Genomic DNA, 72,089 nt, shown 5'->3' with positions numbered 1-72,089 from the left:
TAGCAAGATGTCTCTGTCATTCCTAGAGTTTTGGAAGTTGCTTACAATGTACTTCCTGTTTACTTAGATAATATTATATCCTTCTGGAGTCTTTGATGGAATTGAAGAATTTATAGTTATAGTTTTCCTTAGGTATGATAAAAGATAAAGTAGATATAAATATTATAATTGTAATTCTTGCTTGATACCTGTTTTGTTATGTGTAATTTTACTATGTTAAAGTTGAAACCTTCCTTTTTATTTAAACAGGAAAGGGGAGGTGATGTGAGATTTCCCTCTGTATGTTGTGATTATCATTAATGAATAAAGAAACTTCCTTGGCCTGTTACTAGGGAAGAACTTTTTGTAGGCAGGGAAAACTAAACAGAATGCTGGGAGAAAGAAGGGCTGAGTCAGAGGGAAGCCATGAATATAGATGCCACCAGCGATAGACGCTGGGAACTTTACCCAGTAAGCCACAGCCATGTGATTATATACAGACTAATAGAAATGGGTTAAATTAATATAATAGTTAGCCAATAAGAAGCTAGAGCTAATGGACCAAGAAGTGATTTAATTAATACAGTTTCTGTGTGATTATTTTGGGTCTAAGCTCGCTGGGAGGCCGGGAACCAACAAGCAGCCTCCCATTACAGTTTCTGTGGGTTTCCCCATCATGGTCTTGGCCCCTTTGCTCATAATATCACTCCTCTCTTTTTATGACTGGTCTCCAAGAATTCAGCCCAATGCTTAGCTATGGATCTCTGCATCTGCTTTCATCAGTTACTGGATGAAGTTTCTATAGTGACAATTAAGGTAGTCATCAGTCTGATTCCAGGTGAATGGCTGTTAAGGTACTCTCTTCACGATTGCTTAGATTCTTAGCTGGAGTCAACTTTGTGGATTTCTGGGAATTTCACTAGTGCCTGGTTTCTTACTAGCCCCATAATGACTCCCACTTTCAAGATATCTCTTTCCTTGCTCTCCCTCTTTGTCTTTCATCCAACTCAACCTTCCTGATCCATCCTGAGTGAGGTAACCCAGACACAGAAAGACAAACACAGTAGGTACTCACTCCTATCAGACATAAAGCAAAGGATAACCAGTCTACAGTCAACAACCTTAGAGAAGACAGGAGACAAGGAGAACCCTAAGAGAGACATGCATGGATCCCCCTGGGAAGGGGAAGTAGACAAGATCTCCTTAGTATTTACAGCGTGGGGGGAGGGTGGTAGGGAATTGGGGAGGGGAGAAGAGGAATGGGGAGGAAAAAATCTGTCTTAATCCAGCCCTCTGTTCATTTCCCTTCATAGTTAGTACAGTTTTAAAATTATTTAGGAATTTTAAAAGTACATATTCAAAACATAACAATTTATATTCCATCCCCTATCTTGTTACACAAACAATATGTTCTCTCTGTCCCTCTGTCTCTAAGTCTTTGTTTCTGTCTCTCTCTGTTTGTGTTTGTGTGCATGCACGTGTTGTCTTGGTCAGATGTTGATGTCTGGTGTCTTCCTCAACTGGTCTCCACTTATTTTTTTTGAGACAGAGTTTCTCACTGAACCTGGAGCTCATTGATTTGGCTAGACTAGCAGGCCAGCAAGCCCTAGAAATCCTCCTGTCTCCAATTCTCCAGTATTGTGATTACAGGTGTGTATAGCCATGCCTATCTATTTTATTTTTTTAATTTTTACATGAGTACTAGGAATCAAACTTAGGTCCTTCTGCTTGTGTGACAAGCATTCAACAATGGATCCATCTTCTCCCCAGACACAAATAAATGATATATTTCTGTACTCTCTGTCATGGACCTTGCTTTTCCCAATACTACTATATTTTAGAGTATAGTCTAATATATATATATATATATATATATATATATATATATATTTCTGACATCTTATACATGTATAGAGAGAATTTCTTCTTCTTCTTCTTCTTCTTCTTCTTCTTCTTCTTCTTCTCTTCTTCTGTCTGCTTTTTCTTCTTCTCTTTGAGTCACCCATTCATGACCATTGGGTTATTATCAAGTCTTTTGTTTGAATCTGACTTTTGATAATTAACTGGACAATATACCTTTATCAGTGTGATTATTCACTATGTGGATGTCTTACATTCTTTGTAGTCAGGTGTTAAAGAAGAAACATGGCTTCTTTCATGGGGCGGGGTGTGTGTGCTGTTAAAGGCCTGGGGATTTTATTACAGGAAAATCTATTTGGAAAATCCTGGTGTCTGCAATGGCAAGTAATCAAAAGAACATAAATCAAGAGAGAGCAATTTAGTTTTAAAAAGGTATCATTTAGTGCTAGGGAGATGGTTCAGGGGTTAAGAGCTCTTGTTGCTCTTGCAGAGGACCAGGATTTGATTCCCAGGATCAACATGGTAGCTCACAGTTGTCTGTAATTCCAGTCACAGGGGATCCAAAGCCCTCTAATTACCTTTGCAGGCACAAGGTACACATATGTGTGCAGACAAAAATTCATACCCATAAAATAAACAGATCTTTATAAAAGTATCATCTAATAGATTTACCAAAGTGTTCCTCTGGGTTAGGAGGTTTTCAATTTAATCTTACAAAAATCTAAATTGCCTTCACTTTCGGAATAACATATCTTCTTTGCTAGAGCAGGCTGCTCCCATTTAGTTCTGTATTTATGACATACCATGTTTGAACTTTGCAGTAATATTATTGGGCTGAAATTTTGCTACAGTAAAGGTGCATTGGTTGGAGTTTGGTAATCCTATTGTTGAATAAACACTTTACTTGAAATAGTACTTGTTTTATGAAATTGAATCTGGAATGATCTTTGGGATCTTGAGATATGTAATTCACTTCTTAGACATTCGTACCTTGGAGAATATTTTGCCTTGGCATTATAGACATTTTGCTTTTAATCCAAAAATTATTTTCAACTGTCTCCTTAACCTTTCCCTTTAATTTATCGGGTTCATTTGAGTAAAAGACAAGTTAATATTTTCTTTCAGGAGGAGGTATTCCAAATATTTCCAACATTTTTCTAAAAGTGGTGATTTGTGTTTTTCCTATCCTTAAAGAAGAAATTAATTTAGATCGATTTTATGACACTATGGGTAGTTTCCTGTCTCTCTCTCTGCTGTGTCAGACCTAGGCTGCATAGAATACAATTTCAGGTTCAAAATTTGTTGTTTTAGCTCACTTCAAGTCACACTTTGCTGCTAATTGCCACTGATGTTCCACCTAAACAGATTGCACATTCGGGGAAGTGTTGCCAATACTGTTTCTACAGAGCAAGGAAGTTGTAAAATGTTCATTGGAGGGAAGGATTTGCTCTCTACAGATTAGTGGGTCTTCAGCTACCTCAGGAAATTGGGATGTAAAAATCCTGCCCCCTCCCATATCATCACCTGCAAATGCTAAATAAAAACAGTAGTTGGAGCCACATCATAGAAACATTAGGTCAGGTTAGAAAGGCCTGGGCAGCTCCAGGGGGAGGGAATGATGTCTGTCATTATGCCGGGAGGGGTTTTCCTCTAAAAGGGCACTTTCCAGATTTCCAGATGAGCCCAGAGCTATGACAGGCACTGAAGAGTCCCAGACTTTTCTGAACAGAATTTTGTGGTGAAACGTGGAAAACAGAGGAAGCATGTCATGTTTTCTCCATGTGCTCGATTGTGCCAATATTGGCTGAATGTTGCACAACAGCCCAGTAGCTGCACTTACTGCAGCTGTCGTTTAAGGAATGTGGCAGATTTGCTCGACTTGAAAATTGTTCCAGCAAAAATTCCAGTTTTTTTTTTTTTTTTGCCTTAGGAATTTTACCGAGGAATTCGGGAGCTAGCTCAGAACCGTGCCAAGCTGGCTTCCCAGGGCCACTGACTCGTCCTGTCACCCTTCTCTGATATTTGAGTTAGAGACAGGCACAGCTAGGGTGGGTCTCAAGTGCCAGAAAAGATTGGGGGAGGAGGAAAGGCTCCTTTTTTCCCCAAACCCAGGGCGGCACGGTGTGAAGCTGCTGGACAAATAACCAAGGTACAGTTGGGTTTGGATGGCTCATGGTCCCCCACCCCCAAGCAAGTGAAGTCTAGAAATGAGGATTTCAACAGCCAGTGGACGGAAAGCAAGCCTTCAGCGATTCCAGAGCCAGCATGCCTTTTAGTGCAGTTAGCTTCTTTGCAGTCTCTGGGGACACTGGTGTATCCAAGTCCCCTTTCTCTCCTGTGCTTTCCAGTTTCCGTTCACCAGCTGACCTGGTGTGGAACTCTGACTATCTCAGAGCTCACCCATCTGGAATGCTAAGAGGCGGCATTTAGATAAGACGGGTTTGGATTACAGGAGAAACACGGCCGTTTTTTTCCTCCGTTTTTCCCTTCTACTGAATTTTTCTTTCTTTTTAGGTCATAAAATACACATGACACAAGATTTGTACATTAAATATATCCACATCAGTGTGTGGCCATTACCAATCTTCTATCTCCGCAGCTTTTCATTTTCTAAGTAGAAAATGTGTACTCATTATACACTAACTTCCCTGTCAATCATCCTTGGATTTTCTGTTCTTGTGGTATTTTTTTTTTTTTTTTTTTTTGTTTTTCGAGACAGGGTTTCTCTGTAGCTTTGGAGCCTGTCCTGGAACTAGCTCTTGTAGACCAGGCTGGTCTTGAACTCACAGAGATCAGCCTGCCTCTGCCTCCCGAGTGCTGGGATTAAAGGCGTGCGCCACCGCCGCCCGGCTCTTGTGGTATTTTTATGGCAGAGTTTGAACCCGGGGCCTGGCACCACCAACCTACATCCTAACTCCTGTCATTACGGCTTTGACTACGTGCCCCGTCATGGTGCTTTGAGAATTAAAGTTCTCTGTAGCCCTATTTGGTATCTATTTCCTAGCTAAGGACGCGTGTATGTGGATGTGCACGGCACTGATGGGGCCAAATACTTGGGTGTTTGTCCACCCACGAGCATGCTGCCAGGGAACTAGCGAAGAGGAAGCTGCTATGTTAGACTCTAGCTTGGGATAGAGTGTGCCTCTGCCTTTCACTTACTCACTGGTAGACAGAGGAAGCTGAATTCTAAAGGCTGTTTAATGAAGGAAAGGGAGGGCTGGGCAAACGTGATTAGTCACAGCTCCAGGCCCAGGTTCTTCATTCTCTGGAGAAACCCCAGGCTTGTGAGTGGGACGAATGCTAACTGCAAAGCTGAGTAAATTTGACCAAGAGGCCTAAACGGAGGTGGGGAGTGGGCCTCATTAGGAGCTCAATTGACACTGAATAGAAATGTGGGCTTACTTCCAATTTGCTTCTTAGCAAAACAAATACACAATATCAAGAGAACTTCCTCGTTTTCAGAAAGAGGAAAGTGTTGAAGTTATTGAAGGTGGAAGAAGGAGAATGGAGAGGAGATGAGTGGGTTGGAGGATACGATAAAAATATCTTGGTAGGCAGCTACACGTAAGTGTAAAAGGATACTCTGGAATCCTTCCTGGCTACAAGGGGGGAAGGGAGTGAATTACAGTAGCCAGCAAGGCTGTGGGTGTGCATGGGCATGCTGGGCTTCGAAGCTGGACCAAGTGACAACATAAGCCTTAGAAATAGTGCTTTTGTTTTTGCCAACATCATGGCAAACTCATCTTTCTCAAAATGCCAATGTTATGTAAAATCTAGATCCAGACACGCTCATAAATATTCACCAAGTAGATTAGGACACACTATACAAAGCTATAGAATGTTGACTCTGTGCATTTCATTAGGCTCTAAATAGTCATGGCCAACACATTTTAATTTTCAAGTACGGAATAGTCAGTCTATAGGCAGGGTTTAGCTACCCATCACTGCATGTCACAGAATACACGGTTAAAAGTGAACTAAGAGTTCAAAAAGCTTCTTTCAAATTTCTTGTTGCCTATAGAGCATTGTCATTTATTATTTATTTAACATTTTCATGTCTTTTATAATACATGCTTAAAATGTGGAAAATTTATGAAATACAGACAAACTAGAAAAAAAGCACTGGTAATCCACTACCCAGAAGTCATTAGTTATTTTTCACACACACACACACACACACACACACACACACACGGTTAATGGTATGTAAATGAGATGTAATATTTTGCATTTTCCGTTTTAATTTATTATTTCTCATTGCACGCCTTTCTCAGCTATGAAAGACTTTCAGACATGTTCGTGTGATGCTTGGATTGTTCCTGTGGTTGTACCATACTGTTACTTAATTCTTTTTGTGGTGCCAGATATTAGAGTTTTTGAAAGTTTTGCTGTCACAAATGCTCTTTGATGAGCATTATTTCACAATAATTTTAATTTTTTCTTTAGATTGGAATCACCAAGATCAAGTGGGAACAGTTCTCAGAAAATTGTACCGACCAACTAAACCTTAAGAGCCTCAAATGTCTAGCTGGTATATCTTTATAAAAGGGCAGTAAGTAGAGCATTTAGGGAAAAAAATGGAAAAATCAGAAAAAAGTGTTTCATTTTGACAGATGTAAATAATTGTGTTTCTTTAGTTGCTAAGTTGACTAAATCTTGAATATGTTAATCGGTTGTTTGGGTTTTTCCTGAAAATTCCTTTTCATATCTTCTGCCTACTTTTTTCTATTTGTTTGCCCAATTTTATGCCTGATAAAGGGGGCTTTGTTATTGTTTGTTGGACACAAAAACTTTCTTTTTACTACTAGTATTTCTTATAAAGCTCAGCAAGCATTATTTTCTAATGGTAATATCAACCGAAGTTCCCGGAAATGGGATGTGGAGATCGATTTAACTTTACTGAGGAACCCGATAATGGAAAGCTTGTTCCATTTCCTTACACTTGGAGGAACTGAAGAGAGTAAATATAATTCTTCCTTGGTTATCTTATAAATTAAATGTAATAAAATAGAAAAACCTACACAGGAATTTTAGGAGAACTCAATGGCAAAATGATTCTAAAATTAATATTAAACAATCAATAATGTGCCAACCTTTTAAATTCAGAAAGTAAAAACAAAAGTCAGTGGGAGGGGAGAGATCCAGCCCAGCTGAAATCAAGACACATTACAAAATTGCAATTTGCAAAGAATGGTATGGACATGAATAGACCAATGAATGTGTGATACAAGACACAGAGCAGAGAATGTACTCTTTACAAAAGAACCATTAATATATATACATATATATATGTGTGTGTGTATACACACATATATATATGCATATACTTATATATATGATTAATAATATGTACATCATTTGGCTGCTCCCAAACTGATAAGGGGAAGACTTAAGCTCAAAAAATGATGCTAGAACAGTTGGCTCTCTGATATGAAAAAAGGACAAAATTTGGACCCTCATATCATATTACCAAATAAATTCTGCTAGAGTCCTAAAGGCTAAAACAACAATAACAATGGCAGCTGCAAAGCAAGCTCTTCTCTAAGAGAGAAGAAAATGCAGAATGGTGACCTGCTACATGCAGTTGCTATTATTATTAGTAGTAGTAGTAGTAATAGTAGTGGTATTTTGCCTAGACAGCTTCCAATGAACTTTGCTGTTTTTCTGCACACCCTGCAGAACACAGAGAACATTGCAAGACAGCAACAGTAACTGTATTCTTTTCTGTTTCTCTTTGCCTGCTTGTAGTTGTCCCCTGTCCATCTGTCTCTTTCATCTACTTTCTACTACTTGCCCCTGCTCACAGAATCCCAACTGCACAGGGCTCCTTGCTCTTTATTCCTTAAGCAATCCAGGTAGGTTTGCCAACGCGGAGCCAAAAAGCTTCCCTCAGCTTTTCCTTCTGCTTCTGATAGCCTCCAGGACCATTCTCTCCCTTTCTCCCCGTATCTTAGAACATTTATTTTTTTATTTATTTATTTAGTGCAGATGTGTGTGCACATGTGGAGGTCAGCGGACAAGTTTCTAGAATCAGTTCTCTGCGTTTGCCGTCTGGGTTTGAGGATTGAACTCAAGTTTGTCAGGTTTGGCATCAGGGGCCTTTACCTACTGAGCTGCCTTACTGGCCCTAGAAATTGCATATCTTTAATCTCTGTTTAGCTCTGTGATCCATTTGGAGTTAAGTTTCATGTGTGATGTGAGATAAGGTTGGTGATTAATATTTTGCCAAATGATTGGGTACTTGTTCCAACACCATTGTTGAAAAGATCCCCATAGGAGATTAGTTTATCAAAAATCAATTGTCCAACTTGCTGTGGTTGTGCTTGCTTCATAGGAACCCTTTCCCCAAGGCAATCCCAGCATTTGAAAAGTGAAGGCAGGACCACAAGTTTATGGCTAGCATGTGCTACATAGCGAGACAAGCAATAACAGCAGCAACAACAAACCATTTGTTCAAAATTGGGTTGATGAATTTATGGACACTTTATTCTGTTCCATTGCCCTATACATTAATTCTTTTGCCAATACCATTCTATTGGTTTTTAATTTTTTGGTAGTCTTAGGGTCTCTATTGCTGTGATGAAGCGCCATGACCAAAGCAAGTTGGGGAGGAAAGGGTCTGTTTCGCTTATGCTTGCACAACACTGTGCATCTTTATAGGAAGCCAGAACAGGAACTCAAACAGGGCAAGATCCTGGAGTCAGGAGCTGAGGCAAAGACCATGGAGGAGAGCTGCTTACTGGATTGTGCCTAATGGGTTGCTCAGACTTTCTTATAGAACCCAGGATTATCAGTCCAGAGATGGCACTGCCCACAATGGGCTGGGTCCTCCCCCATCAATCACTAAGAAAACTCCGTCCCCACAGGCTTGCCTACTGCCCTATTTTATGGACATATTTTTTTTTCAGTTGAGACTTCCTCCTCTCTAATGACTTTAGCTTGTGTCAAGTTGGCAAAAAACTAGCCAGGACAGTGGCTTGACACTATGATTTCTAGAGTTCCTATGTAAATACTCTGACTTCGTTTTCTTTCCAAGTCCTTTCAATTTTCCTATCAGTTCATTAGTTTCTAAAGTCAGGGTTGCTTGGATTTTGATTGTTAGTATATACATATATGCATCAGTGTGGGGGAAGAATTCATGTGAACAATATTGAGGTTCCTGATCCATGTGTGGTATGTTTTCCCATACCCTTGTGTCACCTTTAATTTTGCTCATCAGTGTGTCGTTCTCAGTGTAGCTCCACTAGGCAAGTTTGTCAAATTTACCCCTATTTCATATTTTATACTATTACAAGTATAAATTTATTTTTATGTACGTGGGCATTTTGTGTGAGTATATGTCTGTGCCCCTGGTGCACAGAGGGCAGAAGAGGTCATGAAATCCTCTAGGACCAGAATTAGAGATGGGTATGAACCCCAACAGTGTGAGTCATATTGTTAACTAGGCACTAGAGACCTGAAAGCAGAAAAGAGACACCAAAAGCCTTGCAGGGTAGCATTTGGGAGGTGGGTACAGGATGATCAGGAATTTGAAGTCAGTGTGGACTATACATAGCAAAGCCCTGTCTCAAAAAAAATCCAAAGTTTCAGGACTGGAAGGATGGATCTGTAATTAGCAGCAATTGCTGGTTTTTCAGAGGACCCAGGTTTAATTCCCAGCACCAATTTGGTTTATAACCATCCATAACTCCAGTTTGGGGAACCCAGTGCTTTCTCCTGGCCTTGGAAGGCACCAGGCCACCACATGGTATACATGCAGGGAAAACACCCACAGCCGGGCATGTGACTTGGTGGCAGAGCACTTGCCAAGGCATAAACAGTGTCCTGGTTTTCACCCCAAGCACTCAAAAGGACACCACCCATAGCAATGGAAAATCAAAGGGAAGCGTTTGGAATTTTTAAAACATAAAGGCTTGAGGGGAAAGGCCCCGGTGAGTCATGCACTTGAACCTCTGAGGAGGAGTGAGGGCTGATTGGCTGGCACCAGTGTCTTTAAAAGAGCTTAAAGGAGGCATGATGAGCTCGTTCTGCAAGTGTTGGGAAGATCAAAATCTTGAATCTACTGCTCCTACTGGCATGAATCACCACCACTGGGGTGAAGTCTTGCCAAACTAATTCTGCCAGCTAGAGGAAGTAAATACAGAGAAGAGTTGACCTTGATTTCTTTTCCAGACGTCTAGACTTCTAGTTTGCTTCTAGACCTTTCCATTGGCAGAATCAGTAAAGGGACAAGGTGGTGGAAGAGAAGTCTGGCTTATAGGGGCTCACCCACAGCATCACAAAGTGTGATAAGACTGGGCTTGATGTTATGGGAAAGTAGCTTCATAACTGATATGCATCTATTTTATGACTTGGGAGGGATAATGTCTTAGTTCCACAAGAGATATCTAGAGTGTGACTTGGGCCATTAGAATGGATTTTGAATCTTAAGAAAATGATATCAAAACTCAGGGAGAGTTGAGTAAATATTTGTGCCTGAAATAGCCATGTTTGAGAGGTCAAAGTTGGAAGTACCCAATGTGTGGGGAAGTGTGGACCAGTAGTGACACCTGAAGTCTGTTTCCCTTCCATAAGCTGGCCATGCTTCCCATTGACTAGCTTCCCTTGCACCTGTCTAGCTTATAAACCCACCTCAGACTTCTCTTTTAAATATTAATGATTCACCAACCCTCAAACACTTCTGGTTGCTTGAGTTCAAACATTGAAGCTTAAAATATCTTGCATGTGAATTTTTAAATCATACTATCTTTATTTATTGAGAATTTCATAGGTTTACACAATGTACTTTAATCATATCTAATCCCCCTGCCTCCAGTTACTCTTAGACACTTTCCATGTCCTCTTTCGAACTCCATGCCTTTTTTCTTTGATAACCCACTTGGTCCACTTGGTGTTGCCCATCTGTGTATGAGTGGGCATCCACCAGATCAAGGGCCACTTACCAGTGAGAAGCTCCCAAAGAAAAGTGATTTTTCTTCCCTCAGTAGCCATCCACTGCCAATAGCTCCTCAGCTAGAGGTGGGGCTTTATGAGCCTCCCCTCATCTAATTCATGTGAATTTTTAAAAGATTTATTTATTATGTATGCAGTGTTCTGCCTGCATGTATGTCTGCACACCAGAAGGCACCAGATCTCATTATAGATGGTTGTGTGTACAATGTCTTTGTAGGGAATTGAACTGAGGACCTCTGGAAGAGCAGTCAGTGCTCTTAACCTCTGAGCCATCTCTCCAGCTCCTCATGTGAATGTTAAGAAATAGCTGAAAGAGGATATTAATAAACATTAGTTTTTTCTTTTTTGTGTGTATGGTATGTGTGCTTGCATTTGTATGCACATGCATGCAGATGCTAGAGGTTAACCTTGGGCACCATTCTTCAGGAATTGCACATTTTGTGAAAGGTTAATTACTTTTATTGATTTTATTGAGCTATACATTTTTCTCTGCTTCCCTCCCTGCCTCTCCTCACGACTTCAATCCTCTCCCATGGTCGCCATGCTCCCAATTTACTCAGGAGATCTTGTCTTTTTCTACTTCCCATGTAGATTTGAGACATGTATGTCTCTCTTAGGGTCTTTCTTGTTTAGGTTATCTGGGACTGTGATTTGTGGGCTGGTTTTCTTTGCTTTATGTTTAAAAACCACTTATGAGTGAGTACATGTGATAATTGTCTTTCTGGGTCTGGGTTACCTCACTCAATATGATGTTTTCTGGCTCCATACATTTGTCTGCAAATTTCAAGATTTTTTTCTGCTGTGTAGTACTCCATTGTGTAAATGTACCACATTTTCCTTATCCATTCTTTGCTAGAGGGGCATTTAGGTTTCTTCCAGGTTCTGGCTATGACAAATAATTCTGCTATGAACATAGTTGAGCATATATCCGTGTGGCATCATTGAGCATCCTTTGGATATATACCCAAAAGTGGTATTGCTGAGTCTTGAGGAAGGTTGTTTCCTAATTTTCTGAGAAATTGCCACACTGACATCGAAAGGGGCTGTACCAGCTTGCATTCCCACCAGCAATGCAGGAGTGTTACCTTTACCCCACATCCTCTCCAGCATAAGTTGTCATCAGTGTTTTTGATCTTGGTCATTCTTACAGGTGTAAGATGGAATCTCAGAGTTGTTTTGATTTGCATTTCTCTGATGACTAAGGATATTGAGCATTTCCTTAAGTGTCTTTCAGCCATTTTAGATTCCTCTGTTGAGAGTTCTCTCTTTAGGTCTGTACTCCATTTTTTATTGGATTATGTGTTCTTTTGATCACCAATTTCTTGAGTTCTTTGTATATTTTGAAGATCAGGTTCCATGTGGTGCTGAGAAGACAGTATATTCTTTTATGTTTTAATGAAATATTCTATAGATATCTGTTAAGTCCATTTGAGTCATAACATCTGTTAGTTCCCTTATTTCTCTGTTAATTTTTTGTCTGATTGACCTGTCCAGTGGTGAGAGTGGAGTGTTGAAGTCTCCCTCTATTAGTGTGTGGGGTTTAATGTATGATTTATGTTTTAGAAGTTTTTCTTTTACATATGAGGGTGCCCTTGTATTTGGGGCATAGATGTTCAATATTGAGATTTCCTCTTGATGGATTTTTCCTGTGACTAATATAAAATGTCCTTCTTTGTCTTTTTTGAATGATTTTAGGTTGAAGTCTATTTTGTTAGATATTAGGAAAGCTACACCCGCTTGTTTCTTAGGTCCATTTGATTGGAAAAAATTTCCCCCAACCCTTTACTCTGAGGCCATGTCTGTCTTTGAGGTTGAGGTATGTTTCTTGTATGCAGCAGAAGGATGGATTCTGTTTTCATATTCAATCTGTTAATCTGTGTCTTTTTATAGGTGAGTTGAGTCCATTTATATTAAGGGATATTAACGACCAGTGATTGCTATCTCCTGTTAATTTAATTTTCGTTGTTGATGATGTTAATTTGTGTGTTTTCCCCTTCTTTGGGATTTGCTGCTGTGAGATCATTAATTTTCTGTCTTTTTGTTGATGTGGCCAACTTCCTTGGTTTGGAGTTTTCCTTCTAGTACTTTGTGTAGGGCTGGGTTTGTGGCTAGGTATTGGTTAAATCTGGTTTTGCATGGAATATCTTGTTTTGTCCATCTATGGTGATTGAAAGTTTTGCTGGGTATTGCAGTCTGGGCTGGTATCCATAGTCTCTTAATGTCTGCATAATGCTCGACCAGAATCTTCTGGCTTTCATTGTTTCCAATGAGAAGTCAGGTGTTATTCTGATAGGTCTGCATTTATGTGGTATTTGGCCTTTTTCCTTTGCAGCTCTTAATATTATTTCTTTATTCTGTATGTTTAGTGTTTTGATTATTATGTTGTGAGGGGACTTGTTTTTTGATCTGTAAGCTTCTTGTATTTTCATTGGAATATCTTGCTTTAGGTTGGGAAAGTTTTATTCTATGATTTTGTTAACTATATTTTCTGTGCTTTTGAGTTGGACTCCCTCTCCTTCTATCCTTATTATTCTTAGATTTGTTTTTTTCATGGTATCCCATATTTCCTGGATATTTTGTGTTAAGCTTTTGTTAGATCTAATGTGTGAAAGGTTAATTTTGCCAATAATAAAGTTACTAATTCTTTGTGATGAGGTAGATGTTTTATTTATTTTTTATTTTTATAATTTATTTCCTCAAAAATATGAAAAGTTTTCATTTAAAACTCAGATGAAATTACTTTTAAAACCTCGTTAGGTAGAAATCAGGTAAATATCCATATTGCCTTATTCTTTTCTTATACTACAAAAAGATATATGTAACTCAAATTTTTCAGAAAATAATATAGGAAGTAGGGCTTCCATCCACTACTTTTGTTCCAAATGACCACTTTTCTCGGCGTCTAATTTTCTAGTCCTACTTACCAGTAGTTTTAGATTTGAAGAATTAGCTTTTGAAAGTTGTTCTGAATTTCAAGTGCCTTCTATATATTTTAATAATAATAGGTTTTGGCAAGATATAAAATTTCCATCCAGAACTACAAATAATTTTAAATCTCAAACTCCAACTGTTTCTTTACTCCGGTGTCTTTGTATGGCAGGTAGGGCCCTAAGAATCAGGTTCTGAGAGTTTGCTGTGTGCTGTCGGGGGTGGTGGTGGTTATCATGTGTGCTTTTGGGGCTCTCACCTGTGAAAAGGAGGAAACAACAGTAGGAGTGGCCACAGGTGAGAGAAGTGGGGGACAGTGACAACTTAGACCACAGGGAGCTGTGTGACTAAGGTGACCAATCAAATCTGTCAACTGTTGAATCGAAGTGGTCATTTTGTCAGCTACCCAGGAAGGAATGTGCTGTAGAGCATAGGAGTCTCTCTAGAGCTGAGAGTGTCCTTGAGAAGCCCGCAGCTGAAGGCTCCCTGGCAACAGGCTGTCAATAGTGATGACAGTGACCCTGGCATTGAGCTCTATGTCCACTCCATGCCCTGCTATTTCAGAAGCATGTTCTATGCATTAGACCTGTGCTGGGCTTGTTACCATTGCTTTACCACACAGTACTCACAGCACTTGGAGGGATATATTGTGTTTTGCTTTTTACACATGAGGAAACTTGGCTTCTGTTTGTTTTTCCTGATGAAAACCCAGCATGGGGCAATATTTCACACGTGGCCAACTACTTGGAGTAGTCTGCCTGCTATGCAAAGGAAGAAAGCCAGCTCTGTATCAGGGAGTGTCAAAAATCTGAACCGGATATTCTGCTTTTAATTTCCTTGTGTGCCTTAAGGTAATCATACTTCCATGACCTTTTAGATTTTTATATAGTGTGCATATGTATGTGTGTTTAGGCCAGAGGTCAATGTCCATTTTCCAATGTCTTCCTCAACTGTTCTCTACCTTACCTGCTGAGCTTGGAGCTGTTATTTGGTTAGCCTGGCTGACCAGCAAAGTCCAGGGATGTGCCTTCCTAGTGCTGGGATTAGCTGCACTTGGCTTCTATGTGGGTGCTAAGAATCTGAACTCAGCTCCTCAAGCTTGTGTGGCAAGCACTTCACATAATTAGTTATCTCACCAACCCTCATGTATAATTTTAAAAATATAGATGGGTCAGCAAGATGGCTCAGCAGGTAGAGGTACTTGCTGCCAAGCCTGATGACCTGAGTTTGACACCCAGGCCCCACAGGGTGAAAGGAGAAAACTGACACATGCAGGTTGTCCTCTGACCTCTAGACGTGTGCCATGGCATGCATGTACCGTGTATATACAGACGAATAAATGAATTTATAAAAAAGACATGCAATCGAAGAAGTAGCAGTCAGAGACATGGAAGATTCTCGATGGTTGTTTATATTGATGTGATAGGTTTAGGCAGAGTTATATGGAAAAAAAGTTATCTGCTCCTCTGATTTGCGCCATAATTGCTTCCCTCCCTCCATAGAATGTCCCATTAGTCAGCAACTGGATGTCCCAGCCACATGGAGCACAGAAGTGACTCAATTTGTTATCTGATGATCTGGAAAAATCAACACTAGCAGAGTGGTGTTTAAGTATCATTAGGAGGAGCAACTAGGAGCCCATTAGAATTTGGAAGCTGCTTCTCCTAGGGAACTGTAGTCACAGTTTTCTCACCGAGCAGTTAGAAAGTCTGAGGAATGTCTGGAATGACAAAAAAAATCAAGTTGAAATGAAGATATTCCGAAGCAGCACGTGGTGGGATGAAGAGGACTGCCGAGAAAACTATAGGACTAGCTCTCACTTCCATTTCCAAAGCTGAGACGAGGCTTCTAGGTCTCAGTTTCCTTCTCTGTAAAAGTTCCTCAATGTTTCATCTTTTTATGATCACGCAGAAGGAGAGGCAGAATCAAAACATGAAAAAATATATACTTAAAAGCATAAAATAGCCTTCTATTGCCTAGGCTTTTGGTTTTCTTAATCAAATAAAAGAGAAAGATACCTTTGTTTTGTGTTGAGATTTGATAGGTTTGGTGGGTATATGTATATAATTCCAGCTCTCAGGAGTGGAGGCAGGAGAATTGAGAGTTTGGGGTTAGCCTGAGGTTCACAAAAAATTCAAGGCCAAACTGGTTGAGCTATATAGGAAGATCCTGTCTCAAGAAGCCAAGGATTGGCAGAGTGAGATGGCTCATACTTAAAATCCCAGTAATTGGAGTCTGAGGAAGGAGAATTGCAGAGAGTTTGGGGGCAGTCAGGTTATAGAGTGGAATTCTGTCTCTCAAGCCAACAAACAAACTACCTAAGGGCTGAGGATGTAGCTCAGTGGTATAGTGTGTCATACCCTATTTTCTAGATTTGTCTGTAAATTGCAAATTCTGATAAAATAGGGCAGGCTGAGGAACTCCTAGTTCTCTTAATTTTTTTCTGTTAAATCTTAGAAAGGTGAAAGTTTTGGGCTGGAGAGATGACTCAACTCTTAAGAGCAATGGCCGTTCTTCCTGAGGACCTGGATTCAATTCCCAGCACCCACATGACAGCTCACAACTGTTTATAACTCCAGTTCCAGCAGATCCGACACCATCATAGAGAGATACACACAGGCAAAATGCTGATGTACACAAAATAAATAAATCATAAAAAAAGAAAAATGAAAGTTTCCACGTGGCCATCTTTGTACTTGGAAGAGGTAAAGCTGACATTTTCACAATGAAAGAGAGATGCTAGAAAACTTGGAATATTACAGAGCGATTATAAATCCTTGGACATAGAAGTTTGAGGCTCGTGTTTGCTTAAAAGTTTTTTGTTGATTCACATAAACTGATTAAATAATGACAATTCAGTCAGGTATGTGTGCAAGAGGTAGAAATAATTCTAAAACTGTATACAGTAATAAACAGGTACTCTGCTATGATAATTGAAAGGAAATTGAAGCCTTTAATTTTTATTTAGTACAAATAATGTTAATGAGTTCAATGAAGCACATTAGCATGGAAGCCCTGCTTCAGAGCCACTAGCTCCCAATTGCTCAGCTTTGTCTGCAGGAAACCACATAAATGCCCTTGTGCACTAATCTTTACAGTTATGAAATGGAGAAAATATTAGTATACCTATCCTTTGGGGGATAAAAGTGCCTGCACAGTGCCTGTGGCAAAAGGGAAGTTCAAAAAGTAGAAGACAAACACATCTGCAATGGATACCTTCTCTTTCACAAGTCTACTAGAAAGTGATAGCCATTACCTGGCACAGAGGAACACAAAATAAGAATACCTGGTGTTTCAGTTAGGGTTTCTATTGCTGTGAAGAGACACCATGACCATGGCAACTCTTATAAAGGAAAACATTTAATGGGGGTGGCTTATAATTTCAGAGATTTAGTCCACTGCCTTCATGGTGGGAAGCATGGTGGCATGCAGGCAGACATGGTGTTGACGAAGGAGCTGAGAGTACTACAGGAAACAGGAAGTGAACTATCTCACTGGGTGTGGCTTGAGCCTATATGAGACCTTAAAGCCCACCTCCACAGTGATACAATTCCTCCAACAAGGCCACACCTGCTCTAACATGACCATACCTCCTAATAGTGCCACTCCCTATGAGCTTATGGGGGCAGTTACATTTAAACTGCCACACCTGGAGAATGTGACTAATGTTATCTGCAAACTCAACCATAAATGCTTTAGCAGAAAAACCAAGATTCAAAATTCCTGTTCTAGTGATGATGCCATTTATGCCAGAGTTCAGAAGCTTTATTTCTATTTCTTGTCATTTTAAATATTTCACTAGTTACTATGGTCTTAGAGGATGAATTAACTAAATTTCATCTAGATGCAGGAGTATGGAAATTATGAAATTTTTTTTAAAAAATATAAAGATCTTAAGTGGTAATGCTGTGAGCAGATACACACACAGCAGGCTATTCATGTAATTTTTTCTCTTATCTTACAAAGAAGTTTAATCAAATGCCCCTTTTGATAAAGAGAGAGAAAGCAGTCCTTGTTTGTGCTTCTTTAAAATGTTTTCCTGGCATTATCAGTTTCTTCGACTCAAATGTGACCTTTCCTGCAGGCAGCAAACCAAATCTTTACAGGCTAATCAGAGAAGTGTGTGTGTGTGTGTGTGTGTGTGTGTGTGTGTGTGTGCATGTGTGTCTGTGTCTCTGTGTATGGTTTAAACTTATTTGGTCACCTTTGAGTACCAAACTCACAATATTAGCTAAACTAGATATCGCTCAATCCTTGCATAAGACTGGATGAACTTTATTATAGGAAAGCTTCCTAGACTCACTTGTTTGCACTTAACACACAATACTTATCAACATGATTAACTTCTCTCACTCTTATCCTCAGTGGTTCCTAGCAGATTATAAACACCTACTTTCTTTTAGCCAAGTACATGCACAGAGGGAATTACTGCTGAAAAGGGGAAAGAAAGAAACTTAATAAAGGAAACACAAAGACTACAAACCGCCCTCCCCCCCACCCCCCAGTAAACTGGTACCATTTTGCAGAAGAGCAAAAGTGTTTGTTCTATGCAGAAGAACATAATTGTTAGAATTCATATTGTTTTCAAATTCTAGGTCAATAAAGCTAAGGTGATGCTTACATGTAGAAACTTCAAGACAGGTCACGTGTTCTAACACATACCTGTAATCCAACCATGTGGGAAGTAGAGGCAAGAGGTCCTAGGCTAAATGAGACCATGCCCTGCACAAAAAATTCATAGAAAAATAAAAACCCAAGCATCAAAATGAAAATTCAAGGTAGTATGTAATTTAATTTAAAAAGATAATAATCTGAATAAAATGAGAAAATATTTAAAGTCAGGTTTATAAACTTTTGTTCTTTGACAGTTTCATACATGCATATAATTCTGATTATTCTTGCCTAATCTCTCTCACTTCCTTCCCATTCTTGGCAGTCTCATTTCCTACACATTTCTTTTCTATATTAACAGCTTTTTGTTTTGTTTTGTGACCCTCTGAGTTTAACCAGAACTGTCTGTGTGACCCTAGATTTGGTACTAACCATTGGCACGTGGTGAGCTCCCCAGTAGATATACAGCTAACAGCATAATCCTCTGTAGCCATTAGTTCAGCAGTAAGGCAGAGGGCACACAAGACCTCCTCATCTATAGCTAACTGTAAACAGGGCCAGTGTTTTGCAAGCCAGAAACTAGGAACCATATCTGTGATGAACATATGGTTGCAGTGACTACAACATGTCTACATATATATGCTGCCTTTAAAAGTTCATATATTGTCAGAGCAAGGAGACCAAACACCAATAAAAACGGGTGGCCTGGGTAATCAAGCCTCTCAGAGTGCCTTTGTTGTAGTTTTCTCAGAGTTCTATAGAGTTCAGAACAGCTTCAAGGCTGCTGGCTGAGATGGGAAAGCCTCACAGACTTCTTCAGTCAAGACTTCAGATATGCCTTGAACTTTCCCATTGAACAGAGACTGACAACAAATGTTACGACTAGCTTGTCCAGGACTTGACCATTATCCTAGTTTTCTCAGGATCTCTTAAAGATGCCAACACCCCCAGACAACAGGAAGGATTCTAGAGAACATGGCACCCACATTTCCAAGAGGTAGGGTGAGTGGCTTTTGGTCCTTCAGTGGATTATAGATGTTTGTCATTATTTAGGGAGGTTGGTTACAAGTTGTTATTGGTGATGGTCAGGAAAAGGCTAAACAAAGGAGTGAGCTTCAAGTATCTATTTCTAAAGGGTAAAAAATGAGGATATAATATGGAAATGATGAGATAAAGGGTAGATTGTTGAACTTTTGAAGTACTTTTGAATAGACACTAGTCTCAAATATTTTACATTAGTATGGAATTTTTATTTATTTATACAAATTTAAGGTTATTTTGTTATGCTGTATATGTTTCTATTCTTGTATAAAATATTATACCTATGCAGAACATCTAAAAATGTAAAGTTTTAGTCCTTTATAGCTATTTAAGATAATAAAGAAATACAGGTTAATAGACATCTATAACAATCAAACTTATAGCCATGTTAGGTATGGTTTCAAGGTCATATAGACATATATTTTAGACAGATAGGTGATCTTTTGCCTGCTCTTGGGGCCCTTTACCTCCTACTAGGTTAGCTTGTCTAGTCATTATATGAGTTTATGATATATGAGTTATATCTTATTGTAACTTGTTATGCTGTGTTCATTTGCTATCACTAGGAGGCCTGTTCTTTTCTGAAGGAAAATGGCTAGGGAGGAGTCAGTCTGGGGGAAAGGAGAGGCAGGGAGGAGGGTATTGGAGGAGTGGAGAGAGGGGAAACCATGGTCAGAGTGTAATGTATGAGAGAAGAATAAAAAAATAGTACCTGAGAGAAAATAGAGACTGACTCAGATTTGCTAAGCTCATGGAGGGCTCTAAAAATATTGTCTTTTCCGAAAATGCTACTTTTTATTTATTCGTGGTCCCTGATAGCTGTGATTTCTCCTGAGGGTCTGCCTATTGGATTATCTATTGCATCTGGCTGTCACTACTGAAAACAGTATCTACCAGTACAATTTCCTTGCAGACAGGTTTTTTTTGGTCATCTGATAGAAATGTGCTTTATTTATAAGTTTTCATGGAATACATACATATTCCAAAATTGTGACTTAATGACTGCATTAGTGTCTTAACTTTGCTCTAGCAGATCACTATAAAGTTAGTGCAATCAAATAACAATTTAATTTTATAGTTCAGGTCACACCTGCAGAGTCAATCTCATTGGGATAAAGTAAAAAAAAATCAGCAAGATTGCTTTCTTTCCAGAAGCTTTAGAAAGTCTGTCTTCTTGCTTCTAGCAGCAGGAAGGGACAAAGGGGAAGGAAGAAGAAAGAAAAAAGAAGAGGAAGAGAGAGAGAGAGAGAGAGAGAGAGAGAGAGAGAGGGGAGGAGAGGAGCGAGGAGGGGAGGAGGAGGAGGAGGAGGAGGAGAGAGGAGGGAGGAGGAGGAGGAGGAGGAGGAGGAGGAGTGAAACAGAAGAAGAAGAAGACGAAGAGAAGAAAAATGAAGAAGAAGAAGAAGAAGATAAAAGAGAAAGAAATCCTCATCCTAAGACCTCCTCATCATCATACTAATCTCTTACTCATCCTCCCTTCCTTCTTTTCTTGTTCTTCTTGTTCTTGTTCTTCTTGTTCTTGTTCTTCTTGTTCTTGTTCTTCTTCTTCTTGTTCTTCTTCTTCTTCTTCTTCTTCTTCTTCTTCTTCTTCTTCTTCTTCTTCTTCTTCTTCTTCTTCTTCTTTTTCTTCTTCTTCTTCTTCTTGACAGAGTTTCTCCGTGTAACATCTTTGGCTGTCTAGGAACTCACTCTGTAGACCAGGCTGGCCTTGAACTCACAGAGATCCATCTGCCTGTCTCTGCCTCTTGAGTACTGCAATTAAAGGTGTGCACCACCACCACTTGGCTTGATTTCTTCTTATAAATACCCTGTGATATTACATTTATGGCCCACTCAGACAATTAAAAATAATCTTACCACTTTGAGATTCTTAGTGTAATTACTTCTGTAAGGGTCTTTTTGCTATATTAGGTCACATTTTCAGGTTCTTGGGAGTAGGCTGTGGATATATTTGGGGGTTATTAGTTTGCATACAGATCACAGTGAATTTTTTAAAATTTTAGTCTAGCAAGATTAGAGCATAATGGAACAAAAAGTATATTAATAGTGTGTGTGAGGTCTGAGTGAGGGGAAAAGGAGGAAATAGGGAAAGGCTGACAGAGAATAGATTACCTGGCGTTGGATGGACAAAATGACAGAGCCCCACATAGAAGCACTGGATTGAGTTCCCAAGGTCCTGATGAGGAGCAAAAGGAGGGAGATCATGAGCAAGGAAGTCAGGACCGTGAGGAGTGCGTTTACCCATTGAGACGGTGGGACAGATCTAACGGGAGACCACCAAGTCCAGTCAGAATGGGACTGATGGAACAGGGGACCAAACCAGACTCTCTGAATGTGGCTGACGGTGGAGGAGGACTGAGAAACCAAAGACAACGGCGATGAGCATGAACTCTACAGCATGGACGGGCTCACTGTGAGCCTTGTCAGTTTGGTTGCTCACCTTCCTGGACTTAGGGGGAGCTGGGAGGACCTTGGACTTAACATAGTGAAGGGAACCCTGATGGCTCTTTGGCTTGGAGAGGGGTGGAGTGGGGGTATGGGTGGAAGGGAGGGGAGGGAAGGGGGAGGAGGAGGGGAGGAGCTGGAAATTTTTAATAAAAAAAAATAATTTGTAGAGATTCTGAGTCCCCAGTGGCTGGGTCTGGGGAAGGAATAGAGATATGGCATTTTAAGATTCTTTTATTATTTTTTTGAGAATTTCATGTATGAGAATATTGTACTTATATAATTTTCACCTCTCTGTGTGTGTCTTGTGAGATTCTTATATATAAAGTGTTACATTACTTAAGGCAGACTATGAGAGACATACTATAATTCCCTAAATCAATTATTAGAATTACAAAACAGTTTTAGCTGAATAAGAGAGATATAACTCAACCCACAAGAAGACAACAATAAGGAAAATGGCTTAAATAGATAAAAACACAAAAGAAGGAACAAGATGATAGACTTATATACAACTTTATTGGAGGTAAGGATAAATGTAAATCTAAATATGTTATTTGAAAGACACATTGTCCGGTGGAACTCTGAAACGCAGCGTGCTACTACACAGAAAGGACCAAGAAAGGAACTCTGAAACACAAGCTGCAACTACACAGAGAGGACCAGGAGAGAGGACCAAGAGAGGAACTCTGAAGCACAAGCTGTGACTGTACAGAGTGGGCTAAGACAGCAAAGCAAGAGAGCAGGCCAAGAGAGAGGGCCAAGAGAGACCTCAGTGGCTCCCTGAGACACACACAGTGACATCACAGAGCAGACCAAGAACAGTTCCCAAAGACACAGACAATCACTGAAAGGATTGGACCAAGAGGCAAAGACACTGCCGGCACTAACTGAAGGAAGAGATGGGTAGGCGCCAGTGCAAGAATTCATCCAACAACCTAAAAAGCAACACAGTAACAAGAGAACCCAGTGGTCATACAACAGGAAGACTTGATCACCCTAACCCAGAAGAAGCAGAAGAAAATGATTTTAAACATAACTTTCTGAGCATGATAGAGACCTTTAAAGAGGAAATGAAAAATTCCCTTAAAGAAATGGAGGAAAAGACAAACCAAAAATTGGAAGAAATCAATAAATCTCTCAAAGAAAACCAAGGAAAAACAATCAAGCCTTCTGGATTTCATGGTTTCCATTGAGAAGTCAGGTGTAATTCTGATAGGTCTGCCTTTATATATTACTTGACCTTTTTCCTTTGCAGCTCTTATTCTTATTCTTTCTTTATTCTGTATGTTTTGCTTTTTGAGCATTATATGGTGAGGGAACTTTTTTTGTACAGTATATTTGGTGTTTTGTAAGCTTCTTGTATCCTCAAAAAGATATCATTCTTTAGGTTGGGAAAGTTTTCTTTTCTTTTTTTAAAGATTTATTTATTTATTATATATGCAACATTCTGCCTCCATGTATGCCCGCACACCAGAGGAGGGTGGCAGATCTCATTACAGATGGTTGTGAGCCACCATGTGGTTGCTGGGAATTGAACTCAGGACCTCTGGAAGAGCAGCCAGTGCTCTTAACCACTGAGCCATCTCTCCAGCCCCCAAGGGAAAGTTTTCTTCTATGATTTTGTTGAATGTATTTTCTGTGCCTTTGAGCTGGAGTTCTCCTTCTTCTATCCCTATTATTCTTAGGTTTGGTCTTTTCACAGTATCCCAGATTTACTGGAAATTTTGTGTTAAGAATTTGTTGGATTCAATGTTTTCTTTGACCAATGAATCTATTTCTCCTATAGTATCTTCAACACCTGGGATTCTCTCTTCCATCTCTGGTATTCTGTTGGCTATGCCTGCCTCTGTAGTTCCCATTCATTTATCCAGATTTTCCATATCCAGAATTCCCTTAGTTTGTGTTTTCTTTATTGCCTCTATTTCCATCTCCAAGTCTTGAACTGTTTGCTTTACCCAGGAGGAGTAGACAACAGGAAATAATCAAATTGAGGGCTGAAATCAATAAAATAGAAACAAAGAAAACAATAAAAAGAATCAAGGAAACAAAGAGCTGGTTCTTTGAGAAAATCAACAAAATAGACAAATCCTTATCCAAACTAATCAAAAGGCAGAGAGAGAACATCCAAATTAACAAAATCAGAAATGAAAATGGGGACATAACAACAGACACAAAAGAAATCCAGAGAATTATTAGGGTATACCACAAAAACCTTTACACCACAAAATGGGAAAATGTAAAAGAAATGGACAATTTTCTGGATCGGTACCACATACAAAAATTAATCAAGATCAGGTGAACAATTTAAATAGACCTATAAACTGCAAGGAAATAGAAGCAGTCATCAAAAACCTCCCAAGCAAAAAAAACCAAGGGCCGGATGGTTTCAGTAGAGAATTCTACCAGAACTTCAAAGAAGAACTCCTCAAAGTATTCCACATAATAGAAACAGAAGGAACATTGCCAAACTCTTTTTATGAGGCTACAATTACCCTGATACCAAAACCACACAAAGACTCAACCAAGAAAGATAATTACAGACCAATCTCACTCATGAACATAGTTACAAAAATACTCAATAAAATACTGGCAAATCAAATCCAAGAACACATCAAAAAAATCATCCATGAACCACAACCGCAATCATGCTGACTTCATCCCAGAAATGCAGGGATGATTCAACATTCAAAAATCTATCAATGTAATCCACCATATAAATAAACTGAAAGAAAAAGCATATTATCATCTCATTAGATGCTGAAAAAGCATTTGACAAAATCTAACGCCCCTTCATGATAAGGGTCTTAGATCAGAGCTACAAGGAACATATATAAACATAATAAAAGCAATATACAGCAAGCTGACAATCAACATCAAATTAAATGGAGAGAAACTCAAAGCAATTTCATTAAAATTTGGAACAAGACAAAGCTGTACACTCTCTCCACCATATCTATTCAACATAGTTCTTGAAGTCCTGACTAAAGCAATAAGACAACAAAAGGAGATCAAGGGAATTCAAAGTGGAAAGGAAGAAGTCAAACTTTTGCTATTTGCAGATAATATGATAGTATACATAAGTGACCCCAAAAACTCTATTAGGGAACTCCTACAGCTGATAAATACATTCAGTAATGTGGCAGGGTACAAGATCAATTAAAAAAATCATTAGCCCTTCTATATACAAATGATAAAGATGCTGAGAAAGAAATAAGAGAAACACCAACCTTCACAATAGCCACAAATAACATAAAATATCTTGGGGTAATACAAATGAAAGAAGTGAAAGATGTATTCAATGAGAACTTTAAGTCTTTAAAGAACAAAATTGAAGAAGATACCAGAAAATGGAAAGATCTACAATGCTCTTGAATAGGTAGGATCAACATAACAAAAATGGCAAGCCTATCAAAAGCAATCTATAGATTCAATGTAATCCCCATCAAAATCCCAACAAATTCTTCACAGACCTTGAAAGAACAATAATCAACTTTATATGGAAAAACAAAACAAAAAACCCAGGATAGCCAAAACAATTCTGTACAATAAAGAAACTTATAGAGGCATCACCACCCCTGATATCAAGCTATATTATAGAACTACAGTAATGAAAACAGCTTTCTATTGGCATAAAAACAGACAGGTTGACACATGGAATTGAATCGAAGAACTGGATACTAATCCACACACCTATGAACACCTGATTTTTGACAAAGAAGCTAAAATTATACAATGGAAAAAAGAAAGCATTTTCTGTTTTTCATGTTTGATAGCTTTATTTTTTTATATTATTAAAAATTTCCGCCTCCTCCCCGCCTCCCATTTACCCCCCTCCCCCTTCACTCCCCCTCCCTCTCTTGTCCAAAGAGCAGTAAGGGTTCCCTGCCCTGAGAGAAGTCCAAGTTCCTCCCCCCTCCATCCAGGTCTAGGAAGGTGAGCATCCAATCAGGCTAGGCCACCCCAAAGCCAGAATGTGTAGTTGGAGCCAAATCCAGTGCCATTTTCCTTGGTTTCTCAGCAGCCCTCATTGTCTGCCATGTTCAGGGAGTCTGGTTTTATCCCATGCTTTTTCAGTCCCAGTCCAGCTGGCCTGGGTGAGCTCCGATTAGATCAGCCCCACCGTCTCGGTGGGTGGGAGCACCACACGCAGTCCTGACTTCCTTGCTCATGTTCTCCCTCCTTCTGCTCCTCATTTGGACCTTGGGTGCTCCGTCTGGTGCACCAATGTGTGGCTCTGTCTCTATTTCCATCCATTTCCAGATGAAGGTTCTATGGTGATATGCAAGATATTCATCAGTATGAATATAGGATCTGGCCTTTTCCAGCTCCCTCTCCTCAGTTGCCCAAGGAACTAGCTGGGGGCATCTCCCTGGATACCTGGAAACCCCTCTAGAGTCAAGTCTCTTGCCAACCCTAAAATGGCTCCCTTAAGATATATACTTCCCTGCTCCCATATCCACCCTTCCTGTATCCCAACCATCCCATTTACCCACGCTCTCCCCATCCTCTCCTTCACACTTTTCACTCCCCATCTCTCCTTACCCCCATCCCACCCCTCCCCCAAGTTCCCAATTTTTGCCCGGTAATCTTGACTACTTCCAATATCCAGGAGGATAACTATCTGTTTTGCTTTGGGTTCACCTTCTTATTTATCTTCTCTAGGATCACGAATTATAGGCTCGATGTCCTTTATTTATGGCTAGAAACCAATTATGAGTGAGTACATCAAAAGAAAGAATTTTCAATAAACGGTGCTGGCATAACTGGATGTCAACATGTAGAAGAATGAAAATAGATTCATATCTATCCCCATGTACAAAACTCAAGTCCAAATGGACTAAAGACCTCAATATAAATCTGCCCACACTGAACCTGATAGAAGAGAAAGTGGGAAGTAGCCTTCAATGCATGGGCACAGGAGACCACTTCCTAAATATAACCCCAGTAGCACAGACTCTGAGAGCAACAATAAATAAATGGGACCTCCTGAAACTGAGAAGCTTCTGTAAAGCAAAGGACACAGTAAATAAGTCAAAAAGGCAGCCTACTGAATGAGAAAAGATCTTCACCAACCCCACCTCAGACAGAGGACTGATATCCAAAATATTTAAAGAACTCAAGAAATTACACATCAAAATTACAAATAACCCAATTAAAAATGGGGTACAGAACTAAACAGAGAATTCTCAGTAGAAGAATCTCAAATGGCCAAAAGACACTTAAGGAAATGTTCAACATCCTTAGTCATCAGGGAAATGCAAGTCAAAATGACTCTGAGATACCATCTTACACCTGGCAGAATGGCTAAGATCAAAAACAACAATGATAGCTTATGCTGGAGAGGATGTAGAGTAAGGGGAACACTCATCCATTAAGGGTGGGAATGAAAACTTGTACAACCACTCTAGAAATCAGTGTGGCAGTTTCTCAAAAAATTGGGAATGAACCTGTGTCAGGATCCAGCAATACTACTCTTGGGCATATACCCAAAAGATGCTCAATCATACTACAAGGACATTTGTTCAACTATGTTCATAGCAGCATTATTTGTAATAGCCAGAACCTGGAAACAACCTAGATGCCCCACAACCGAAAAATGTATAAAGAAAATGTGGCCCATCTACACATTGGAGTACTACTCAGTGGTAAACAAAACAAAACAATGGCATTTTGAAATTTGCATGTTAATGGATGGAACTAGAAAAAAAAATCCTGAGTGAGGTAACCCAGACCCAGAAAGATGAACATGGTGTGTACTTACTTGTAAGTGGATACTACCTGTAAAACAAAGGATATTGAGCTTATAGTTTATGATCCTAGAGAAATTAAGTAACAAGGTGAACCCTAAAAAAAAACCATAGATCCACCTGGAAAGGGGAAATAGACAAGATTGCCTCACAAAATTGGGAGCATGGGGGTGGGGGGAAAAGGGAAGGTGGAAGGGAAAGAGAAGGGGAAATGGGGAGGGGTGAGGAGAACTTGAGGGAATGGGATAGTCGAGATGAAGGAAAAACAGAGATGAGCACAAGGAAAGAGATATTTTGATTGAGGGAGCCATTATGGGGCCAGCAAGAAACCTGACACTAGAGAAATTCCCAGGAATCCACAAGGATGACCCCAACTAAGACCCTAAGCAATAGAGGAGAGGGTGCCTGAATTGGCATTGCTCTATAGTCCAGATTGATGACTATCTTTTTTTTTTTAATTTTTTTACTGTCTTTTTTTTTAATTAAAAATTTCCACCTCCTCCCTGCCTCCCATTTACCCCCTCTCCCTCCACTCCCCCTCCCTCTCCTATCCAGAGAGCAGTCAGGGTTCCCTGCCCTGTGGGAAGTCCAAGTTCCTCCCCCCTCCATCCAGGTCCAGGAAGGTGAGCATCCAAACAGGCCAGGCACCCCTAAAGCCAGTGTGCATAGTAGGATCCAAATCCAGTGTCATTGTCCTTGGCTTCTCAGCAGCCCTCATTGTCTGCCATGTTCAGGGACTCTGGTTTTATCCCATGCTTTTTCAGTCCCAGTCCAGCTGGGCTTGGTAAGCTCCAAATAGATCAGCCCCACCATCTCAGTGGATGGGGGACCCCTCGCAGTCCAGACTTCCTTGCTCATGTTTTCCCTCCTTCTGCTCCTCATTTGGACCTTGGGAGCTCAGTGCAATGCACCAATGTGTGGCCCTGTCTCTATCTCCATCCATCGCCAGATGAAAGTTCCCTCACGGTCCTGACTTTCTTTCTCATATTCTCCCTCCTTCTGCTCCTTGTCAGGACCTTGGGAGCTCAGACCGGTGCACCAATGTGGGGCTCTATCTCCATCCATCGCCAGGTGAAGATTCTATGGTGATATGCAAGATATTCATTAGTATAGCTATAGGATCTGGCCTTTTCAGGCTCCTTCTCAGCTGCCTACGGAGTGGATGGGGAGTGGGGTGGGAGGTAGGTGGAAGGAATGGGAGAAGGGGAAGGGGAGGGAACAGGGATTGGTATGTAAAATGAAAAAAGATAGTTTTTCTTTTTTTAAGAAAATAAAATATGTTAAATTTAAAAAAGAAAGATATATAGTCAGATTAGTTTAAAAAAGTAAAACTCAACAATGTCAGAAATCTGAAGATGACATCAATTATGTTTGAATTATTATTACTGTTTTATCACTCCCTTTTAATGTGGATATACATTCTACATATAATTTGAAGTGAACATATTAAATTTTATATTTTACATTAAAATTTACTGATTAAATGAAGTGTAGCTATGTACCTTTTGTCATAATATTGTGAAATCTGTTACTTTAAAATACTATAATTATTCAGAAATCAAAATAGATGAAGTAAATATAAAGATAATAAAAATAGAGATTAAAAGCAGCGCATTAACTCAATAGCTTTACTAAATTCATTTTTTTCTTTTTTAAGTTTACAAATATTGAAAATGTGAATAAATATATAAGGCAAAATTCAAAGCTCTTGTTTAACAGCATTCATGTTGTAGAATCTTTAACCCTTACATCATGAAAAGTATAAAGAATACAAAGATAGTTAAATATTGGTTTAGGGAAAAAATAAATTACATAAGAATATCTCCTTCCACCAGCCTCAACTGAAAGTCACTAATGACTGGCTATCCTAAATTAATTGTTCTATACTATAATGATAACTTTAAAAGTTTTGACTACTGGAATGGCTAGGTGGCTCAGCAGGTAAGGGTGCTTGATGCTAAGCCTACTAACCTAAGTTTCATTTCTCTCCTATGGTTAAAGAAAAGAACAGATAGTTCTCTCTCTCTCTCTCTCTCTCTCTCTCTCTCTCTCTCTCTTTCACACACACACACACACACACACACACACACACACGAAAACAGCTTGACTGCTACAATTTCTATCTTTTTAATTAATTAATTAATTTTACCAATTTTTAAAAGAAAGCTTTGAATATAGCGAAAGTTGGACTGAAGTCCTGGGTTATCGTAGTATGCCAGCTTATTCAGTTTTAGACAAGTATCATTGGTAATACTTAGATATTTAATATCATCTAAAGCATGCATTGTGTATATATGCATATCTTATTTTATAACCCAGAAGTTATAATATGAACGTGAAGCAGTCCGAGTTCTTAATATTTTTATATTGTGATTTTTAATATAATTACATGAAATTAAATAATTAAACTCATGGAAGCATCAGTTATATCTGCAAAGTTCTTTTGTCTAAATAAGGCAACACTTGCAGGTTTGGGGTATGTGGTAATTTGAAAGAAAGTGGGCCCCATGGGGAGTGGCACCATTAGAAGGTGTGGATTTGTGGACTTTGAGGTTTCATATATGCTCAAGCCATGCCCAGTATCTCAGTTCACTTCCTGTTGCCTTTGGATCAAGATTATTAACTCTCAGCTCCTTCTCCAGCTCCATGTCTGCCTGCATGCTGCCATTTCCCACCGTGATGATAATGGACTAAACCTCTGAACTGGAAGCCATCCCAATGAAATATTTTCTTTTATTAGAGTTACTGTAGTCATGGTGCCTCTTCACAGCAATAGAACAAGGACTAAGATAGAGTATTATATTTGGACATATTTACGTATCATTAATTAATGTACCACACTAGTTTTAATTTTATTTTTTATTGGCTACCCAGTTTTCCAGATTTCTGAGTGATTGTAAATGTGCTGAATGTTTTGTACAATATATCTTTGACTTCTTATCTGAGAATTTTCTTCTCCAGAAGCCTTATACTAATTTCCACTCTCACACCTAATATAAGAGTGCTATTTTCCTAAACCCTTGTAAACTCCAAGTAGTATTAATTTTATAGTCTCTGGCAATTTGATAGGCAAAATTGGCATCACATTACTAATTTATCTGTCAGTCTATGTTTTCTTTTGTGAAATTTCTATTTATGTTCTTTTCCTGTGGTCCAGCTGATGTTAGTTTTTTCATGCCTATTTATAGGAGTTCTCTGTTTACATAGTAAGGATATTAAAGATAATCAGGATTATGTCTGTTAAAAATGATAGTTGTTGACTTCTATTCTCATGTGCTTGCTACTTTTATAGGCTTGCATGGGGTGAGTGGAAGGAGACTGAGAATGTTTACTGGGAATAGTATTGGTTGGGAGTGTATTAGAATGAGTAGAAATTCAGTTCATCCGCTACACAACCCCAGATTGTTTTTCCCAAACCAATTCTATCTACATGCTTTCTTTCTGCTCAGAATTGCCCCATTTGTCTTTATTAGTCATCCACCCAGCACAATTTCATCAAGTAAGCATTCAGATTCCTTAATATTTGCGTTCCCAGTATTGTTTTCAAATTGGTACCACCGGGTGCCAGTGATCTGAATCAGTGGGTACAGGCACTTGTGGCCGAGCATGATGACTTGACTTTGATACTGGAGACTTAGGTAGTAGACAGGGAGAGCCATTTCTAGCAGGCTCTCCTTTGATCTTCACATGCACATGTGCATACAGACTGAATAAATGAATATAATAAAATCAATTTTAAAAATGTGCTCAACTCACCCCAATATAATTCAACTTCATTTAGATTAGTCCAATGTTTTAAGTCTTGAGGATATAGAGATAATGAAATCTCTATCTTCCAAGAGTTCCACAGATAAAGGAAAATCTGAGCTGGGGATAAATCAAAGGCTTTACTTTATCATGCAATCAAATCTGGAGTGAAACTAGTGCTTTTACCTCCTTAATATAGGCATTCCACGGGCATCCCTGGGGAATAGAGACAGATGACCTGGTTAGAAGAGCGGGCCAGAAAAGACCTCTTTCTTCCAAGAAAAGGGTATGACTACAATGTGTCTTGACAGGACAGTTGTCTATCAAAAACAAGCCATGGAGGAGGACTATTTTAGGAAAATGGAAGATCAGGTAAAAAAAAATTCCCTTAGGTCTAGAGGAAGTACGTGAGAGTGGTAGTCTAAGATGACCTGAGACAGCCTGTTGCATTAGGGAGCCTAGGTATTAACTTTAGAGTACTTGAGGCCAGGCATGGGTGACACACTCCTTTAATCCCAGCACTCAGGAGACAGAGGCAGGGGGATCTCTGTGAGTTTGAGGCCAGCCTGGTCTACAGAGTGAGTTGCAGTGAGTTTTAGGCCAACCAGGATAACACAGAGGAACACTGTCTCAATCCCCCACAATTAATTAATTAAAAAAATAGAGTAGTGGAAAGTAATTGAAGTGTGTATTAACAAGGACTGATCTTATCAGAGCAATACTTTAGAAAAAAAACACCTTGACTGTACTCTGCAGAATGAATCAGAAGCAGGGAGCATTTAAAGCAAACTTATGTCCCTGTGGGCCTGACACAGTTTTGATTTATCCTCATTGCTCTATTATTCTGCCTAGTTTAGCATTTGTCATAAGCGCTCTCTCTCTCTCTCTCTCTCTCTCTCTCTCTCTCCCTCCCTCCCTCCCTCTCCCCCCTCCCTCCCTCCCTCCCCTCCCCTCCCCCCTCCTTCCCTCCCTTCCCCCTCCATCCCTCCCTCCCACCTTCTCTCTGGTCTTACCTATCCCAGGCTGGTCTCAAACTCATGATGTAACTGAGCGTGAACTTGAACTCCAGATTCTCTTGCCTCTACATTCCAAGCGCTGTGATTAAGAAGTATGTGTCACTGTCTGTTTTTTGCAGCACTGCAGCTCAAACCCCATGCTAGGCAATCATTCTATTAATTGAGCACTAGCTATCTATAACCCAGACTTCATTTTAAAATTAAGTATTATTATCAGGCATCAGAAAAGTTGGAGCAAGTGGTAGACTTCCCATTTGGCCCTTCCAGATTCAGTCACAGAGTTGTCGAGTAGTGAGTGAGATCAAGATTCATCAAACAGAGACCTTATTTCATCATGCAACTAGATCTGGAGTAAAGACAGTGCCCCACTTTTTCTTTGCCTGACTTTCTAGTTACATGATAGAGCTACCTCACAATGAAGGAGAGCCTTCAGACTATTCCTGATAAAGCTAAATACTTCCAGCATCGCTATAGGAGCTGTGTTCTGATCTCAGGCAATGCCGCAAGAAATAATTGAAGCTGTTATTCTCAAGAGCTTCTTTGCATAGGACTCAGTTACTGTGGCTTTTTTCTCAGCCAGAGTCATACGCAAAGCTCTGTAAGCTGCCTCTTGGCGTATCAATGGGGAATATGGGACATTATAGGTTAGATGAATATGAAGTGTGTGCAGGAAAGAAATGCGGATCTGGGCTGTTCCAGAAGGTAGAAAGGGAATCTCACTGCTTTAGCTTGCAAAGGTTTTGTCATTTATTGTACAGCATAAGCCTACATCTATTATTTATTATATTGTTAGCTAATGCTTATTATTTTTGTTTCTTCAATAAACTCTTTGGGCAGCAATGAGCCCAAGGGAATAGTCACTAAAAAATTAAATAGATTTTTACCTCTAAAGAACGTTGATGTCAGGTGTCTAACTTGCAGAAAGCATTTGTGGCCATTTATTACCTTCCACAAGGCAAGCCAGGTATCAGTAACTACATGGAAAACAGAAGACATGCAGATGCTGACAAAATCCTGCTGTCTAGTTCTAAAAGCACTTGTTACTGTATGAGGCCTGCTTGGCGATGGTGATTTGCCATACACATCTGCAGATGGTGTGTTCTAGCTTTACCCCTGACATTTGTGGGCCTGGGGCAAGAGGACAAATGAAAGCCCTTATTCCATTAGGTTTAAATATTTACAAGTTATGAATCAAGATAGCAGGCTGTTAAAGAAAATATGTCTGTGCTCCCACCTGAACAAAAATACCTTCATTATGACAAAAGTGTATGTTGTTATGGTTTTTTTAATATGGAATTGGCAAAAACTCAAAGATGACTGAACTTAAATATGTCTGAGTGTCTGGATGGGTTGGCAAAGTCTAGACATGTAATGCAAGTAAATTAATACGTGACTCATGAATTACTATGTATTTATTCCATAAAATTCGTGTTGTTGAATATGTAGCTCAGTGGTAGAGCAATGTGCTCAGTATGCATTGAGGCCTTGCATTTAATCTCTAATAGTCCTACCAACAAAAATACAGACAAAATTTTTCCTTTATTTTATTATTTCAGTAATTTGATTTTTGTACTCAAGATCTTCATGAGCTGTGTGTTGGTACTGCCTGCGATTCCAGCTGCGTAAGAGGCTAAGGCAAGTTCCTTGCCCACTGTATTCACAGTAGCTAGGAAATGGAAACAACCTAAATGTTCCTCAAGTGATGAATGGATAATGAAGAGTGGCACATGTACATACGCGAGGGAATTCTTTTAAGCTGTAAAATGATTTACAGGTTAATGGATGGATCTAGTAGCTATCATACTGAATGAGGTTACCCAGAACCTGAGTTATTTGCATGCTCTCTCTCTCTCTCTCTCTCTCTCCCCTCTCTCTCTCCCCTAGACTCTAGCTCTGAGTCTTTAGATGTGAATATACTAACCTGGAGTAACTTCAGAAACCAGAAAATTAGAAAATCACTATGTGGTGAGGGAGAGGGAATTCTAGAGGGCAGAAGAGGTGCTATGAAGAAGGAAAAGGGAAAAACTTCGGTCCTTTAACTGAGGAGGAAGGTCAGTAGAGAGGGAGGAGGAAGGAGGAGAAGTAAATACCACTAAGGATGCTTGAAAAAGCCACAGGCAAACATATTATTTAATATTTACTTGAAATAGACAATATCTGTATTTAAATGGAGCCATGCCACACATGGTGATGTACTCTCCCCGGAGCCACAGACTAGCTAACAAAAACTCAGTACCAGGCACGGATAACCACTTTTTGAGTTGTTGATCAGGGGGGTTCAAGAGACTACCCAAACAATATAGGCTATTGCCATTGCTCTTGCAGCCTTTCTTGTGATTCTTGTCACAGCCAGAATCATATGCATAGCTATGTAGGCTGTCTCTTGGTAGATCATTGGGAAAGTGGAACATCGTAGGTTAGATGTATGTACCAGAAACACATAGACAGGGACTATGGGGAGAAGAGGTCTAGTGAGGGAAATGGCAGGACACATATGTTATGTAGGGGGACACTGGGAAAACTGGGGTTTTTGAAATTGGGAGGGAAGGCAAGATCCTATTGTTGAAGACTCTATGTACTTCAGACACAGGACTTAGAGGAACTGAGCTGGAACTGACCTGATAGCTTCCTCCCTGAGAACTAGCTCTCATAGTATTAGAAAATACATACAAACTTCCAAGGGAGAAAAGCAATCAATAGTCCTACCCAACTCTAAATACCACCACAATATTGGCCATCCAGACAAGATATCCCCAGTAGTGTAATAGTGGCATTTTTGTCTTGGGAGTAACCAACAGCTGTCTAATTTTATGTAAAGCTTGCTCAGTAACTACTTGTGGTTGGAGAGGCCATGGACCCAGAGGAGAACCTATTCCTGATATTTCCATAGAATCATACAATTTCTAACTATATTCTAAATACTATCCTTACACCCACAGATAAAGGTATGAATCACTCCTCATCAAAGATGATGCCTTTTGTAATAGAGAAGGACTATTACGGAGATCCACAACTGGTCAAAATGCAGAAAACAAGTGATCATGGGGTGCCAAACTCTGATGCATCTATAATATAAGCCCTACACCTAAGGCTTAGGGGAAAATAATGACAGAAGAGGGACCAGAATGATTTTAAGATACAGAGGACCAGAAAGCCCTACCCTTAGGTGAAGAGCTACAAGTAATCAGTGGTTGTTGTAGCAATTGAAATTAAAAGGTAGAATATAAAATATAGTTAATGAATTCCATGAAATTTTATGGTCAAAATGAAATAAAAATTGTGTTAAAGAATTTTACAAGCCAGGTGCCTGTAATTCAGTTTTCTTCAGGGCCAAGCAACCTGACAGGTTATACAATACCAGGTGGTTAAGGATTGGATACTGGAGAGAAGGGGTGAAAATGATGTGCTCATGTAGGAAATTCTCCAAAAAAACTGAAATTAAAAAGAAGAGCCTAAGGCAAGAAGATCAGTACTTTTGAGACCATCCTAGGTCACTTAGTAAGACTCTGTCTCATAACTAAAACAAGGTATGGGGATGTAGTTCAGTAATGCAGTCCTTGCCTAGCACATGAGCGGCAGTGACTTCCGCCTCCAGTATCACTTTAAAAAGATTTTTCATGTAATTTGCATTTTATTAATGGTAAAGGTCTAAAGGACTATAACAGTAAAATTCATTTATATTCAGAATGTATAAAATTTGGATATATGTTGATATAGGTATGTAAAGTAAATTTTAAATTTAAGTTAGACAATTTATGATTTTATAAATGATAGTTTTAAACATTTTAGAAGAAAAAGTACCAACTGAAATTAAAAGGTAAAACATAAATTATAGTTAATGAATATCATGACATTTACAGTCCAAATGAAATGAAAATTGTGTTAAACAATTTTCTAATCCAGGTGTCTGTAACTCTAGCACTTAAGAGGCTAGGGAAAGGGAGGCAAGAGGATTAGCAGTTCAGCAAGGTTCTCAACCGCATCTCGAGTATGAGATCAGACTGTACTACATGAGACCTTGCCTCAAAAGAGAAAGGGGGTGGAGGAAGGGAGGAAAGGAGGAAGAAAGAAAGGAAAGAAACTTGTTAAACATGGTGGCACATGCCTGTAATTTTAGTGTTCAAGATTGGAGGCTGGAGTGTGAGTTCAGGACCAACCTTTGGGCTGCAGGAGAATTAAAGGAAGAAAGGAAAATCAGACAAAACAAAACAAATTATAGATGGAGACCTAGTTATATTTCTAGGGCACAACGCCTACTTTCCTTCTTTCTTTTCTATTTTTCTTTTCTTTTCTTTTCTTTTCTTGTTTTTGGTTTTTCAATACAGGGTTTCACTGTGTAATCCTGGCTGTCCTAAAACTCACTATGTAGACCAGGCTGGCCTCGTACTCACTGACATCCACCTGCCTTTGGCTCCTGAGTATTGGGATTAAAGGCCTTGTGCCACCACTGCCTAGTGACTACTTAGTTTCTAATTGACCTGTTTTATAGCTGGATTGGCATATAATTGTAGGCATATGCACATACAAATAAATATAAGTATGCATAAATATATGAATTTAAGAGTAATTTGAATTCCTTATTATGTTAAGTTTTGTAACTGCATATGAAATCATTTGTTCCCTCCTTAGAACTCAGGAGTTGGATAAAAAAGAAAAGAAGTATGTTCAATAGTAGTGGGAACTGATACCTGCTTATGTACAGATCTGTTGCAAGCCGGCTCTCTGAAGGCTGGCATCTCACAAGTTAACTTTCTGTTTGTCTTTTATAAGTCTCTCCATTGCTTCTTTCCTGTCCTGTAAAATTGCTTCTGTTTCTGATTTTGCTATTAGTGTTTTTGAGTGTGGTTGCTTTTTCTGTCTAGGGCATCAGGAAAAAGTTCAAAAAATATTAATCTTTTTTTTGGAGACAGGGTCTCGTGTATTCAAGATTGGACTCAAACTCACTGTCCTTAATCTTCTTTCCTCTAGCTCCCATGTCCTTGAAATAAAGGCACATGCCACTATGCCTGATTTATGTGATGATAGGAATGGACCTAGAGTTTTATGCATGGTAGTCAAGCACTCTACTGATAGAACTACATTTCCAGCCAAGGTATTAATCTTGAATGTAGACATTTAGGGTGTTGGCTCACTGTCTGTCATCACTGAGACTGATTGTGAGTAGCAGAGCTGTCCATGGGTTTTAAAATGCTTTTACCCTTTAGGTATGTCTGTGATCCACAGTGATCTCAGACAGGGTACTCATTGCCCATGTCTTAAGGATATTTACATATGATTTTATACAACATTTACTTTCACTTTCTCTTCTAGCTGGTTTTTTACTCCAGGGTTTTCTTGTCCTGATATAAAAAGTGAAGCAATAGCTCTTGCTGGGTTGGCTCCATCACAAGGTGAGGAAGGTCATGAAGACTTACCTGACACCAATTTTCTATTAGTGTTATCAGATGCTTTGAATATCATCAGTTCGTTTCAAATATAGTTTGATATTTTCATCTGGTTCATGTATCTAAATAAAACCTTCAGAGGTTCATTCTGTTCAAGGTATAACATCTGTCATGCTATAGTAAATTCATTTTTTAAACTTTAGTATTTGGAAATAAAATGACTTCTCACAAAGAGGATAGTAGTTCAAATCTAAATTGTTAAAAATCTAACATCAGAGCCAGGACGATATTCTTAATAAAATGGAGAACCCTATGGAACTGAGCTATATAAAGAGTCCAGGTGCACACACAATTCATGGTTAACTATAAAAAGACAAACTACAATACCCCACCAACCAAAACAGAAGTTGTTATTGTCAAGAATTACAAATGTCTTTAATTATACAATGTTAGAGTAACTTAAATGCAAATTTTATGACAAAATTGATGTTGAAACCTGACATAGTGGATCATTCCACTGTATTTTCATCTGAGAGAGAAGGATTACAAGTTCCAGGCCAACTTGAACAAAGTGGTGAGATGTGCTTCCACAAACAAAGCAAAACAGAAAACTAATACTAAATGAAGATCTTATTTATTTTGGTTTACTTTGATTTTCTTTTTGTAATTTTGGGAGGGAGGAGAGAGGGAGAGAGAGAAAATGAAGTTGGATGGGTAGGGAGGAGGGGAAGATCTGAGAGGAGTTGGAGGAGGATAAAACATGATCAAAATACATTGTCCGCGAAAGTGTTTTAAATAATAAAAATGATACTTAGCATTTTAGTGCATGCATCATCAAATGTCTGAGCCTTAAAGAACTACTTTGTTAACCACTCTATGTGTCCTACATTGGCACTGCTGTCTCAGTTAGGGTGCTTATTGCTGCAATGAAGCAAACTCCATGATGAAAAAGCAGGTTGTAGAGGAAGGGTTTATTTGGCTGACACTACACATCATAATCCATCATTGCAGGAAGCCAGGACAGGAACTCTAACAGAGTAGGAACCTGAAGGCAGGACCTGATACAGAGGCCATGGAGGGGTGCTGCTTACTGGATTGCTTCTCCTGGCTTGCTCAGCCTGCTCTTTTATAGAACCCAGGACCACTAGCCCAAGGATGGCACTGCCCACAATGGGCTGAGTCCTCCCCCACCAATCACTAATTAAGAAAATGCCTTACAGCTGAATCTTATGGAGGCATTTTCTCAATTGAGGCTCCTTTCTCTCTGATGACTCTAGCTTGTGTCAAGTTGACATAAAACTAGCCAGATTTTTTAAAGTCTTCCAACTTTTGTTGTTTTGATTTCTCAAAAGCATTTGGAAATTTGTAATCAAAGTATTCATTAAAAGTTCATGTGATAATTTTAGAAAAGTGAAATTATTGCAAACAAAGCTTGCAAACAGAAAAGCATTGAGTTTATTTCAGGGGAACTGAAATTAAATGATGAAAGTCCAAATGGCTTCTAAGATCTAATTTTGCAATTCTATAATTGAATGTTGGAATATCTTTACTTTGAAGCATCTTTTGATGAAGCTCCTATTTTTAATTGGATAAATTTTTAGTTTGTATCAAAATAGAATGATTTTGAGAGGACTTACAATTTTGCAGCATTACATTTTTACAAACCATTAGGAAGGGTCAAAAGTAGAGACAATTTACTTTAAAAATTTTGTCTCATTTAAAGTATTTGTTAAAGAAAGATACTCTTAATAGAAGCAAAATGTCACTACTTGAGAAACTATTTGAGCTTATATATCTATATATTTCAACAAAATATAACTTGAAGTATCCTCTAGATATAGAATTTAGACCATATCAGCTAAAGGCAACTTTTTATCAATTAAGATTTGCCTTACCTATCCATCCATAGATGGTTAGTTGTCATTCAACAAGGGTGCCAAGATTTTTCGGAGAAGCACAGTACTGTCTATTTTAAAACCAGTGCTGTGAAAACTAGGTATCCTAGCACAAAACTGTGAATTTATCTTCAATACATCACAGCATAGACAAAAAGTAACTCAAAATGAATTGAAGATATAAATCTAAGAGCTAAAACTATAAACTCTGACAAACAGGTGAAAACATACATGACCTTGAACTGAGAATGAGTCTCTTAGATATGCTATTAAAAACACAAATAGCTAAAGAATGAAATCAATAAATTAGACTTTGCAAAAATTGAAAACTTTAAAAGGTATTTATTTGCGTGTGTATGAGTATAGGTATGCACATGTCATGGCACATGCATGGAGGACACAGGACAACGCCTGGGGATCAGGGCTCTCTTTCCACCATGTGGGCCCTAGGAATCAAATTCAGGTTCTCAGTCTTGGTGGCAGGCACTTTTTAACTGCTAAGCCATCTCTCTGGCCTGAAAACGAACAAATTTTAAAAACTTTGTATATCAAAAGATGTTATCCAGGAAATGATAAAATAGGGACCTAGCTCAGTTGGTAAAGTACTTGCAGGCATGAGGACCTGAGTTCTGCCTTGAGCATCCATATAAAAAGCCAGGTATGGCAAAGAACTTGTAATTCCAGTGCTGGAGAGATAGAAATATGCAGATTTCTTGTGTTTTCTGGTCAGTCACCTTAGCCTACATCTTGAGTTCCAGGCCAGTGAGACCGTGCCTTAAAAATATGTTGGGTGGTACCTGAAAAACAGTACCCAAGGTTGTCTCTGGCTTCCACTTACAGGTGCGCATATGTGCATTCATATCCACACACCTGCCAACACTCCCAACACAGTTAAATAGTCTCCAGCTGATCTGTGTGGCGAAAGGCTAAACGTCTCCTTTTGTCTCAAGAACAATGTAAATAGTGGGTGACCATTAATGTAAGAACCCATAACTGGCCCAAGTATGAAGAATAAATAATCTTGATATGGTTGGCCTTAAATAGACAGCTATATTTCCCCCTCCAAGGCTCACAGAGCATTATGAAAGAGGAAATGGAAAGAATGTAAGAGCCAGAGAATAGGGAGATATGTAACAAAAAGGCATCTTCTGGAAACAACATAGCTGCTGCACTCATGAATTTACTGTAGCTGTGGTTATCTGAATAACACTTGCACCAGATTAAGCTTCTCAGCATTTCATCATGGATGGGGGAGGGGACCCATGAGGTCCCATCCCTCCTAGAGGGACTATTGGTAGCTAATGGTTGTTGGGAGATTTGTGGGTATTATTATTTTTAAAACTGCATCCTCTTTATTGTGCATACCTTTCATTTCAGAACAAAATAAATTAATGAACAAAACATAATGCACAAGCCCAGTCCCACTCTTTGGTGAAGGAGGGGAGACTTTTCTGCCTTAAGACACTAAGGACAGGAGGGAAGAGATAACCTGTAGACATCAGCAGAGAGCTAGGTGGGTCAGAGTCAGCCAAGGCTGCTGGAGAGCCAAAGGGAAAAACATACAAAGGGCATAGGCTTCCCAGTGGGAAGTCTACTTCCATGTGAAATGATAGTATCCTCATTGTCAAGACCAGCTTCAACAAAAATACACTTACCAGAGTGGGGGCATAGGAATCAGAAATGTTAGTAAAGAATATGAAGACACAAGTAAAAATAATAAAACAGAAACATAGGATAGTATTGGGAGGGAATTCCAATGAATACTGAAATCCCCCGCGTTTAATTTTCCATATACTTGTATACACCAATACAAAAAGGGGAAGAAGACAAAAGACTTCTTTAACATGATACAAAGGACAACTGGAACACTCAAAATTTAACACTTTGAGACTTCAAGTCATTAGCATTCTGTTGTTTAGGCAGTGAAGCTGCTGGATACCAAGTATTCTGAAGGCAGCCATTCCCCAGGTTAAACCTCCTAATACAAAAGAAGGCACGGAAGTATGCGTGCATATCCTAACCCTTTGTCAGGGTGGAGTGGATCTGCCCTGAATTCCAGCTGACCTTCTACAAAGAAGTGTTGGATGGCCAAGTGGTTTTCCCAATCACTGGTGAAGCTCTTATAGAATTCACTATATTCCTCTTCAGTGATACCATCAGGGGTTCTGGTCCAAATGGTCTTGGTCTGGCTCAGTTATTCCTGAGCAATATGCTGCTCCTTAGTTTTCTTTTTTTCATTTGTGTCAGTATCATCCTCCTTATCGTCCCCTCATCATTCTTATTGTCCTCTTCCTTTTCTTCCTTTGCCTCGTTATCACTGACCTTCTTCGGTCCTTCCTTATCCAAATAAAGAGTGCCAGGATAGCCCATGAACTGTGGGTGCTTCCTAGCCACTCCATTGACTCTCCTCGAAGCATTCTGTCTGGTCATTAGGATGAAGGATCACTTTTACATCCTGGCAAATAGGCTCACCATGACATGCCTGTACAGTGAAGGATCCATCAGCAGAAGACTCAATAGTGTTCATCATCATTGTACTTTGTGATCTCAATTTTTTCTGCCACCAGAGAGGCAGAATGAAGTCCAATACTGTCTTTTTTGTCAACTTGAAACAAGCTAGGTTTATCTGAAAAGAGGAAAACACAATTGAAAAAAAAATCACTCCATAAGATTGGCCTGGATGCAGCCGGGTGGTGGTGGCATATGCCTTTAATCCTGCACTCAGGAGGCAGAGTCAGCCATATCTCTGTGAGTTGGAGGCCAGCCTGTTCTACAGAGCGAGTTCTAGGACAGCCAAGGCTACACAGAGAAACCCTGTCTCAAAAAAAAGTCTGGAGGCATGCCTATGGACTCATTTTTCTTTTTTTTCTTCCTTTCTTTCCTTTCTTTCTTCTTTCTTTTTTCTCTTTCTCCTTTTTATTCCTTCCTACTTTTCTTTCTTCCTTCCTTTTTTCCTTCCTTTTTTTCCTTTCTTTCTTTCTTTCTTTCTTTCTTTCTTTCTTTCTTTCTTTCTTTCTTTCTTTCTTTCTTCTTTTTCAGACAGTCTTTCTATGTAGTCCTGACTGTCCTAGGACTCACTATGTAGACCAAGTTCAAGGCTGATCTTTAACTCATTGAGATCCCATCTGCCTCTGCCTCCCAAGTGCTGGGCTTAAAGGGGTGCACCACCACTTCCAGCCATATTTTTTTTGAGATAGGGTTTCTCTGTATAGCCCTGGCTGTCCTGGAACTCTCTATGTAAACAAAGGTGGCCTCAAACTCATAGAGATCCACCTGCTTCTGCCGCCGGAGTGCTGGAGTTCAAGATGTGCACCACCATGATCCACTCCTGTGGGACATTTTTAAAACTGGTGATTGACATGGGAGGGTCTAGCTCATTGCAGGTGGTGCTACCCTGGGCAGGTGATCCTGGTCTGTGTAAGAAAGCAGACTGAGCAAGTCATAAGGAGCAAGCCAGTTAGCAGCATCATACCATGGCATATACATTAGTTCTTGCTTCTAGGTTCCTACCTTAAGTTCCTGACCTGACTTTCTGAATGACTGACTATAAACTGTAAAATGAAATTAAACATTTACTCCCCAAGTTGCTTTTGGTCATGATGTTTTATCACAGCAGTAGAAATCCTAACTAAAACAAACATGGAACTGCTGAATCCTAGAGACATCTGCACCAGCTTGGAGAGCCTCCATGAAAGTTTTGTGCCAGACTGAGCAATGGTTTTCAAATTATCTATGAGGTCAGGCTTGATCATGCCAATACTTGTCTCCACCAAGGTCAGGGTGCATTTCTGAGAGTTGGGATGGTGTCAATTTTCAGCTTTTTACCCCTGTCCAACTTGGACAGATCTGTCAGGCTATCACAGCAACTTTTATCCACGTCATCAGAAGCATTAGAGATCAATTTCTGAAGGAACATTTCTTGTTAGACTAGAAAGCATTCATGATGAAGGACTTACGTTGACCAAGTTCTGCCTTACAGGCAAAACTCTTCACCTCCTTCTGGTGGTAAAAATCTCAGACAGGGGCGTGGTGGGGCGTGGTGTGGTGTGGCGTGGCGTGGCATGGCGTGGTGGGGCGTGGCGTGGCGTGGCGTGGCAGAAGCACTGCATTAGTTCAGACCAGGGTGGGCCCAGACAGTCTCTGACATGAATGTTAGCACCAAGGATGTTCAGGGTGAAAACTTGGTTTGCCCAAGTTGAACAGGGATAAAAAACTGAAAATTGACATCATCCCCAACCCTCAAGAGAGTAGGGCAGTGCGTCATTTCAGTGTCTCCAGTAAACTTCTACCCATGCTTAGGCAAGAAAGCAATTAAGCTCGGTGGTTCATATGTAAAAAGAAAAAAAGGAAACTAGGAGGAGGACTATCTGAGAAGAGGTTCAGCAGGAGATTAAGTGTGTGTTTGTGGGGGAGTGGTAAGAGAGGGTAATAGAGGTTAAAGAACTAAAATTCATTTTAAATAGGCATGACACTGTCAAACAATACAAATTAAAGCGTATTTGTTCTGATCATTTCTAATCTGACATTGTATTGGAGGTCCTAGTTAGTGGTAAAAGGCAGGGAAAAGAAATAAAAAGACCAGAAATGGAAAAAGGGAGAAATAAAATTGTCTTTAAGAACAAATAAAAAGATCATTTATGTAGAAAATACAAATAGTCTATCAAAAAGCCACTAAAACAGTTAAGTTAGTTTATCACAATTTCACAATGCGAGGTCAAATATACACTAGAATGTTGTAGTGATGAACAATTGTAAATTGAAATAATATCATGGATAAATAACATCATTAAAAAACCTATGAAATACTTAAGCATAAATCTGACCAAGGACTTGAGGGAGTCTGCCGTCTGTGTCTATGGTCTTGCCCATGACATCCAGCCACATGGGATTGAGCCTTGGAATATGGTACCACAGGAACCAGTTCCTAGGCTCTGATTAATGGCTCTGCCCCTCCTGGCTCATCATCAGGATATCCTTTTTATCTGACAATGGTTACCTCTCATGTCAGTGGTTGAAATTGATAAGCAGCGCTTATGGGATATTGTATAAGGTCCACGATTTGCACAGTGGCCACTTTATGGCCTTTGAGAGTCCCCAGTAGAGAAGGAGCTTGAGTGGGTTTTGAGGTAGTCTTCTTACTGAGGAGGCTGGAAGCATTTGAGCATGCCTATGTTGTGTGGCTGAGGATGTCTATGGTACTTCCGGAACTGACCAAGAGACTAAGGTGACACCAGTGTTTGAGCATATAGACCAAGCCTAAGGACATATGTGGACAAGATGCACCCACCAGATTTGCCAGATAAGACCTTAAAGATTCACATGTGACAGTTTCTAAGAGGCCTAGATTTCCTTTATGCAAATGGTATTATTCACCAAGATCTGAGGTCAGAGAACAGTCTTTGATAAGTGGCGGAACATGTAAGCTGGCTGATTTTGGCCTAGCTGGATTCTACAGCAGAGAGAGAGAGAGAGAGAGAGAGAGAGAGAGAGAGAGAGAGAGAGAGAGAGAGAGAGAGAGAGAGAGAGAGAGAGAGAGAGAACCTTCTATCTGTGGTTATTACATTCTAATACCATACTCCCAAAGCTCTGCAGTCCACATATATTCCATCTGTGGATAAGTGGTATATTAGTTATATCTTTGCAGAGATGTTTCCTCAAGACCCTCTGCTCTGTAGAAATTCTGAAGCTGACTTGTAGCACAAATAATAATAACCCAGAGACAGATATTAGGGTTCAAGCTGAAGATCAGAAATGCAAAATAGCCCATCACTAGCTCTTACCTCAACCTCAGACCAAAATGGGCAATCCTGTTTCCATGAATCCTCAGAAGGAGACTGTTACCCTGAGCTCCTGTCTCTTCTTGTTTTATGTTCCTCTCTAGTGCTGAAATTAAAGGTGTGCACCACTGCCACCCAGCCTCTATGGCTAACTAGTGTGACTGTTGGGATTAAGGGTGTGTGTCACCACTGCCTGGCCTGTATGGCTGACTAGTGTGACTAGTTTTGCATTCTGATCTTCAGGCAAGCTTTATTTATTAATCAAAACAAATAAAATAGCATTATACTGACTAGCTCTGCAAGATCTCATTTTTCTTTTGCTACAGGTCTCTCTACAGTCATGGATGTTCTGGGACACATTATGTAGATAAGACTAGCCAGGGTTCTGGGATTAAAAGCATACACCATCATGCTCAGCCAAAATCTTTGATCTTAAAGGATTGCCTCCAGAAGGCAACTGCCTAGGGCCTGGAGCAGGCCCTGGACCAGTCCAGTCAGTCGTGTTGAAGATAGAGGGGTTTTAAGAACAGTCAGCTGGGCTGCAAATGCTGACTTTCCTTCCTTCCTTCCTTTTGTTTTTTTTTTCTTTTCAGTCCAGGATTTCTCTGTGTAGTTCTGACTGTCCTGGAACTTGCTCTATAGACTAAACTGGCCTTGAACTCAGACATCTGCCTGCCAAAGTGCTGGGATTAAAGGTGTCCACCACCAAGTCCACTTGCAAATGCTGACCTTTAATCTACAGAAGTGCACCTCTGCCTTTAAAGCCTTTTCCTGTGGTACTTTTTACTAAGGTTTGTATGTATATATGTATGTATGTTTTGTCAGGAGGTTGTGCCATGCTATAAAAGTGAAGGTCCAAATGATAAAATTCATGTTATCACGCTTTTCAGCAGGCCCCTTTACCCACTGTGGTGGTTTAATTAAGAATGGCCTCCTTGTCAGTTCGGTTGCTCACCTTCCTGGACCTGGGGGGAGTTGGGAGGACCTTGGACTCAACATAGTGTAGAGAACCCTGATGGCTGTTTGGCCTCAAGAGGGAGGGAGTGGGGGTGTGGGTGGAGGGGAGGGGAGGGAAGGGGGAGGAGGAGGGGAGGAGATGGCAATTTTTAATAAAAAATAAATAAACTGGAAAAAAAAAGAATGGCCTCCATAGACTCATATATTTGAATACCTGGTTAGAAGGATTAGAAAGTGTGGCCTCGTTGAAGTAGGTGTGGCCTTGTTGGAGAAAGTGCGTCACTGGGGATGGGCTTTGAGGTTTCAAAAGCCCATGCTAGGCCCAGTTCGCTCATTTTCTGTTGACCAGGATGAAGTTCTTACCTATTTCTCTAGCACTATGCCTGCCTGCCGCCTAGCTCTCCACCATGATGAAAATGTACTGTAGGCAAGTACATTTAAAATGAAACTAAGCAAGCCCCAATTAAATGCTTTCCTTCATAAGAGTTGCCTTGGTCACAGTGCCTTTTCACAGCAAGAGAACAGCATATAAGACACCCACTGAGTCATCTCTCAGGCCCTATAGTACTCTGGCAGACATAAGGAAGAAGATGGTTCAGATGGAGTGGCTGTTTTCCCTCTTAGGGATGCTTGAAAGGAGAGAACCCTCCTGAGGAAGTAATTTCTACCTTCCTCTCAAGATATGGGGACTCTTTCAACTATTTATATAAAATTTGGTGGTGGATAGTCAACTTTCATTTTTGTTTATTTTATTTTTAGCCTCAGAACAGTTCAATATTTTGATTAAAAGGCAGAAATTCCAGAGGCATCTCAAAAGCTGTAGGGTCATTTTTGGTACTTTCATTGAGAAAATTAATGGTAAATGATTTTTTTTCCCTTTAGACCAGTGTCCTAATGCTGCAGCACTTTAATACAGTTCGTCATGTTGTGATGACTCCCAACCATAAAATTATTTTCATTGCTACTTAATAACTGTAATTTTGTTACTGTTATGAAAAGTAATGTAAATATCTGTGTTTTTTGATGGTATTAGGCGACCCCTGTGAAAGGGGTTATAACCCATGGGTTGATAATGAATGTTCTAGACAATGACCTCAAGGCCATGGCAGGTCTTTCATTCTAGTATTTCTCCAGATAGACAATGAGAAAGACAGATTCCCTTGACCTTTTTGTAGGAATGTGTGGTGGTTTAAAAGAAAATGTGCCCTGTAGGCTTGGAGGGAGTGGCACTGCTTGAAAGAATTAGGAAGGACCTGTGGCCTTGTTCAAGTGGGTGTGGCCTTGTCAGAGGAAGTATGTCATTGGGATTGGGCTTTGGGGTTTCAGAAGCCCAAGCCAGGATCAGTGGTTCTCTCTATTCCTACTGCCTGTGGATCTGGATGTGTGACTCAGCTTCTTTTCCAGCACCATGTCTGCTTGCATCCCTCCATACTACCCACCATGCTGATAATGGATTAAACCTCTGAATATTGACTAACACAGGATGCTTCATTTGAGTTACTCAAGCATTTGTCTAGGCCTCTGCCTGACCCTGCACTTTTAGTTTTGTCAAAGTATAACATATCCCTTCTTCTTAAAGTTCAACTTGATTTCTGCTTTTATTGAAATACTTTTTTCACACAACATATTTTGATCATATTTTCCCCCTCCCTAACTCCTTACAGATCTTCCCCACCTCCCTTTCTATACAACTTTATATTCCTTCTCTCTTTCAAAACAAACTAGAAACAAACCCCTAAAGAACAAAAGAATAGAAAAATATCTCACAAAAACACAACAATGAAAACCAAAACAAACACGTAAAAGAAGAAAGGAAGAAACAAACAAACAAATAAAAGCCAAAACAAAGCAAAATGAAATAAACCCACAAAAGTTCATTTTGTGCTGGTTAACTATTCCTGAGCATGGACCCTTCCTGTGGTATGATTAATATACCCAGTTATCTCCATTGGAGAAAACTGATTTTCCCTTTGCCAGTGGATATCAGTTACAGAGAGTATTTTAAACCTTAAATGACAGTTCCTCTTTTAGAGTCTTATATTCTTGCTCTTTTATTTCTTTTTATCCTGTTGGCAGAGGTGTGGGTGAGTCAGCCCCCACGTTTTAGTATGGGAGAGCTGTCCCCACTACTCATCTGTCATGTGGTGGCATGGGCAGGGGAGAGATGCCCCCCCCCATCAACACCTGAGGCAATGGGAGAGTTGGCCCTGGAGAGTGGCCCCTACACCCTGCCTGGGCAGCACAGTAGAGCTGACCCTGAAGGTGTAGGTATGGGAAATCTTACCCTGAGGAATGAAAGGAGGAGAACTGGCCCCACCCATTGTTCATTGCTGTAAGGGATAAACTCACCAAGAAAGTGCAGGAGCTCTCACCCTGGTGGTGGGGGCAGTGGAAAGCTGGCAGGCTGACCAATCCTGCAGCTACTCAGGCCTAGAATCAGGGTTATGTGTTGGCCCAGTCCAACATCTACCCCATCTGTGATCAATCGGCTAGAGTATGTTAAGGGACTAACCCTGTAGACTCAAAGCTGTAGGAGTTCCACAACACGGGGCAACTGCAGGATAATCAAGATGAGGAGTTCTAGTGAAGGTCCAACCTTGATAGTGTAGCAGAAACCAGAGGCCTCAGACCAGACCAATGGATAAAAGGCTTTACTGAATGGCTCACTGTATCACACTACAGTTTCCATGATGAGATAAATTTTTCCTTCTCTCATTTTTTCTCTTAAATTTTATTTTATTTTATTTTTGGGGGAAGGTTGTCAGGGCAAAGGGTGGATACAAAGGGATGGGGAAATGAATGGGATAGAGATGCATGATCGATCTGAAAGTCACAAAGAATAAATAAAAGAGAAAAAATCTGACCAAATAGATGCAAGATTTTAATGTTTAAAGTATAAAACATTGCTGAAAGATCAAACATCCAAATAAATGGGGAAATATTCTTATGAATATAAATACAAATATACATATAACTATTACTATGACAGTGCTCTCTGAGTTAATCTATAGGTTTAATACATTCTCAATAAAAATCCCTGCTAGAAGTTTGGGTTTGCAAGTTGCATCTTAACTTTGTATTCCTATGCAAAAATATAATATCAGCTTTATTGTTAGATGAAAGAACACTGAAAAACATTTATTGGATGTTTAGTGTGTGCCAGGTATTGCTTCGTGTACTTTGAATGTTTTGATAAATCTAATCCTCTTAACATGTTCCCCCCCCCCAGTTTATGGATATGCAAACAAAAGCACAAAGTGTGAATAATTTGTCTGAGCTCATCCAATTTTGAGTCAGAGAGTTTGCCATTGAAACCAAGCAAATGGAATCCAGAGTTGTACTTTTGAGTTATTTGTAATGAATAGTTTTGTATCCATTACCGTTTGGTGCAAACAACCACAAGATCTCAGTGGCAATGATCCTTTAGTATGCATATGTCTGCAATCTGGACAGAGTGGCTGTGCTGGGCTCAGTGGAACAGCTCCAATTATAGGCCGAGTTCAGATTTGCTTCATGTATTTCTTATTCTCCTTGAATGACAGGATTAGCCATGACCTATTCTCCTCATGGTAGTAATAGAAGCAAGAAGGACACCTCTGGTGAAACTAAGGCCCACATCAATCTGTTGTTTTCCACTCTAATTATTCAAATCAAAAGGAAGTAAGTAGAAAAGTGAAGGTTTAGCTGGTGTGATGGCCTATGCATAATTCTAGCACTTGGATGGCTGATATAGGAGAATTGCAGGTTGGAGGCCAACTAAGGCTACATAGTAAGTTCCAAGCCAAACTGAGCTACACAGCTACTATCTCAATTTAAAAACAAACAAACAAAAAAAAATCCAAAAACATTACAACCAATCAACAAACAAAACCCTGCAGCTTTCTTTTCAGATCAAGGAAGCCCCTCTCTGGTGTTCTTATAATGGGAAAGTGACAGTAGAGTCAAGCAGGTGCTTCTGTAAGCAGGTTGCATTAGAGAGGGCAAGAACAAGAGGAGTGCCATTTCTCTTCGGTTCTGTGATATCCATAATACCTGACAGAATAACAGGGGAGATCAAACTTTGATCTGGATTTGTTCAGGATCTTATGGAGAGGGGCAGTGGAAGAAAGCATCCCTTAGGGGTGGAGAAACGTTAGACAAAATATCAGGACCAAAGAGAGGAAGCCTTTGTCCTCTCTAGGCTGTAAGGGCCAGCTTCTGTGCTTCTTGGCATCCCCAACATAGTATTGTTGTCAAGCTGTGTTCAAGAATTATTTGTAGTCAAACCATAAAAGAAATTGTTACATTTTTACTATTGAAGAATCTATTTTTTCCTCATTTAAATCTCATTTCCTAAGGTTCTGGTTGGCTCAGTAGCAAACACATGTTTGCCTTCTGACAAGTATTTGGGCCATTTGGTCCGGTTGCTCTGAGTTACTCCAATGTAGTCCAGAAAAACCAAGCCTGATTAAGGAAACTGACAAATTCTGCTTAGGGCTTGTGTACTAGCATGGGCAAGTGTGTGTGTGTGTGTGTGTGTGTGTGTGTGTGTGTGTGTGCGTGTGTGTTTCCATGTGCACTTTGAGCAGAGATTCCACATGGAGAAGAAAGGCAAGATGTTGCCCAGCTGGTTTGTTCCGGCAGAACTTCTTCACATAATCCTCTTGGAAGTTTCTGCAATGCTTCTTCCCCTTTCCATTTCTATAGAGCTACAAAATTTACTGGGGTTCCCCAGATGTGACCTGAAATCATCACTGAGATGATTTCTGACTGTTCATGCTGGGATGACAGAGTATAGGAAGGGAAGTATATGGACATGTACCCTTATATAAACCTGGTATTGTTGGAAGGAAGAAAGCTAAAGTCATCAGAAATGTTATAATATACACGTTGGGCTTTTAGAAGCTGCTCTGGGTCAGAGGCAGTAGCATTGATCATTTCTTAGCAGTGAAAAACATTTAAAGCAGTGCTAGTCATAATAGTAATAAATGGAAAAAAACTATGCACACACACATATAAATTGATGAGTGGATATAGAAAGCATAGAACATTATTCATCCATTAAAAGATTAAAAATCCTGTCATTTGTGACAATATTGGTGAGGCTGGAGATTAATATTTTAGTGATACAATCAAGTCACAAGAAAACAAATGCCATATTATTATATACATATATGAAGTCTAAAAAGAAAAATCTAATTGCGTAGGTCTCTAGAACAGAATAATCATTGCCAGAGAAGAGGGGAATAGGAGAAGATAGTGATAAAAATGCTTGAACTATGGCAATTTTGTCATTAAAAAGCCATCCATGTTTGAGATGTCAACTGATGTTGTCATAGTGTGGGTGTTATTTAGGTGACCATATTGTTAAACTTTGATGGGTGCCACTCTATGTCATATATAGGAAAACATCTTGTAGCAGATGTCCTGGTTCCCTGGCCTTACAATCTTTCTACCCTCTCTTGCATGATATTCTTTGAGCCTTAGGGGTTGTGTTATAGATGTTATCAACTGGGGATGGATACTCCATGCTCAGCATTTCTCTGCATTTTGACCAGCTGTGTATTTCTGTAGTGGTCTCCATTTGCTACAAAAAGATAAAGAGCCACAGGCAATTAATGGCTACTAAGAGAGGAAGAATCAGCCTTCTTCATGGACGAGCTCCCTGACAGGCTGTCCAGTCTCAAGTAGTCAGCCCTAAACATATACATATGAGCAACACTAAATGGAATTAGCAAGAATTATAAAACATAGGGATGTCCTGGAGGCTTTGAGACACATAGAAATCACTGACAAATTTGATTTGGATTCCAAGAAAGATGCTAAAGGATGTTATTCTTAGAGTGATCAGGTCAGCTACATGTGTTATAAGATCAGAAAAAGGTCTCTTCACTGGGGTTTCTATTGCTGTGAAGAGGCATCATGACCACAGCAACTCTTATAAAAGAAAACATTTAATTGGGGTTGACTTACAGTTTCAGAGGTTTAGTTCATTATCTTCCTGGTGGCATGTAGGCAGACTTGGTGCTGGAGAAGGAGCCGAAAGTTCTACATCTTGATTGACAGGCAGCAGAAGCAACTGTGCTACACTGGACATAGCTTGAGTGTGAGAGACCTCAAAGCCCACCCACTCAGTGACATACTTCCTCCAATGAGGCTATACCTACTCCAACAAAGCCACACCTCCTAATAGTGCCACTCCTTATTGGGGACATTTTCTTTCAAACCACCACATAAGGGAAGTATAAAAATACAGAAGATGACTCTTTTTTATGGTGCCCACTAGGTGGTCATGTCAACATGTAGCTGACTGTCTCCTTCCCGGTCACCAGCTGTCAGAAGCAGACAATGAAGGCAAGCTTTGCACTTTCTGTGAGAAGCTCATGGTCACAGAAGGAGCTGCTGATGCTCTGGGTGAAGAGTGGAAGGGTTCTGTGTTCTAAATCTGTGGTAGGAACAACAAATGATTTTTTTATTCATGAACCAAGGTATCTTGACCCAGGGCAGAGTGCATCTACTTTTGAGTAAGGAGCACTCTTGTGGATCAAGGAGACCTGGAGAGGAGAAGCCTGTTCATGGACACATTGTGGATGACAATCTGAGCGTTCTTAACTCTGTCACTGTAAAAAAGGAGAGAAGGGTATTCCTGGCCTAACAGACTCTACTGTGCCTCAGCAGTTGAGATCTAAAAGAGGAAATGATGTCCACCAATATGTTATCAGAAAGCCCTTAAACAATGAAGGTAAGAAGCCCACCCAAGATTTAGCATCATGTTACTCCACATGTCCTGCAATGTAAATACCTATGTATTGCTCGAAAGAAACAGCACACCAGGAAAAACAAGGAGAAAACTGTAGAAAATGCTAAAATTTTAGCCAAGAGAATGAAGGAAATCAAAAAAATGCCAGGGACAGATTGCCAAGAGATGAAAGCTGTCCTCACTGAGAGCTTTTACTTATAAATCTGAGTCCAATAAAAAAATAAAAGCCTTTAAGAGTAACAAATAAATGATTCAGCACTGAAAATATGGAAGATGATTTTTTCTCTATGTAAGTAAAATCTAAGAGTAGACAGTAAAATACTGGTATAATAACTTTTAAAATTATTGGGGATCCATATTCTTTTGTGTTTCTCACCCCATCCTCCTTTGTCTTTATGGTCCAGAATGGTGGCTAGAGTTCCAACAATCACTTCTAGATTCATGGAATGAAATAAAAATGGACAAGAAAGAGGCCACTATTTTATATTTTAAGAAGGTGTACTAGAGGCTTCCATACAGGTATATATATATATAAATAAATATATATATAGGTATATATATATATAGATGATATATATATATAAATATATATCATTGTCGTGATACATTTTTGTAATCCAGCAAATAAAGTTTGCCTGAAGATCAGAGTGCAGAGCTAAGCTACTAGGTAATCACAGAAGTCAGACAGTGGTGGCACACATCCTTAATCCTAGCACTCAGGAAGCAGAGGCAAACAGATCTCTGTGAGTTCTAGGTCACCCTGAGCTACACTAGATTAATCTAGTCTCAAATGGAAACAGAGCCAGGTGGTGATGGCTTACACATTTAATCCTAGCACTAGTGATCCCATGCCTTTAATCTCAGCACCAGGGAGGTGGAGACAGCAGTGATATGGCTGAGCAGAGAGGAATAGAAATTGGAAGGAGACAAGAGCTCAGTAAGTACAGTCTGAAGATGCATTCTGAAGCAGTCAGTTAGAGGACACAGCCTGAAGAGGCAGTCTAAGAACAGGATCACCATTTTGGTCTGAGGATTCGGTAGAGGTCAAAGGTCTCTCTAGTGGCTGACCGCTCTGCTTCTCGGATGTCTCAGCTTTCACCCCTATATCTGACTCTGGTTTTTATTATTAAGAACAATTAGAATTCATGTTACATATCATTGGTTAAAACACATGTTAAACATAGAATAGTGCCAACACTGGAAAATGTAGTCTTATGGGTGGCTGTGTATTTACCTGACAATCAGTTCTATGACAAAGCAAGGCAGATGGTTTTGGAGTAAGCAACTATGTCTGCTTTTTTTTATCAATAGAGCACAAGACAAATCTCTAGGGAATCATAGCAGAAATGTTATGGTTTTAGGAGTCGAATGAATGGTAGTTTGCTTTCCATTCTGGGTTTCAGTCAATGGTGTATACAGACCACTTTCTCTTCCTTCCAAAACTCACTCAACCTCTGTCTCAATGACTCTCTGCCATTTGTGTTGTTCCACTCATTTCTGCCTGGCCCAAGCGATCCTTTTCTTTAAGACAGGGGCTCAGACTCTTAGTTCCTCTTCCTATTCCCCACCCTTAACTTGGATCTTGTTTTCTCAGTGATTCAGGAATCAGGTAAATGCATATGAGTTAACTTCAGGTGGGGTGAACTTTGGGCTATGGGGAACATGGTGTAGATGGTGACCAGCTGTTAAAGTCCCCCACCCCACTGCCCCTCCATTTCGCGGCGCTATTCTGACACATCACTTTGCATATGGTCTGTCTGGAGGTGTCTCGCATGGTTAAGTTGGTGGCTATGTCTCTTTGGGAGTCAGTGCCAGCTCATCTCCACATTATTTTGCCATCCTTCTCTCTTTGCTTTTCTCCTGCTGTTTTAGGATCACAGAGGCCTGACATAGAGTAATAGTCAGTAGAGCTATCCCACCCCAGAAGTACCTTTTCAGCACTTCCTTTTGCTCAAAGAAATAATTAGAAGGTGAGCGAGAGCAACGGACCCCCAAGTAACCACAGGGAAAGAATAATGGAAAATCCTTATTGGGTGGCCTTGCCACTTAGGAATAGAAGCAAACTCTGTCCCCAATCCTATTCAATTTATGGAGAAGGAAGGAGGAGAAGAAGCATGGAGCAATGTTCTTCTATCAGAGGCATGGTGGCTTTGGTCTATGGTCAACATAGCCCAAGCAAAGAAAGAAGTCACTATGGCTATTCGTCTCCCTTGTCAACACTACCTTAAATTAGTCACCACACTTTCAAGTCTGTTCCCTCTTTAGCTCTTTACGCATCCATTACTCTCCAACCCATGACTGCCTTAGCTCATTACTTAATTACGTCTTGAGTAAATTAATCTCCCTGCTTTCACCCTTACCTCTTTCCAATTAATCCTCTAAATTAAAACATTTAGAAAAAAAAGGAGTAACTTCTTTTTCATTCAAAAACCTGTATTTTTCCTTCAGGTTCTCTTAAAGCTTCCCCATGGACACTGGGCTATAATCCAAGCTCCTTATATTGAGATCAAGGACTCAAAGGAGTGTAAGACAAGCCTTGGGGCCAAAACTTAAGGAGACACAATTCCCAGGGTGGTTCAAATTTATGGGTGGCACTTGAGAGTGAATGTCACTTCAAATGTTACTTCCTAGGTGGCTTTCTTGCCTACTCTGATGGCAACACCTTTGTATTGGTCTCTGGTGTTCTGCCTGGCTTCCCCTATGGTTCCTCCTCCACCCGAGTCCTCATTTGCAACAGTGGACTGCTTTGCAGTCCTTTAAAGTCTTATCACAATGTCTCCCTTAGTAGTGGACTCTTCCTGGAGGTTTGAGATAATGACAGAGGGACAGAAACTCACATAATATTGTCATTAGAATAAGTCACACACAACAGGAGAAAAGCAGATCTGAGTGACCTTTCACCCATTTTACTATAGGAAAGCACATATAAAGCTAAATTTACTATGGGAATATCATTTGTTGTAAGTATGATTATATTGTTGAGTAGCCATCATTGCCATGTATTTTCAGAACTATTTTCATTTTGGGAAGTTGAAATCCTTATCCATCAAATAACTCCCTATTTATTCTCCCTCCCCTCAGCCCTGACAACTACACAGTACCACTAGCACATGAGTCTCCGGGAGACATTCCACATTCAAACCACAACATGTAGGTACCCCGTGGAAGGAGGACTAGATAGTAATTGTCTTGTACTTAACATTCCATTGGAAATCATTTCCAGAAGCTTCATTTATGTTGTATTATGTGTCAAAATTTTCTTCCGTTTTAAAGCTTAGTAAATATTTTATTTCATGTGTGTATTGCATCTTATTTAGTTATTTATTTATTCTGTTTATAGACACATGTTGTTTCCACATTTTAGCTGTTCTTAATAATGCCACTATGAATGTGTATATGCCAAACTTTCTTTGAGATCCTGCCTTAAGATTTGTGAATGTATACTCAGAAATATTATTGGATTACATTGTAACTATAGCAAATATGTGTTGTTTACCTCAAAGTCATTCAGACTGACAAAAGCTGATACATGTAAAACAAAATCTTAAAAGCCACCTTCTATTATAATCATTGCCATAATGGCATCATATCTCAAAACATGTGGTTGCTCAGATGTAGTTTAAGGTACTCTAGCAGAGATAATCTGATGTTTTTGTGCATTTTAGTTTTAATATATACCATAGGGGTGGCTAGTGTACATTTGAGATTCTCTTCAATTAGAGAATGTTCATTCCAGAGATTATTAACACTCCATAGACTCTAATCAGAAATCAACATTCCTAAAACAATTGCTATAATTCTTCAAATATCTTAATCTCAAGTCAATATTATAGGTTTTGTTAATTAGCCTAAAAAATGTTAGAGAGGATTTTTTATTGGTGATATGAATGACATCCAAGTAGTGTATATTAGCTAGAAATATTGTCTGGGAAGTACTGCCATTATACACTAGGGGCATAAGAATTTAGGGAGGCCAATAGTCTGTATATAGTCATTTTTTTTAAATCAAGACCAGGTAAGGAATTTATTTTTTTTCCCATTTTTTTATTCAAGATTTCCATCTCCTCCCCTTCTCCTCCCCCTTCCCTCCCCTCCCTTCCATCCATACCCCCACTCCACCCCTCTCCAAAGACAAAGAGCCATCAGGGTTCCCTTCACTATGTTTAGTCCAAGGTCCTCCCAGCTCCCCCTAAGTCCAGGAAGGTGAGCAACCAAACTGACAAGGCTCACAGTGAGCCCGTCCATGTTGTAGAGTTCATGTTCATTGCCATTGTCCTTGGTTTCTCAGTCCTCCTCCACCGTCAGCCACATTCAGAGAGTCCGGTTTGGTCCCCTGTTCCATCAGTCCCATTCCAACTGGACTTGGTGGTCTCCCGTTAGATCTGTCCCACCGTCTCTAGAATGTTGCTCTAGCGTCAGGATTCCAGACTGCTCTTCTTAGTCGTTTATTGGAGGACTTGTTTACCTGATTCTGACTAGAAGTTTTTGGAAATGCCACACTTTGAATACCACAGGTAGCTCACACGGACTTGTTATAGTTTGAAACTGAAATTTCTTTCACTGGATCGTGTCTTGGAACAAGAGTTCCCCCACATTATTTTCAGAGTCTGTGGAGCCTTTATTAGGCGGGGCCTGGCTGGAGAAGTAGCTGACTACTTTGAAAGTTACAGCCCAGTTCTGGTCCTGGTCTCACTCTCTGCTTCCCAGTCTTCTATCACGTGATCAGTTGTGGCCACATCCTCTCACCAGCACAGATAGAGATGCACTGCCACACTTTCCATGACCAGATGAAGGATGAATTCAAATAACTCCACAGTGGAGGTGGAAGCGATGGCCCAGCTGATTAGAGAGCATGCTTGTCTTGGAGAGGACTTGAGTTTGCTTCCTAGTACTCACATCAGGAAGCTCACAGTGGCCTGTAACTCCAGCTTCAGAGGCATCTGATGCCTCTGGTCTCTGAACATCCGGACTGACATGTACATCCCCCCATACACATATATGAATAAAAATTAATAAAAGTAAATCTTAAAAAAGAAATATTTCCAAAATGGTGATGCAAAGTCAGCCTTCAAATTGTCGCTGTCAGGAATTTTGGCCACAGTGATACTGAAGAAGTAATGGGAATGGTACCATTTATGCAAGGTACAGGAGGAGTAGCTAAGAGGTCAAGAAGAGAGCTTCCTTGAATTTCCAGGTCAGAGAGGGTAGCCAACTGCACCTTTCCTTATTTGACTACATGTATGTCATAATTTGCTCTGATACTTGCTGCTAGCTTCCTACCTGGCAGTGTAATTGTTGAAGAGACCAATTGCCCTTATCTCTTCCTAAGGTGATGCCCATTCATTAAAAATATCCTAAAATAACTGAGTCACCCAATTTGCTCAGTTTGGGTTGCAGCACATACCCTATTGGAAGCAAATATAAGTGAAAACTGAAAATGAAAATGAAGTATGCATCCCAAATCGGAGATGTTTTCTTGATTGCAGAGGAAAGATTACTTGGTTGTCCTGCCATTCTTTGGCCCTTAGCATATTGTAACATATAACCCATGCCCAACAGAACTGGGAAAAGAATCATTTCAATGAAGCTGGGTACCCATACCTTACAACAAGAATTCACCTGCTGCCAAACACTGCATTTCCAGTGTCCTATAACAGTGAAGGTTACTCAGTAAAAATGTAAAGGTGGAATGTTTGCGCGCATTTTTCTTTCATTTCCTTTACCCTAGGAAACATAAAATGTTGGTTATATCTAAGCACAATTGAATATATATATATATATATATATATATATATATATATATATATGTGTGTGTGTGTGTGTGTGTGTGTGTGTGTCTGGCAGGGAAAAGAAAATCCTGATAGTTTACGATCCTAGACTTATCTACATGTGACATCTTAGATTTTTTTTTAGTTTGACAAACAATTAAATGAGAAAAAAGAAATATTTTAGTTTGAGTAAAAGTTAACATTTCCTTTAATTCCTTAAGCTGTGACTATAATTTATGAGCAGCAAATTTGGGGCTATAAATTCATGTTATAATTATAAAACTAAAAGATAGCTCATGAGTATATTTTATGTATTACTGCCATAATCAAGTGTTACAAAAGTCTATCAACAGGGCCCATTTTAATGATATATCCACAATCACTACTGTGCTGATGAGCGACTTATCTTAAGTGGTAAACAAGTCACTTAAATACTATCATTAATATTTTATTTACAGAGTTTAAACATTTTACTGAGTTTTGCCTCATACTCTGTTGTATATTATAGACTTTGGAGAACTGACTGACAATTTTCATCATCATTACATCATCTCCTGTGTGCACAAAATAGCAGCCGCTTAAAGCAGGGACTGTGCTCACACCCAGCAGCGTGCAGACTCACACTGTCTCTATTTACCAGTCATTCCAGGATCCAGGGTAGAGGTCGGCAAATACTCCCCCAAAGGGCTCCGATGCTGCTGCCACACTTTAAGGTCCTTGGATAGCTTTCAGCCTGGGTTGTAGCATTAAGGATGCTTTAAAGTTGAGAGAACTCTGCATCACAGACTGTGATGGTGTCGTTAGGAACAGAATGCATCCTTGGGAAATAGGGGGTAGAACTTAGAGAAGGAAATATTTGGCATGTGAGGAACATGTGCCCAAGTGTGACTCAAGTAGGCACACTCTTATACTTCTCCCTTTTTTGTTTTGTCTCTTCCCAAACCATTTCAGAGCCCAGGGCAGGAAAAACAGGAAATGAAATTGAACATTTAGTGCAATGACCTGGCACCAGATTGCTCTGAAAAGCTGTCAAAGTCAAATTTTTATATCAATATATATTAATAGTTATTTGTGGATAGATTAAGTCTCTGGACAGTTTTTTTTTTTTTTAGAATTTTAATTCATTTTTTAAGAACCCTTTCTTGGGGACTCCCTTTGGATTCATGGATTTCCCAACTTTATTTTCCAAAGTGCCCACTCCTCCTTCTGAGACTGATAATGGAGATGTGTCACCTTCTGCTCAGTGGCTCTCTGACACCCCTCACTGGCCCCGAAAGCAGATTTAAGGATCTCAAGATGAGAAGTGGCAGGCAGCATAGTTCCCCTTTTGAGGGATATTGAAAGCCTTAATCTTAGGCTACAGACAGTTATGGGAATCAGAGACAAAGGGAAACACAAGGGTATGTATCTTTAGGCCTAGCCTTGACTGGTATTCGGGTACTATTTTTGCACAGAAGTGTCAGTAATTTTGAGCCTGGAGAAAATCAGATGGAATTGCCTTTGAAATATGATTACTGGAAGTCCTGAAGTAGAGGATGTTAATTTTGCAGTAGAAGCTGAAGGGGAAAGAAAGGAAGATGAAAGGATGCCTTTGTTTTGCTCCTCTACCAGGGAACACCCAATGGGAACACCCAATGGGAACACCTAATGAATACATTCCCAAGAACTGAGCTTAATTGCATGTTCAGAGGCTAAAATGACTTCCTGTGGTTAGTGGATTGAACACTGTCTTTGGAATCAAATCTAACTGGACAACTTTAGAATAGTTTCTTTATCCTCTGTAAGCCTCACTTTAATCATCTATAAAATGGGGATAAATCTGGATTTATTCGCTGAAGGAGTACACTAAAGCATCCAGTACTCCAATCCAGAGAAACTGTATAGTCTTTTATAGCTATAACTCTCAGAAAGTATGTCCTTCAACATTTTTCGTCGTTGTGTAGTAACTCCCTTTAATCAAGTTGACATTACGATCCACTTTAATCGACAAAGTGTGCTCAGGGATTAAGACTAAGAAGAAATGCAAGTTCCTGACTGTGGTTTTAGTAGCTCTGAACCACTATGCAAGATGTTCAGCTATACAGCAGAAGAGAATTTGTGGAGGGAGAGAAAGAGAGAAGCCTTGAGATCACACACACACACACACACACACACACACACACACCCTCCTAACCTCACCATATCACACACACCACAAATACACACACATACCATATCATGTATAACACACACACACACGCACACACACACCCTCCTAATCCCACCATATCACAATACCACAAATACACACATACCATACCATGTATAGAGAGAGAGAGAGAGAGAGAGAGAGAGAGAGAGAGAGAGAGAGAGAGAGAGAGAGAGAGAGAGAGAGAGAGAGAGCTGAGAATTCTGGCATCCTATTGAGCCCAGGCCCCATCCGACCTGAGTTCAAGCACATGAGTGATTATTGGCAAGAGCAGCAGAACTGTGTAGCCAAATCCAGTATAGAGTGTGCATTTGTGAGCAAATAAAATGTTGTTCCATGAACACACCAAGCTTTCACAAGAAAAGACAACTGAGCTAGGCATCAGGAAAGCTGTATGAATACTTTGTATACAGTAGAACCAATTGCCCCCTTCCTATATTAAGTTTGTTTTCTAATGTCCTTCTTGAATACATTATAGCTTTTAAAGTTACAGTATTCACTCAAGCAAGGCTGAAAGGTTTGGGATCTGTGTTAGTTACTTTCATGTTTCTGTGACAAGCTACTGATAGGGTCACCTTAAGGGATTAAACATTTATGGTGGCTCACAGTTTTAGACTGTTCCATCCATACTAACATAACTAACATATTAACTGTGTGTCTGGGTCTATTGTCAAGTGGAATATTATGAAGGAGGGACTTTTTCTTGTCATGCTGGGTAAGAAACAGAGAAAGAATTTAGGAAGGGGACATTGACAAGGGTCCCCCAGGGACCCATGCCCAGTGGCCTACTTTCTTTCACTCAGGTCTCACCCCTTGAAGTTGCCAGAACTTCTGAAAACAGCAACATCAGATGAGCACCAAGCCCCTGAGACATGAGCCTTTCTGGGGGGACAATTCATATTAGACCATAATAGGTTTATTTAGACTCGTGATGATCTTCTCTCTTCTTAACACAACACCACCTTGCTCCCTTCCCCCATTCTCCTTCCCTCCCCTTGTCTTCTCTTATTTTCTATTTGTGAGACAGGGTCTTTATATATGCTGCTCAGGGTGAACTTGAACTTGAAATCCTTCTGCCTTAGCACCCCCAAGTGCTGGGATTACAGGCGTGTGCCCTCACACCTGGTTTACAATGTTCTAATATGGTTTCTCCGTTAGGAGTCTCTTTGTAAAGGACTCTGCCAGTTCTTCACTTCCAGCAGCAATAGCAATAGTTTTCTGTTTCTCACAAACGAAGTTTCCTCCTTGTTCTCATCTTTCTGTAGATGCAGGAGAAAAGATCAAAGCCACTCTGAGATATGGTTGACATGTGGTCAGTTTAGCTAATTCATTAATGAAGTACTTTTCATGGCTTTCTGTAGCATGAGCAATGCGATTTCATGCCCTAGCAAAGCTATAAATTACGAATGTCATGGGTGCTTAAAGTGACTCTAGGCTCAGCAGTTATAAACACTGGCAGCTCTTCCAGAGAACCCAAGTTATTGTCTATATAGTTTATTGTTATTCTTTCCACAATCTATGGGCCAAAAGAGGCTCCTGAAATTTATCAAGAGAGGGCAACATGTACTGAGTAGACAGTTTGGGCTATTTATCCAAACAACCCTGCAGCAGAGATGAGGACTCATCTCCAATCAATTCTTCTTGACAAGATTTTTCCATAAGCAAAGTGAATTGTTCTAGAGGAAGGTTGAGGGGAGATGAACATGAGTTCTTTCCGTGCTATTCACATTACTTCTCAACTCATCCTACTTTGAGTAGGCTACCTTTGCTTCGTCTACAGAGACGTTGGGGAGCTGTTGCTTGCCCAACAGAGGATTTCAAATATAGCTAATCCTAGGGTTAAGATCGGCTTTGTTGAGTCACATATTTGATATTGGTCATATGGAAATGTTTGAAAAGTACAGTTTCATAGAGATAACAACCTTCCTGGCAATCGTGATTGGCTCAAGGGTGGTGCTGTCACCCCAGATGGACCAACTGGAGCTCTGCTGGGAATCTTTCCTTGTGTAAGCATTAAAGAGGTAAGCTCTTTTTGCTGCAATTTCTACATGTTAGGGTGGGAAAGCATCTGAAATTCTTGTAGATATTTCAATAACCTAGGAAAAGCTTAGAGACTACAAGTCACGGAGAAGAAGACTGAAGTAAGAGATGGGTACAACCCAGCACATCCTGGTTGTATCAGCAAAGGCTTGTGTCTATACAGGCTTGAAGCTGAAGTTGAAAGTCGAAGGTTTTTTTCTTTGATTCTTCAAGGACAGAATGGAACATATTTCTGTTTTGTTTGTGTGTCTAGACTGATTTCAGTTGGGGTTTATTTCTCTTGCAACTGAATGAGTCTTGGCAAATGGACAAGCTGTCTGTTCTTATAATGTCCTTATATATTTAGGGGCCAAAGCCGCACCTACATGAGGATGAGTCCTGCCAATTTGAGAACAGCTATATTTTGACGGAAGAGGTAGAGATGTTTTCAGGAAAGGGTAGCTGACTGGGGTTCACTATACTGGTGAGAGCACTAAGAATCTGCATATTGACACTTAAATGTTGCAGACCCAGACGACTGTTAGAGTGACTGCTACATAAGTCTAAACCGAATCACAATGGAAACCCACTGAGTAGAAGAAAGAGTTTATAACTTATGATTTGTTATCTATCTATCTATCTATCTATCTATCTATCTATCTATCTATCTATCTATCTATCTCTCCCTCTCTCTCTCTCTCTGTCTGTCTGTCTGTCTATCCATCCATCCATCTTATCTACAAAGACAGCCAAATTATTATCCACAAGTCTCATTGTAGTGCAAGAAATAAAAGCCAGGCCAGCAGGTCATGAAGGGCCAAGGTGCAGGGAAGACAGGGTCAACTGTGTGGATGTAATGGCTCATGTTCCCATGTTCCAAATGCCTGGGGCACTCATCCTAGAGTGAGCCAGTGGGAACAGAGTGGTGGTCTTAAAAGAAGATCCATATGGAGCTGGAGATTTGTCTCAGTTGGTAGAGCTCTTGCCTAGTGTACACTGAGTCCTGGATTTGATTTTCAGTAGCACATCAACCAGATGTGGTGGTGCATGGCTGTAACCCCAGAACTTGATAGGAGGTCAAAAGATCAAGCTTAAGGTCATCCTCAGCTACATAGTGGTTTTCAGGCCATTCTGATATAAATGGAAGGAGAGACAGAGACAGAGATGACAGAGACACAGAGAGAGACCAAGACAGAAACAGAGAGACAGAGAGAGACAAAAATTCTTTCATTGCACTGAAGGCCGGAAATCCAGTCAGTATCACTCAGGCAGAATCAAGGTCCAGACAGGTCTGTGGTCCCTCAGGAGATGCCAGGTGATTATCCTGTTTCTTGCCTTTTCTAGCTCCTAGTGACTGTCAGGCATTGCTTGACTTGAAGCTCAGTCAGCCCAGGCTTGGCCTCCTCTGTGTATGTCAGATTACCTTCTACTACATATCGCGTCATGTGGGGCCCCTGGGATATGATGGAATATTCTTTCCATCTCAAACTTTGTCACCTATGGAAAGCCAGTTTTGGCATCGAAGCCAGTATCCCCAGGATTTGGGAAATAGAATGTGACTATCTGCTTGGAGGGCATTTTGCTATCAAGCATCAGTTTGGGAAGGTGGAACCCTCATTTTGCTATCAAGGATCAGTTTAGGGAAGGTAGGTGTAGAAGGAGCAGCGGGCTGTGTCCCGCCACCCAGCTAGCTTTACATTTGAAATAATTACATGGAAACTGTATTCATTTAAATACTGCCTGGCCCCTGGCCCATTATCTGTAGCTTCTTATTGGTTGATTCTCATATCTTGCTTTAATGTTTAGTAATCCGTGTAGCACCACGAGGTGGATTGCTTACCAGGAGAGATCTTAACCTGCATCCATCTAGGAGAGGAGAGGCATGGCGACTCACTATGGTGACTGCCCGAAGCGTCTCCCTAACTCTGCTTCCTTTCTCCCACAATTCTATTCTGTCTACTCCGCCTACATAATTTTCTGTCTCTTAAAGGGCCAAGGCAGTTTCTTTATTAATAATGAAAGTAACACATAGACACTCCTCCATCAGGTAGGACCCTCATTTTGGCTATGAAGTCTCTGTTCATTTTCTGAGTAAACATACTGACAATTCTTGTTTTCTGATAATTATTTTTCTTTCCTTGTTCTGAGTATGTCACCTATGCGCATGTGGTACATGCCTGTGAGTGTGAAGGAGAATGCAGTGTGCCCATGTGGAGAGGCCAGAGCAGGATGACAACATCTTTCCCTATTGCTCTCCACCCTGTTGCCTTGCGACAGGGTGTTTCAGAGAACCCAGCATTCACGCTTTCATGCCAGGAAGTTCTCAGGATCTGCTTGTCTCGGACTCCTAGTCTGAGGTTTCAGGTCAGCATAACCATGCCTGGCTTTGTATGTGGGTGCTGGGGATTTGAATTCAGGTCCTTATCTTTTCGGTGTGGTTGCTCTTTCCCACGAAACCATTTCTTTAGCCTCTGAGCCTTTAGCATAGTCTCTCCAATATAAACATTTCTCTGTTATTTCCATCCTGGATATAATCAGACAAGCGTGCTGTTTAGGTCCATTAATATTCCAAAGCTGCATCCCCGAGACCATTCTCATTTTTTTTTAATTTGGATGTGGGTATTCTTGAGTATTTCCAGCCCCAAGTTTATAAAAACTGTATAGATTATTTAGGGGTGATGCTTAGCTGTTATTAAAGTCACCCCTCCCAGGGAAGTACCTAGATGTCACGCTTGCTCCTCCGCAATGACTGATGGCAACAGACACTTGAATACATGTGAATCAAAGGTTTTCTCACACATTCTCCTCTAACCTGCTTCCCCCTCCAATGTGTATGTGCACATGTGCATACAGACACACACATACACACACACACAGACATACATACACGGGGTCGGGGGGAGAGTTTTGCATTACTGGAAGTTTCTGGATAGCCATTTCAGTTCTGTAATTTTTCTTGGCTTGTTTAGATTTGGGCAGAATTGAATTTTCACCTTTTATTAAATGTCAATACAAATAACATTTAGCTAGCTTAGTGCTCTCAGCCACCTTTGAATTACTCAGGACTACAGCTGTTTGCAACAGGCACACTTGTTATGTTCTGTTTCTCTTTTTCTCTTACTTAGCAGAGAACATTTCAGGTACCTATAATGCTAGGCAGCCTTTGGCAAACACAAACCACGCCTTCCACTTTGGCAGGCACAAGAGCTGTGAGAATGCTGTCAGCATCTGCTGGAAACCATAAAGGGCAGAGAATGCAGCCTGTAATGTTGACAGGCTCTTCATGTTCCATGTGTATGGGCTAGCGAAGCACAGATCTTGATTAAACACTTGCTTTTGTATTACTGGCTTTCAGAAGAAAATATTTAGTTCTAATTTGCTAGTAGATTCTTCTTCTTGGGACTTGTGCTTCTCTCTTGATGACCCTGGTGCAGATTTGATTCAATGTGGGCATGCAAATGAATAGTTTGGTTGTATGGGTGACCATGTCTGGTCACCAGGCCTAAGCTGAGTATAGTATTTTCCCTTTGCAGATACTTATTCTTTTAAGGTGGTTGAGGAACTTGGGTGACTTGTCTTTTTGCTATATACTATCTCCTTTAGTATGTGACAAATTCTATTTGATTTGCTGTGGAAACCTTAGCATGACACTGTCAACAAAAAGTAAACAATTTCCTGAGGAATACTTATCTGATACTTCTTTATTGCTTAAAATATTAATCCGCAGCTCCTTGGGGAATCAAGAGTGAACTCATTTCCCGCTGTTCATCTGCCTCCTTCGCATGCTCCTAGTGCCATCTCTTCAGACACCAGCCATTTGTTCCTATGAAATGATCCCCAAGTACATCTCGTTCATTTCTTCTTCTGTTTGCCCCCCTCCTTCCATTCTTTCTCCTCCTCCACCCTTCTCTCCCTTCTCCCATCTTCTATCTCTCCCTGTGTCCGTCCATTCTTGTTTCCCCTCTCTTCTTCATCCCTAGCCTCTCCTCCTCCTCCTGTTTCTTCCAGTGCATACTTTCAAACACCTCCAGTGTGGAGGAGTCTGTTCCCGGGGGTGGTGCAGTAAAAACTAAATCAACAGTGCATCTCCCTGTCCTGTGGCTGCATTGCCCAACTTTGTTCGAGAAGGTCAGAGATGTTTTCAGAGAAATAACTTCGAAGAATAGTTGGGGCTGAGCAGGGTGACAAAGTGGACATGTTTATTGTCAGCATAGGCAGCAGCGTGGATGCAGGAGCTGGGATAAGATGCACCACATTCAGCCCCCCACCCCACCCCAGGTTCCTCTATGCATCTATTTACTGAGCACCTCTACTATGGCCAACAGTGCTGTAGGTCGGAGACAAAGAACCAAATATAAAAGACACTATCCCTGCCCTGGGCAACTTATTTGCTACTAGCAAAATGGCACATGGTTTTCTGGGATTGGCATGCCTCATAATGTGTTCCTGAACTCTCGCTCAAGCTCTGTGGGATGCTTCAGATACTGTTTGGGAAATGTTGCATTCCGAACAGTCACTCTCTGAGATTCACAATGTTCAATTTTGCAGACAAGTCTCTGGGAAGCCCTCTATCAAGAAACCTGTTATTTTCATTTACTCGGCATTTCTCCAACGTATTTAACCAGCAGAGCCTTATTTTAAGTAGTAGTTATTAAAATCACATGAAGCTAGTTTTCCAAAGGAATCTCTGCAGGCAATACTCAAGTGTTCCATTCTCGTAACCTCTTTGCTTATTATATCAGTTACTTATTTTCATAATAATGATGTCTGGAACAGTCACAAAACCTCCACGGCATACAACAATAAACACTTTGTGCTTGAAACAGTTGACTAGGTGTGTCTGTTTGCCCTTGGTTGAACTTGTTCATATATTGTTCTGACAAGCGCTTCACGGGAATAACTGGAGTGGATTGACTGTGGCCTGCTTGTCTCTGCCTTTGATAGAGTAGCCTAAGCCTATATCCTTAGGGATGGCTGAACTATAAAAGGTGAGCGGATCCATTAGGTAATTTCTCCAATCCCTCCTTTGCCTCTTCTAACATCTCTAAGTCCAAAGCAAGCCAGAAGGCTGGATGCCCCAGGGCAGGGGATGGGGAACTCCACATAGCCAAAGCAAGCTACAAGGCCTGATCCCTCAGGGCAGGGATGGGAAAGCTAAGAAGTTAGGGGTTAAAGGCAGAGGATACAGGGACAGAGTGAGAACTGAGGGCATTCTAGTGTGCACTCACACCTGCCTAAGGCCTCCCGACTCAAGATTTCCTTAGACCCGTACCTGTTGTCCCTTCCGAAGTCCTCACCAAGCATCGCACCTCCCTGCTAGGTTCAGGATGTCTTGAAATCAATGGTAAATAAAGTCCGTGAGGATGGAGAGCACATGAGTTTTTACTTTCATCACACCCCCCACAACACCTGACATATCGCGAGCAACGCAGTAGGTAGTGGATATTGACTACAAACTCTCTAATTGAAGAGAGACAGCACTAGAGTGGTGGTTCTCAACCTGTGGGTCACAACTCTCCTTGGCAAGCCTCTGTCTCAAGATAATATTTACATTACGATTCATAACAGTGGCAAAACTGCTGTTATGGAGAAGCAATGGAAATAATGGTTCGGGGGGGGGGGTCACCACAACATGAAGAACGGCCTTAAAGGGTCACAGCATTAGGGAGGTTAAGAACCACTGGTCTAGACATTTAGGAAACCAGGGCTCCAGCTGAGGTTAGCCCCTAGGTTCTGCCTCCAAGATATGGCCTTTATACTCTCTGTTACCTGGGCTTGTGCCTAATTTTAGAGCTTGGGTCAGCTCCAGGGTGGGCAGGCTTTCCTGTCGCAGAACGATCAGCAGACGCCTGCTGCAGAGGCAGACACTAGGCTGGCTGTGGTACCTCTGCTCTCAAGCTCACAGGGACTTTAACCACTTCCTCTGCACCTCCGGCAACGTGGGAACCTCACCTTCCTTGTTTGTGGTAGCGATCCTCCTAAATTCAGGCCGCTCCGCTTATTCCTTCCTGTCTCATGTTTGCTTCCTGTCTGTTCAGGCTATGGGGGTTGCATTGCTGACCCCGAGGCACCATTCACAAAGCATTCTGGGTGGTTGCTCCTCAGAGCCCAGCCCTTGGCTGGCAGCAGTAGGAGACAGCTCAGTAGGAGAGGTCAGAAATAGAGTTATCTCAGACACCCACAACCAACCTTTACATTTGAACAGGACAGCCGCGGGCATAACCAGGTCTGAGAAGCAGCAGCTTGTATCAGGAATCCCAGCCCTGTAACCTGGCAAGTCCCTCTCCAGCTCTGCTTCCTCACTGGTTTAAAGCAAGAGACTTGGACGTGTGGGTCTTCTGTGGAATCAGATGCATTTAATGATGCGTGTGGTCATTTACATTACTTAGTTGCTTGGTCACAGAGCTCTAAAGGTGTGGGGATCACATTCTGCACCACATCAAGAACTTTAAGAGCCAGAAGGAACTTGATTGAACATTTCTAGTTCTCTCTTGTTTTATAGCCACCAAAACCCAAGGCTTGCTAAGGATTGTGCCCATCTCTCGCTGTTTGCAGTCTCCCTACACAGTGTTCCCTGTGTGGGCGGCACCATAGTCACCTGGGTGCCTGTGAGAAGTGCAGAACTTTGGGCCCAGGCCCACATGTGTTGATCTAAAACCTGAATTTATCAAGACCTCTGGATAAAGCACAGAGACAAGTTTAGGGAAGGCTGGACTACCTGATATGACCCTAAGAACACTTGAAGATAAGCGAGGCCTAAAATCCAAGCCCCATTTTTGCAAGTATTAAAAATATAGGCCCTGGGGACCAAGAAATGTGGATCTGAATTTCAGCTTGTCACTTCTAGCCCTGTGGGTTTGAGTAAGGCACTTCACTCCCCCTGAGCTCTAGTTCCCTCGTGCGTAAAGCACTTAGCATGATGCCTGGCATTCGGGAAGTGCTTGGTAAATGTTAGCACACCAGGGCTTAGCATTAAAAGCCCAAATCCCATGGCTGAGATGGCCTGGGTTTATAATCCTGCCTCTACCACTTCCTTAGTTGTATGACATTCAAGAAGTTTCTTAACTTCTCTGTGTCCCAGATTCTTTACTTACCGAATGGAAAAAAGCAGTAAGACTCTGAGGTGACTTTCATGGGTTAATATTTGCAAAGTGTTTAAATTTCTGGAACATAGTACAAACTACGTGTCTGCTAAAAATTATACACCATTGTTGTTTTATAGACTTGATGAAAGGAGAAGAGCCAGGCATCCATAAACTCCTTCAGGCTTCCTAAGCAAAGTCAGGAAACATGAAGCCCTCGTTGGGTTTTGTTTGGTACTGCTGGAACCCAGATGCCCTCCTCATCAGGTGGATGCCATCCTCACGGCACAGGACGTGCTGGGGCTCTGGTTCCCCTGACTGTGTACCAGGCCAGCAGGCTGAAGATGCAGAGGCCAGCCCCAGCTTGGTAGGTTCGTTAGGAGCTCTGTACCCGGGGACCGGAACGAATCTTGTTCTCATCTCAATGTTCATGTGTGACAGAGTCAGGACCTTCTTGGCTGAGTCTTGTGGCCTAGGATAACTCAGGCTGCAACCAGGATGTCAGCGTGGAGGCTCAACTGGGGAAAGTTATGGCAGTTTTGGGCAGGTCTGGGACAAGCCTCTTTCAAACCCACTCCTGCTGGTCTCCCCACAGAGTTCCTCATGACAGGGAAGCTGCCTCACCTAGTAGAATCCAGAAAACATTTAAGGGCAAGGGATTGCAGAAAGGCTGGACAACCTGGGCTCATTTCTAGGGCTCCTGCTCCTTTGAAGCAGGCTTACTGCAAGTCTCTCACACACTGTTTTGCTCAGAGCTAAAAGGGCAGGGCTTAGTTATGTGGCCATTCACAGTTGCAAGAAATAGTGAAAAAACAAAATCCTTCAGCTAGGAGCATTTCTACTCTAAATGAAAAACTGCTTTCACTACTATAGAAGAAAGGGAGGTGTGTATCTTGGAGAGAGAGAGAGCGCGCGCGCAAGTGCTTGTGGAGGCCAAAGGTCAGTGGGTTTCTCTCTCAGTCTCCACTTTATTTTTTGAGACAGGTTCTCTCGCTGAACCTGGAGTTCAATGAGTATGATTGGCCAGTGAGTTCTAGAAACCTGCCCATCACTGTCTCCCAGCACTGTAATTGTAAGCACGTGCTACCTTTGCACCAGGATTTTAAACAAGGTTCTCGTACATGGCTTTCATGGTCATCACCTTTACCAAGAGCCATGTCTCTAGCCCCGAGTTCATTTTCTATGCCTTTCAGTAGAATGGTAGGTCTCAAAGTGTGGTTTGGGACCAGCTGTGTCAGCATCACTTGGGATCTGGTCAGAAAGGTAAATATTGAACATTCCACCCCAGACTCACTCACCAACTCGGCAATGTGGAGGGGGCTGTAGAGCTGGTAAGCTATTTTTAACCAGCCCTTTCAGAATGTTCTGCCACACACTCCAGCGTGAGAGCCAGCACTTAGAGAGGACAGGTTTTATTGACCCTGTTCAAAGAAAGCTCACAAGACAGAAGCAGCGCGCTGATGCTCTCTTTAGTTGGTACCATGATGAATGGAGTGGCTGTTACAGGTGAGGTGCAGGACATGGGTGAATTAGTGGCACTTTGCTTTGTTGGCCTAGTCCAAGCCTTTGCTGGTGTGTTATCAGGTGATAAATGCCATTGTGTGGCTCAAGCCTGAGGGCATACTTGACAAAGGTGATAATAATGGAGGTTTCCTTTCTGATTGAGCAGAACTACAGATTCTTAGTTGCTGGAAGTTCCATACTGAACTAGTAGAACCAGAGGAGGCTTATGTAACACACCACTTACATAATTGAATCCAGCAAAACTGGTTTTAATCAAGACTTGGGAAATGATAAATGAAGGCAGGATGTTAAAAATTGGGGCTCCGCTAATGTTCATATAGACTATTTTGAGGCAGCTGGATGGCACGGGCAACAGATTATGGCTTCTGTGTAGCCCTGTTGCAGTTGCCCATGTGCCCAAATAAGACTCACAACATGTGAGCTTCAC

At 40.5% G+C, this 72,089-nt stretch overlaps 2 pseudogenes; one reads left to right on the top strand and one right to left on the bottom strand.

Annotated features, from left to right (window-relative positions):
- Window positions 1–31,039: 31,039 nt before the first annotated feature.
- LOC121677042 lies at window positions 31,040–47,904 on the bottom strand (annotated as a pseudogene).
- Window positions 47,905–48,534: 630 nt separating this feature from the next.
- Window positions 48,535–68,970, top strand: LOC121677041 (annotated as a pseudogene).
- The last annotated feature ends 3,119 nt before the right edge of the window (window positions 68,971–72,089 follow it).

The sequence above is a fragment of the Arvicola amphibius genome, chromosome X, assembly GCF_903992535.2.
Source record: "Arvicola amphibius chromosome X, mArvAmp1.2, whole genome shotgun sequence".
Classification (NCBI taxonomy): domain Eukaryota; kingdom Metazoa; phylum Chordata; class Mammalia; order Rodentia; family Cricetidae; genus Arvicola; species Arvicola amphibius.
This window is presented reverse-complemented; position numbering and strand designations above follow the sequence as displayed.